Source organism: Hordeum vulgare, chromosome 4H (assembly GCF_904849725.1).
Source record: "Hordeum vulgare subsp. vulgare chromosome 4H, MorexV3_pseudomolecules_assembly, whole genome shotgun sequence".
NCBI lineage: Eukaryota > Viridiplantae > Streptophyta > Magnoliopsida > Poales > Poaceae > Hordeum > Hordeum vulgare.
Genome location: NC_058521.1, coordinates 547,616,800 through 547,688,888, shown reverse-complemented (window position 1 = coordinate 547,688,888; position 72,089 = coordinate 547,616,800). Strand labels below are relative to the sequence as shown.

General features: G+C 43.8%; 2 protein-coding genes and 2 pseudogenes across 2 annotated transcripts; 3 read left to right on the top strand and 1 right to left on the bottom strand.

Annotated features, from left to right (window-relative positions):
• The first annotated feature begins 13,565 nt into the window (after positions 1-13,565).
• Positions 13,566-14,900, top strand: LOC123446908 (60S ribosomal protein L5, mitochondrial-like). The gene has a single exon (XM_045123451.1). It carries the CDS (start codon positions 13,575-13,577, stop codon positions 14,145-14,147), a length of 573 nt encoding a protein of 190 aa, XP_044979386.1. The 5' UTR covers positions 13,566-13,574; the 3' UTR covers positions 14,148-14,900.
• Positions 14,901-15,392: 492 nt separating this feature from the next.
• On the top strand, positions 15,393-16,558 carry LOC123446907 (annotated as a pseudogene).
• Positions 16,559-51,671: 35,113 nt separating this feature from the next.
• LOC123449427 lies at positions 51,672-53,499 on the bottom strand (annotated as a pseudogene).
• A 1,772-nt stretch (positions 53,500-55,271) lies between these two features.
• On the top strand, positions 55,272-58,357 carry LOC123449426 (bidirectional sugar transporter SWEET6a-like). Its single transcript, XM_045126649.1, has 3 exons — positions 55,272-56,261; positions 57,646-57,765; positions 57,865-58,357. The coding sequence occupies exons 1-3, from the start codon at positions 56,067-56,069 to the stop codon at positions 57,964-57,966; spliced, it is 417 nt and encodes a 138-aa protein (XP_044982584.1). The 5' UTR covers positions 55,272-56,066; the 3' UTR covers positions 57,967-58,357.
• Positions 58,358-72,089: the final 13,732 nt, after the last annotated feature.

The following is a 72,089-nucleotide window of genomic DNA, read 5'->3' as shown; positions in this document are numbered from 1 at the left end:
AGGAGGGTACAACCGACATCAAGCTCACGACTCAGACGCGTCTAACGGAGAGGGGAAGCAGAGAAACAAGGGCCTCGCTCGCCTAGCATTGAGAGGAGGGTACAACCAACGCAATGAGTTCCTTATACACAAAGATACTCTACAATGACAATTATCCATGTTTGTCTGACTACAATGACAACACATCTAATCATCTAAATGATGGAGTTTAAAATAAAAGATTTGGGTATACTATGTTGTCATCCGGTTAATACGTTGTAATTAGATAAGTTATTTGGAATATGACGGAACGAAAGACCAAGGAAAGGAAGAAGAATGCACCAAAATGCAAGTGCTGCACCAAACGCTGGTGGTTGTTTCTTGTTGTAAGTGAATGCAACGAAAAGACCCGGAAATAACGAATAATGAGAAAATTCATTTATAGACATTTCGTGCTCATTTCCAAATTTCTGCTTAGTTATTCCCATCATCCGGTAACCACAGGATGATCCCAATCTCCTTTTAGTAATAGATCTTTTTGATATGTCTCAGTCTCAGCGGCAAGGAAGAGAAAATGCATCGAGTCGTTTATCAAGAAAGTGGACGAGCATGGCGGTCCCTATATCTCTGAGGGGTGTACCACTTTTTTTTTTCAAGTCAGCTTAAGAGGTTCAAAAGAGAAAGTCACTCTCCTTATTCTTGGCTAGTGGAATGGAAGCAAGACTCTTTCCTATCCACTTTGCCGAGGGGAGAGAACTAAAAGATAACTCAAGCTAGACATAAAGGTGCAAAAGTCCACAGTTTCTTAAGGATCCTGTAAGCAAGTAGGTTAAGATTGTCATTTAGCTTCAATTTCTTCAGTCTCACAAGCGGGTCCGCATGCAACAAAAGAAATTGTATTTGCCTACTACTCCGACCTTGCCCTGAAAGGATAAGGAAATTGGATAAGAGCGAGAGCTAGACTGACTGTTGGTCCAATGCTAGTGGAGGATTCAGACTGAGGACCCCCTGTGGCGGCTACTCATAAGAAGATGAAGGATTGAAAGAGGACTGATCACCCCTCTGATTTGTGATCTTTTAATAGAAAGAAAAAGCCGTCTCTCAGACTTCAAGGTCAATGAAAGCGGGATTCAAAATGATTGACAGGTACCAAAGCAAACATCCCTTTTCCCCTTGCCTGCCTCCCCATGACGAATCCTTTGTCTACCTGGATCTTCAAACAGCCTCAAAAAACAAAATTATCAAGCAGAGAAGTCATTTCTTTCTCTCTCTGATACTAATTCCCATCTCATGAAATTTCTATTCCATTTTGATTAATAAAATATAGGGCTGGCCTTTAAGATAGGATTCCATAATTGCAAATTCTTTTTTAGGACTCAAAAAGAAAGCAATAAGACTGAAAAGTGGATTTTAGACCTGGCTGACTGACATGTTTACGTCTCATATTGGCTAATGTATTTGGAAGCCCCAGGAGCGTCTGTCAAATCTTATTAAAAAACTTTCCGGGGTGGCATCCATGCTGAAAAAAGAGAGAAATTGATTATGGTTGTCCGTCCTCTATGGAGAGAGATGCACTTAAACCAACCGCATAGTGTGTAAGGATGTCTCTGCGATGGTGATCTTTTGCTTTTGAAATGAGAATGGCTCGGAAGGCTATCATTTTGATTTTCCTTAATAAGAGGGCTCATTTGTACTTGATTTCTGATATCGGCGGGGTACTAGTTGTTGATTAAAAAAAAAGATCAGCAGAGATAGTTGAAGGCATGGGGACCGAATATGCCTGAGTTTGGGAAATCACTATTCAAGCCCTATCGGATGGGACCACTTTGAAACTCCCATTTAAATAATGATGTAGATATATAGATATAGATATATGTATATTCATTCTCGGGTCCTCAATCTTAGTTCAGAATTCAGTCTCGTCTTCTTCTTCGACCTAGGTTTTGGATCAAAAACCTATGACTATTGGTGGACTTGCTTATGCAAGAATCGAATCAGCAATTTTTCTGCTACGAGCTGCGAGTTGGTCCAGTCCGCCTTAAAAAAGAAAAAATAAAAAGAGAAAACTCTATTCTGAACGAAATGCAAACAAAGAATTTGACTTTCTCAGTCTGATCTAGAAGCAAATTTCTATAGAATTCAAAATCAAATATATATTTCTATAGTTTCTAGAAATGCGCTGCCTCGAGTCTTGGCTAACAAAGCCCATCGCATAAGGGAGGACTAAATAAAAAGTTATTGCGCATTAAAATGGAATTCTAACCAAAAATCATTAAATGGATATAAATGCCCATGGATGCAATTCCAATGGTAGGGGAGTTCAAGGCCAGGCTCCTTATGCTTATTAAAACCATGGCATTGAGACGAAGAATCCATTTTCTATTCTAATATTCTGGTAGGTAAAACAAAATGCACTAGCGATTGATTGGCCACGAGGCTGATGGCTGACTATTCGTCTAACAGATCAATCTTGACTGACTACCATCATTATCATTACAAAGAAAACAATTTCCATTAATATATGACTCAGTCATAGTATAGTAATCTGATGGTGCACACTACTCATCCAATCTCCGCCCACAGGATTTGGAAAGTGCGATTGAGGATTCTGCGTTTGCTGGTGACGTCAAATCCCTTCCTTCATCTTTGTATGGGATCCGAGCTCTCAGAAGCAATCCATGCTTTCAGAATGAGGTGCCCCGTAGGCAAATTGGGATTCCCGTACTCGTCAGTTTCACTGAAGACTGACAGCCATCTTCGAGACCAACAAGACAAAAGAGAACGGAAATCATCGTCCATTGAGGATGTTTCATTCGAATTCCCCAATCGGCATTCACACACAGAACAGAGAGATTGTACGGAAGGCCATGTCAGGAAAAGTGTCTGACCTTCACCTGAGTGCCATCGTGAATTGAAGTTGAAGACAGCTTTTTGACTCTATGGGACATTTATGGAATTTCTTCCATCGGCAAGAGTACCTTTGTTTCTCAACTTTAATGATTTTTTAGTCTCTCGATACTAACTAATTAGTTAGGGGAGGTACTTACTTTTGTAGTTAAGGATCCAAAGAAACAGGTCTGGGGTATCACAAGATGAAAGCGGAATGCCTGAAGCATAGAGAAGTGAAGTACAGTATGAATAAGGAATGGTGGCACACTGGCGAATGCAAACTCTCAGCAAAGTCTGCTAGCAGAGATATTGGGTTGTCCGTTAAAAGAAAAGAGTTCATTTAATAACTCCCGTGGTGTTGGCCGTTCTCATTCTTACAGCAATCGAGTAGGCCGGGTCATCAATGAGTCCCCTTAACACGCTTAGAGAAGTACATATATAAGCATGATAATAATAGTCTACAATAATATAAGTGATTGGAGGTTCGATCCCTCACCCTTTCTCACACACTACCTATGGGAGGAATGAGCTTTAAGGAATAGAAACACAGGTGCTTTCCGAGAGCCAGCGCTAATGGTTCAACGGACAACAAGAAAACTTCCTTTTCTTTATCTTTCTTCTCATTGTTCACCCGAGACTCTCGAAATAGAACCCTCGACTTGATTAACAAGTTAGGAAGTAGGAAATGTGATTTTATCAACATCATCCCGCTCTCATTCCTATCCGGCACAAGGTTTGTTAACCTCCACCTTTAGCTCGTATGATTATCCACCTTTAGCTCGTGGGTTGGCTCTCCGATTTCTATCGCGACCTATCAATATTGGAAAGTCAAGGTAGTGAAAATGCACACCTGCTTTAGTAGCCAGAGTGAAAATGCACACCTGCTTTAGTAGCCAGATACAATACAGTTGAGTGCTCAGTTCTTCCACTGCTATACTTGCATCAGAACAGGAAGAATCCCTATTTCTTTTCCATGGTTCCTTCGAGTTGGTATCTTCCTGAATTCCATTATCTCGGCTGCTTGGAATTCCTATATCAATTACCTAACCCGATAGGGCCAACCTGCTCGGAATGAATGAATGAACCCGTTCTTCTTGTTTGGTATGCAAAACTGATGCCCCAAAGGTGAGCTCGGAATACGAACTAGGATTCCTGTCTTAAGCAAGTTATTATTGTAAGGAAGATGCGGATTGAATGCATTGATTCTTCGATGGAAATCCAAGACATGCCAAGAGAGATTGTAGATTGCATCCTGATTTCCTCCGCATAGATGCTCTTACAAGCTTGTTCACTTTCTTTGGGCTAAAAGATGCATGTCTTTCTCAGCTACACCATCTTTATGCATGTCTTTCTCAGCTACACCCTTCTTTGAAGTATTGATTCTTCTCCTCCTTGCTTCTTTGAAGTATTGATTCTTATCCTCCTTGGTCATGTCATCTAGAGGATGCAAAAGGGAGAGAGATGGCTCATGTGGCAAGTGAAACATCTCTGCGAGAAGACACTCTGAACATTTTTCCTCTTGTAATCCATTGCATGTTGGAGCAATTCTTAGGGATGTGCACTGTGGCATAGAACTCCTTGATTGCTGAAGCATAAAAATCTTGCTTGAATTCAGAGAAGGTCACAACTGTCAAAAAGAGGAATCACTGCTTTGAGTTCATCTTGCTTTCCTACATGCTCCCAGTTCACCCACTTCTCACTTCAAAATACCTTCTTGAAGTAGACTGAATGATATGTATCAAATTGAAGTTGCCTTTAGAATCTGGGATCGGAACAGGACAGGTATCACTTTTCACGATCAAACCAATGGGAAAATGCAATGGATAAAAACCATGGATAAGCCCTTTCTCTTTTCTTTCAAGTACCAACTCGCCAAGAGAGGTTTGAAGAAGAATTATCTCTATGCTCCACACCTCATGAAGCTTATCTTGAACCAATCTCAGCTTTCCCCATCTGCTAGACCAAGAGCCTCCTCAATGGCTCAAAGTGTAGAGCTGCCTGCTAAGAGAAGCAAATTTTTTTGGCCTCTAGTGCTCAAGTTCCTGCTTCTGCTAGTGATCTTCCACAATCCTCTGCTCATGATATAGAAGAAGAAATGTCAGAAGAAAGCAGCAGTTCTGATGAAGAAAATGCATCTACTGCCTCCTTGCTCAAGGGCTTCATCAAAAAGCTTTTCCCATGAAGAAGCTTAGATCACCATCCTCACTCAGATGAAAGAGCTCCCTGATCTGTCCAAGAGCAATGCTCCAAAGCTAGAAAGGTTAGAGCAAGTGCTTAAGAATTGTGCTCTGGAAGTTGTGGATGACCCTCAACCAGCTCTGAATGTGCCTCCTTCTTCAGCTGAAGCTCCTCAAGATTCTTCATGCTTTTTTGTGCTTGTGGGAGTCGAATAGCTAGATAGATAGTTCTAGTCATGATGCTTGAAGGGTAGGATAGAGGCAGAAAAAAAGGTAGTATGACTTGGTTCTTCTTTTGCTCTTTTTATGGACTGTCTTGTAAACCTCTTTTGGATGATGCATGTGTGTTTCATTTCTCATATCTAGTATGACTTCCGCTTATTGCTTATCTTATGTCATATACATGCTTCATCCTTGTGCAAGTGTATCTTTGACTCTATGCTTATTGAAATAGACTTTGCACCACATGATTGCGTGTGAGCTTATCTTTTTCTTGATTGCTTTCCAAAATCTATAGAAAAGAGGGATGCCGAAACTCAGTCATCTCAGAGTTATTTGACGAGCTTGTAGGGGGTGGGGCTAAATTCTTATCCAATGCCATCCTTTCCTTCACCGAAGCCCACTAGTTGACGGTTGGGAAAGCAAGGGTTAAGCCTTTGATACAGGTTGAGCTCATCTCCTTCTCTGTCCTATCAGAGAATCTAAACAGTGATTCTTTCACGCCTAAATAAAAAGATAAGAATCCGGATCCTCCGATAGATAAGAAGGGAATGCAGGTAGCCTAGTAGCAAGGAATGGAATATGCCAAGAAGAAGTAGCCAGAGAAGAAAACCAATGAAAGATTCAAATCAGAGAAAAGCTTGAGATATGCCAATCGTAAGAACAACTCAAGCTTAAGCGGAACTAGTGCTTCACTAGATGAGATGGCCAAATGGCTGGGCCTTGGTAAGATAAGTAGGTCGATACCAACTTGATTTTCCCAATCATAAATCCTACCATATGCACCTCTTTGGGCTTCTATTGAATCGAGAAATTGGATTGTACATCTTTCATCTTATTGATTTTGATATTGATTTTGATACATTCCAACGGATAATGCAAATTGAAGCTATTTGATGTCTGACTCAGGCAAAAAGAAAAGAAAGAAGAGAACGAAAGGAGAACAGAACTTTGTATTTGGTAACTCTCCTGTAGTTATGTTTAACCTTGAATGCAATTTATAGATTCGACAACAATAGTCCCTCGGACTCGAAAAGTAATAACGAAAATGGCTAATCCAATAGCAGATTCCGCAGCTGCCACTGTTGGAACTAATGAAGCAAATGATTGACCCATCATATCATCCAAAGAAACGGAAAATACCAAAAAGTTCAAATTGACAGCTAATAACATTGATTCAATTGGCATTGACATAATAAGAATATTTCGTCTATTAAGGAGGATTCCCCGAATACCTAAAATAGAGATGATCATAGAAAAAGTGAAATATTTTATAGGATCCGTTTCGGAAACATTGAATGTCAGAGAAATTCTAATTATGTGAGGCTTAGAAAGAAGTCCTTCGTAGAGTCGAGGGAGAGCCTATTTTTCTTTTTTCTCTAGTTACCCTTTTTCCTTCTCAAACAACGCGTTTGATTTCCTTCCTTATACCAAAGGAATTCCATCTTTCTCTTGCCGATCACATCACATCCAAGGCATTTCATTTCGTTGGAATACATCCTGTCTTTTCACCTTTTATGAGTGAAAAGTGCAGTGAAACTAGCCCTCGCCATCATCATCGATGATGAAAAAACGAGGTAATTCCCCATTACGTACTCTCTTTTCTGTCTTTACCCACTCAACCACGCGAAAGTAGTACCGAGAGCTGTGCCCATGTCGGACGAGGCCTTGCTCCACAAGCCATAACTTATCAGGGTCGTGGAGGTCCGAATCTTTGTGGAGGAGAGTCGACGCCACGAGATCCGTGGTGCTTTCGTCCGCAAAGTGGTAGCTCAAGACTGCGGTAGCATCGAGGTCTCTTAAAAGAGCGCCGATGAGTTGGTGGTAATTAAGGACTAGGGCTAGCCGTTCTTCCTCCCCCATTGTAAGCGGTCGTCCTTCGGGCAGATTTACAGGAGCCTGACCTCCCTGCGGGAGATATGGGGCCACCGCGCGGGACAGGTCGTCATCGCCCATCATATTCATACCACCTAACATCATCATATTCATACCACCTAACATAGTAACACTAGCTTTCCCATATGAGCAAGCGAAGACGAGTCCTTCTGCCGACTCGAAAGGATCGAACAAGTTCCAGAGAAGAAGAAATAATTTTAGCGTTATCAAGGAGAACCATAGCCAGAATATCATTTTTTTTATTTGGAATGGAAAAATAAAGCGCACCCAAATATTTATTTTGGTGAAAAACAAAGTCACTCTTCTATCCTTCATATCCGTAGAAATCAATCTCATATGTAAACCCCCCTTCACCCCCATCCCCTAAAGTGGTAAAGAAGGAGGCTCTTTTTTGTCTCATTAGGACAAACAAATAGGAAGGGATAGTTATTTCACTGCATTGATAGAAGTCAAACTTCTATCAGAAGATCTCTCTATTATTTAGAGAAAAGAGTTGGCGTGGGTTCTACCAACGAAACGAATCAGTTTTGGATTGAAAAACATAACATTGCACAATGATCCGATTCCAGCCTATCAAAAGCCAATTTCTTTATTTAGAACTTCAATCCTCACTAGAGCACTGAACATTTGTTTAATCTCCTAAAGTGGTGTTGCTACCTCGATCTGTCCATGCGTGGATTCGCTGGCTCTGTTTGAAGCTTCGAACCTGTATTGAGCTTTCTTCCTTCGTATCGTATTTCAGCGGATCGGGTAGTTCCGGTTGCAGTCCCAGGGCTTTCAATTACTACTACTTACGAGGTTTTTCGTTCTATTGAAAACCTGCTGGCCGCTCGAGGATCGAATCCGTACAGGACTAGACCAAGCCATGCACTTCCTTTCTATATGTTAATTTGAATTCCCGATTCAAATGAATAGTCGCTGCATAAACAACTCTAGCTCTAACTCAAGAAAAGAACTACAAAGAACAAAAGATTCTTTTCTCCTCTGCAAAGTAACAGCAAGTGAAATTAGCTCCCTGTCGGTGATATAACTCACCAATACTTTAAGATCGTCAATAGCACACTACCTCTCCAAGGCAGTGCACTATTTCCTCAACAAAAGAGAAGAAGTAAACGATTACCAGGTTGTAAGCACTTTGAGATATTGGCCTTCGGCTTAAGATAGTTACTTGACTTAAAAGCATTCTCGAGATCCTTATCATTTAAGGAACAAGAAGAGATTGTCTACCTCGGTAATGGAAAGATAAGAATGATTGTGAATAGCCCCCCAGTCGTGAGGGACTGATTCTCTATAATCATATCAACTTTCACCCTTACCTTAAAGAAGAAAAGAAAACATAACTCTCTCTCCTGTAAGGAACAAGAAAAACAAGATTAGTATTTATTCCCGAAGGGAAATCAAGAGTGCATTTCCTCCTGATTGTCTACCTTTTCAGAGGCAAAAGTAGTTGATCACTTATACGAGATTCTTAAATGATTGTTATCTCTAGGCACATCTTATGGGCGGCGTCTTTTCCTCCGGAGAAGCTGTCGAAGCGATAGCCATGTCTTATCCTTTCTCGAGCAAGGTATTATTAGTTTTTTCAGGAATTAGACCTGCTGCCTCTGCCTCTGGCTTAACCCTTCCCCTAGAAGTATGTGCCCTTACCAATAACTCCCTGACTCTCTCTAACCACTGTCCTCAGCCTGCAGTACTGAAGTTCCCGATTTATTTATCTTTCGATTCCTGGCTCAAGTCATCTTCTTTTCTTTTTGAAACAATTCTCTATAGCTGGTCTGCCCACTGGCCTATCCTACTTTGGTTAAGGTGATTGGAGATTGCTCAATCTGAAAAGGAAAACATTCGATCCTTGCAATAAAAAAGGACATGAATTGGAATGAAAAAGAAATGATTACTGAAACTTTCAGAGAGATGGAGGAAAAACAATCGGTTTAAGCAAGAGCTTTCAAGTTGAGAAAGAAGAAGGGCGAAGGCTTTGACATTCAATCAACGGAGTTGTTTTCTATAGCGCCTTCCCGAAAGCCTAAACCAGAAAAGAGGATGGTCCCGTATTAGCCAAAAGCATGCAATATCAGGAACTTCCATCCAGGCAAGCGTTACGAAAAAGGGTCCATTGGATACTGACAGCAATAGATGGTACCCGAAAGAAAGGCACAGAATGAGTCGACAAAAGGTTCTCGATTGCCGCCCCCTGTGGTGCATAAACGAGCTGGCAGGCTCGTCGTTGAGACAGTGATTATTTCATGGCAATCCCTTAAGTCAACCACTCTAGCATATCGATTTTGAATTCAAGTTTCTCGAACAATCTATTCAACATTTTAAGATCTCGCAAAAAGGAAATAAAACATGGGTATCGAACAAAGAAATCAGCTATGTTAGTTGCCTTTCGGCGCCCACTTGACTGCTCACAGGCTTTGACCTAGGATAAAAGAAAAGGGATACTGTGTATGAATCACTCACCTATTATTCCGAATTCTTAGTCTTGACGTATGGTCAAGTAGTTCGGGGTGGGATCAGATGTTGCTAGTTCACAAGTCTCGGGCTTACTACTGAATCCAGAGCAAGAGCAAGAATCGAACCAACCTTTCGAACTGAGTTAACGGAGTCGTTTCCGTAGTATTCAAGTAAAGAAGCTGGGGAGACAGGACTTTGGATTGCATGATTGGGGGGGGGGATCTGGCCAATGAAGATAAAGTATTTGATGATTGGATTCAAGATTCGTAAACCATCAAAGCAAGGCTCCTTCGCCCGCCTGGTGATACTTAGCTTCTGCTATGACATCTTTATCACTACCGAAAGCTCGTGCATACAAAGATTCAAGAAACGTTAGAGGTCAAGCCTTTTGCTATGGCCTTGGAGCGGTAAACGACAGAGTTGAAGGAGTTGTTAAAGAGGGCTCCTGTTCTTGCGCGTTCTTCCCCGGATCCTTCTCACAGGTGTGAATCCTTGCACTCAGCTTCTCGTTGGGTTCCACCGCCGGAAGGTACGGTCTACATCAATGTTGATGCAGCGCTGTTTATTTCTACTCGACGCATGGGAATCGGTGTCGTGATCAGGGACCACAGAGGAAACCGCTTGGCTACGTGCAGCGAGCATCTTACTGAGTGAGGTCACGGCACCAGAACTAGCTGAAGCCTTGGCAGTGCGCCGGGCAATGGCCCTTGCTCGGGATGAAGGTTTTTTTGGTCACATTATTCTGGCAACAGATTGTCTCTCGGTGGTATAACAACCCCGTACGGCGTAACAAACAGTAGCTTGATTTCACTGAATGCTTTTGTGCAACAGATAGATAGCTGAGCAAGCAATCCTCCCCTGAACTGTCTCACAAAATACGACTGAGCAGGGCCAGAGACCCCTAGTCTATAAGAGTAGGTGAGAAATGTGCATTAGGGTAAGAAAGAAGTAAAACATGGATGACATTTTTGGATTCTAAGAAAATACTGCTGGGAAAGCAGAAGTCTTAAGCCATATTACCTCAACCATTGCTCAATAGCTGGGTCTACGATCCGGTAACCTGAGACGACCGTTCTAAGATCTTAGCCTTTCAACTCAACCAAATTAGCCTTTTTATTGAACTACGTTCCCTTTCACTCCCTCAACGGCGCATTGAGGAAGACAACAATCCAACTCGATCATCAGAACAGTTAGGTTTTAAACACAAGGCGGATGACGACAAGTTAGCATACGGGAAAGATACGTGTGGAAGGCCCATATCATGTATTCTATACCAGTGATTTGAAGTATCATATCCCTTCCTTTCAAAACTGGCATCTTTTTCAACTCTTGAGAAAAGGTAAGATTCGATAGAACGCAGTAACCCAGAGGAAGTCAAGAGCTCACAGTAACCTAAAGCTGCCAATAGCAAAAGATAGAGGAGGAATAGTTTCTCATGCCGAGATAAAAAACTCAAGCGCCATCCGTTTCCTATTTGATTTCAGAACAGCGGAATATCATCACCCGTGGTTCACTTGAGCATGAATAGAGTTCGGTCTCCTTATGAATTCAAGTTGGTAAAGAAGTGGACTTCGGAGCTTTCGGTACAACCCCTCCAAGGCGGGCAACTGTCTCATTTGACACTAGCACTTAAATAAAGAAAGGTAGGAAGGGCTCCCTCCCTCTAATGAAATGGGCTTCTTTAAATTATGCAATACGTTCACCAGTCTCGGATCTTTAGAAAAAGGAACCAATCCTATTTCGGCACTCTTTAGAGGCTATCGCTCGTTTACCGCAGATCTCTATCCCACAGCTGGCTAATAAAATCGCCTTGGCAATGTGTCAAGTCCTTTCAGTCAGAGTTCAACTCTTCAGCGAAAGTGAAAAATCTACGGTCTTCCATCCGCGGAGGTAGCCATGGACTCCATAGTATATGTTGGTAGCTAGCGTACATGCTTGATGTGAGGGGGGGTTGTTACCTATTCTATTCCCTTGCTTGGATAAAAACACCCATCTTTCCGTACGAAAGACACGCAACTAGAGCAACTTGATATTACGTATGTAGACCTGGCCTCCCTCAATAATAGCTGGCTCACCCGATTGACGATTTTCAAAGATCTACGCCAAGCGCCTCGAAGCGGGGATCCACTTTTTACTACTTTAGAAAGTGAGAAGCCTTTGGCTTGATTTCTTCTGTGGCTTCTTTATGTTTACCCACGCCGCGGCTATTCAATAAAAGGATTGGTAGTTAGTTGCCTCACCCTATTGGTTGTTGGTTTTCTTTCTCCTCTGCGTTCGTGAAAAGCTAGTATGCTCGCGGAAATCGTCTAAAGGAAACTACTCGCTAACTCGCTAACAAGACGGACTTCTTCCTCTGGCTCTGCCAGGCTATGCTGCTCGCCTAAATCGGTATCAATAACTTCTATCGTACTTCGACCTCTCATTGGAATGATAAGTTGGCTACGACGAACTAATAAGTTTCTCTTCTTGTCACCTTCTTTAAGCCTTTCCTTCCGCTTCCATCGATAAATATATATAGATAAGCTTGGAGAAGCGATTAAGGTGTTTCCACTCTTAGGTTGTTCAATATGCGAAGACCGTGTCAATCACTACACCAGTGATACGAAAAGCAAGCATTCTTCTCCAGCTGACGTACCGACGCCTCACTACTACTTAATTAGTGAAAGATACGTTGGGATGTTTTCAATTCTCCATCAAGAGGCGGGCAACTATCTCTTTTAACACTAGACTTCGGATCGCCTTCCTACTGGTTTTCTTCTCGGTCTCCCCAACTAGGGGAAACCTCAAAGCAAACAACAGAGCAACACCTATCTTTTTTCTTTAAGCACTGAACATCCGGATCCCCTTCCGACTTGCTTTTCCGGGCACTGGTCTTTCTAACAACTGGAACTCGTCTCCCTTTTCCTGATTCGCATCTTCTTCGGCTTTTGCTACGGTCTGTTCCTTCCTTCAGTCAGTCCTTCCTTCAATATTTTTGCCTGCGGATCTCTCTCTTCAAAACATATATATCTTTCGGCGCCAGTCTTTCCTGCCTTACCTTAACCCCGCTTTCACGTGGCGAATCGGTATGAGGTTTCAGTGATCACTTTACGGTATTCTTTAAGCTTTCTTGGTCACCGGACAGAGTGAGAACTGGTCAGCTTGCTTTCTTTCCCTAGCACACACTTAGTAGATAGTAGGCACATGTCCGCTAAGAGCTCATCGAACTTGACTTGTAGAGTGAGACCTGTGCTCGATATGGTTCATTTCAGTGCTCTTTCTCTCGGTATCGTTCACCACATGCCTGTGATCGATCTCTCTCAAGCTAGGTTTGGTATCGGTATCGGTGAAGTCCGTCATTGAATTGAAGTGGTAGAGTGGTAAGTGGGCGTACGGTCTATGTATTTCCTATCAGTGGCATTAGTTCCTTTTCATTCTCTAGATAGATGGGCAGAACAAGCTTCTCTTTATATTCTATTCTAGAAAGGATCAATTATATTCTCATCTCCTATTTGTTTGAGCCATTCATTATAGTGGTGGTGCCGGGAAGGCAGCTTAGCACTCTAGTCCTTTTGAGTAAGGAATTGTAGCATGGGCAGGCAATCTCTTCGATTGATTCCCCTCCAGGAATTACTTGAATTAATTAGCCGGCCCACGGAGTGAAATATCGAACTTAACCTATAAATAACTAGTATCTCAAAAACCAAATAAAAGGCTTTCTTTTAAGCTTGTTAATGGAATTCCACAGGAGTCAAGCGCTAGCAAAGAAGAATTGGAAATCAGTTGCTTCCCTTCTGGACTCAAGTCAGCAGAAGAGTGAACTTCATATTAATAGGTAAATCCTACATCAAGTGTAAAGGAAGTACACTTTTTTTGATTCGGCGCTTAATAACTCGTACTTTACGTTGGTTTCGGTTCGATCAACTATCCTTTTTGAAGCGGATAGTTCACAGTGCTCATTCTCAAAAAAGCGGAAAAGCCATGATGTTTCCACTCCATTTTCATTATGAAGATGTATTACGTCAGGATCTGTTGCTCAAACTGAATCACGCCAATGTTATGGAAGTTCCTGGATTGTTTGAAATAAGATTAGTACCAAAAGCTGCCTCTGATTTCAGAATCCAATTTGGAAAATTGGCTATGGAGATTTTGTGCGGTCAGAGATTCATACAGACACAAAGGGGCCCCTATTTTCAAGCAGGAAAGTCGTTTCGATCCAATCCATTCTTGGGGTCCGAAAAAGACACTGGATATGTCAGTGACTTTGCACGACAAAGCGTTCTCCGAGGGAATGGAATGTACCATTTTTTGGTAAGAATCTTGACAGTAATGTCTATGTTAGATTCTCCGGTCGAAATACGGGAAAACTCCATCAAATTCTTTATGGAAACGGAGTTTTGCGAATTCTCCCCGGAACTGGAAGATCATTTCGAGATCTTCGAGCATATTCGAGGGTTCAATGTGACTATTGTCACTTCGGCCAATACAAAAGATGAGACTTTACTACTGTGGAGCGGCTTTGTGATAATGGAACCAACCAGCAAAAAGCATTAACGCTGCAAAAATCAATGCACCAATTGCAGTACAATAGAGTTGTAATTCACTAGTTATTCCAGATGCTCGCCAAAGCTTAAAAAAACCTTAGGTTATTTGGATTCCTCGGAAACCCCCACCTACATCACCATTCAATATTTCTTGCCCTACTATAGGCCAAACTACCTGAGCACTGGGTCCAATGTGAGTAGGATCACTTAGCCATGCTTCATAATTGGAAAAACGGGCACCATGAAAGTACATGACACTCAACCAAAGAAAGATAATGGAAAGTTGCCCGAAATGAGCACTAAAGACTTTTCTAGAAATCTCCTCCAAATCACCAGTATGACTATCGAAATCGTGAGCATCGGCATGTAGGTTCCAGATCCAAGTGGTAGTATCAGGGCCCTTAGCTAGTGTTCTTGAGAAATGGCCGGGTCTGGCCCATTCCTCAAAAGATGTTTTTACAGGATCCCTATCCACAACAATTTTTACTTCTGGTTCCGGCGAACGAATAATCATTAAGTCCTCCACAAGAGCATATCCAAGTGGATCATCAACTGAAAAGGCAATAAATGAGAAGTTGATTCCCGTACAATTGCATTTAGTTGGTTTAAAGCGAGTTCACTTGTCCAGCTTCTTCTATATCCAATGCACTCTCAATTGGACAGGAGGATCTGCCCACATATTGGTTAATGTAATGTTGCTGTGGAGTTTTGGTACCTACTACTATGTCCAATCAGTTCCAACTCTGAAAGTTCAGGTGAATTTGGTAACTAAGGATACCTTTAAAGGTCATAATTGTCATGGAAGGATATCCAGACGAGTGTCCAGGGTAGCCAAGCAAGATACCATGCGCAGTGCCTCATCGAGGGTTGTTCTAGCCATCTCCACAGGGGTCCGTCCGGTTCTTCCTCAAATGGGTTGCCTCAATCTTTATCAAAGTTTTGGTATCTAGCTTATCCAGCTACAGTATAGTATACTCCTTCCTTGCTCGATAGAGCTCTTTGAATCCGCTTCAACTAAATGCGTAGAATAGAGTAATTTCTTCAAAAGCCAGTTTCTTTCGAGAAGGCAGGAGGCCCATAGCGAGTTACAATAGTGCCAGTTCTTGTATGGAAGGCCGTAATTCCGGTAACCTCGACTGCTCTAAGAATGATCCGGGCTAGCCGGGCACATCACATCAAAGTTAGGTCATTTGTCAAAAACATGGCAAATAGCTCAGTTGGTTTGGTAAGGGAGCTTTTCTCTCACTTAAACCACTCCCATATTAGGTATCCTATATCGTCTTAAAGTTCCCCCGCATTACCCATAACTTACCACCTGTATCTCCGGAACTCAAATCGCAAAATGACAATGCTTTCGATAGTCTGTACTAAATTACTTTGTACGAATGCACATCTCGGCCGTCGGGTAGCTGATCACCATTTCAAAGTCTATATCTGTGGTTCAAGAAATGGAATTGCTATTCTCGATTCAGACAAGACACTGATTTGTTTACGAAACGCTCTTCATTTTATAGGATCTCCCATTCGTCAAAAAGGCCGTTCCTTCTTTTTAAAGACCAATCATTTATTTATTTATGAGATAACGGAAGAAATGGCGAGCTATTTAAGAAGCTATTTAAGAAATGTGAATTCTCATTGTTTCGATGATTCTCAATGGAAGATCGGGGCGTTTTTGACCAATTCTTTTGCAAATAAAAAAAATTCCGTTCAAGAAAGAAGAAGATCAATTTTGGGTTGAACCAACAACCTGATTGTGTGGTTATTCTGAATGCAGATAGAAAGTCTTCGGTCATACTGGAAGCTGATCGATCACAAATACCTATTCCATCCTTAGTTTATTCTACGATCCCATGGGAATCCTATAAAAGAATCACTTATCCCATCCCAGCGAATGATCCTATACAGTTCGTATATCTATTTTGTCATTCGATCATGAAAACTGTGATTCTTGAACAGAATGCGATTAGTAGAGAAACATAATCTCTCAGAGTCACTTTGAGTACGGGGAAGTCCGCAGGGATGAGATCCGCCTACTACTCAACCTCTTCTTCTTCCCCAATAGACGAAGAAGAAAATAGGGCCAAGGCGCTATTGGAGATGCGCAAAAAATATCCATCGGGAGATGGCGCTGACGCTGACGCTAACGCTCGCAAGGCGGTTTTGCACGCAATTTCCAAAAATCCTTTCTTTTTCGTTGAGCTCATAACCCGGTTTGGGCCGATTGACTCTGAGAGCGATCGAGGGGTCGCGGGCTCACACCTTGCTTTTGCGCATAGGATCGAAGAGATCCTAGAATTTAATGGAAAGAGCAGCGGCTCTCTGAAAGACCTCATGGATCTTAAATTGGATTTGGAAGACGCCTCTAAAAGAGAGGAGATTCTACTTCCATATTTTGCCTCAAAAAAAGAGGCAAAGTCCTAGCGTGATACAAAAAGAAATAATGGGCAAGGGCGGAGAATGATAGGTTCATAGATGTGGAGTAATCAGTTCTTCATTTGAAGAGTTAGTTGGCTGGCCTACCGGCCCGCAGATGTAGAGAGGTTGCCCCCGCCATCCTCTTGAACTACGAAATCAAAGCGATTCCTGTTGATGGAAGAAAGGCTAATTTCGTTTGATCCGATCCGCCTATGCCAGTTCGAGTCTGGCGAGTCGCTATCATCTGTTGCCATAACTTTTTCTATTAGCTCATCTTGTCCGTAGTGATATTTTGGAGAAGGAGCAATTACCGGAGTGAGAAAGGTAGAAAGAAGCAATCACGAAAGCTAGTGCTAGTTGTGGCTTTTTGTACTAATCTTGTTTGTTCGGTAGCTCGCATCAGCAGCTTTAAAAGGAATAGAAAACGAGGCTTTTTCCACCACACCAGGGGCGGGCATTACGCTCAAGCAGGGGAAGTCAATTTGACTGCTGCTCGAGAACCTGTTTGAACAAGAAGAAGTAGCATGGCTCCAGCGGGGCGGAGCCAATTGGCTACGACATGGTGACCGAAATACAAATTTTTTCTACCACTTTGCAATTGCAAGAAAAAAGAGGAATCTGATCAAGTACTTGATGAGCGATACTGGAGATCGAATAGAAGGTAATGACTTACTCGGTGCACATATTTAGGGCTATTTCTCTCATCTGTTTACCTCCGAGGTCCTAGCTCCAGACCCGGATGTGATTAACAAGGTGCGGGCGAGGGTCACGCAGCAGATGAATGAGAGTCTCCTGGCTCCATTCACAGCAGACGAAATAAAGAAATCATTGTTCAATATTGGGGATTTGAGGGCCCCGGGACCAGACGGGCTTCATGCTGTATTTTTCAAGCGTTTCTAGCCGATGCTTGAGAATGACTTAGTGACTGAAGTACTCCAGGCCGTGAACACAAAACATATCTGAGGGCTGGAATGACACAGTGATCGTGCTGATACCAAAAGTGGAGAATGCAGAAAAGGTAACGCAATAAAGACAAGCCTATGTAACGTTATTTATAGGGTGATTAACAAAATGCTTGCCAACCGGGAATATTACCAGAGATTAATGGTGCTTCCTGAAAGAAATAATGCTTAAGATGGGGTTTGCACCAAGATGGGTTTCTTTGATGATGGAATGTGTATCATCTGTAAAGTACCTTGTTCGGTTTAATGACCATGAAACTGATAGTTTTGTACCCTCAAAAGGGCTTCGCCAAGGAGACCCCCTTAGTCCGTACTTTTTCCTTTATGTGCATAGGGGCTCTCAAGCTTGTTACTTCATGCTGAGGAGAACAATAATCTTTCGGGAGTGAAGGTGTGCCGGGACGCCCGCTCGGTGTCACACCTCTTGTTTGCTGACGACTCCCTCATTTTGATGAAGGCTAATGCAAGTAATGCAGCCTGTCTGAAGAACTGTCTTGATTCTTACTACGCCTCATCTGGCCAGCTGGTAAGCGACGGTAAATCAAGCATCTATTTTAGTCCTAATACTACTGTTGATCATAGAGTGGAGGTTTGCACAGCTTTGAACATCATGACCGAAGCTCTAACAGATAAATACGTGGGACTACCGCCCCTGGTTGGCGCAGAGAAAAGTCACTGTTTTAAAGATTCCTCAAAAAAAACAATCCGGTTCACCATTTTAGGATCGGTAGACTCACGTCAGATCCGTCATCCCTACTTACACTAGCCACCATTGCTGTCTGCACAAGACGATACGGCGAATCAAGGACTGTGATTTGATTCAAACTTCTTTGTATGACATATCCCGTCCTTTCCATGCGCCTATATGCTTAAAATGCAAGAGGTGGATGGTATCGATCAGCGGTTCCGGGTAGTGCCCCCTCAGAACGAGGTAAGAGCGAATGATCTTTAGCTGGACGGAATCATCATTTTCCCTAATTTATTATACTCGAAAGCCGTTGCACAGGAAACCTGTGCATACGTTTTCTCGCTTTTTTTGTTCTTTTTCTGATTGGAAGGGCAACCAACAAGGGTAGAAATAGGTGATTCCACCGAGCTTTCCTTCGGGATGAAATGAGGAATCTCGATCTGGTTGCTACCTGCTGAGCCAGAAGGCAACGTATACACAAGTATAGACTATAGGTAACACTGTAGGGTACAGCCTTGGGTAGTCTTAGGGTTTTCCAAGATATGATATGATCGGGTTATTTATTAGAATTGGAAATAGCTAGACGAATAAGTAGGCTTTAAAAGGACGAATAAAGTAGGCCTTCTAACTCAAAGTACTCCAGCTTAAGGAAAGACATGCAACATTGGTGATCAACGTATGGAATTTCCGCTATTCCGTTCCCATTGCTAAGGGGCTTTGAACACCTCGGGTGCGCGGTTACTCTCGGATGGTTCACGGCAATTCCAGGTAGTTTCTACTAATAGCTCATTTTCCTGTATCGATAAAAGAAATGGCATCATGTCTTCTTCCGTAGCCTGAACTATCCAACTGGACTCCGGCTATGCGGATTGCTTTCTTCATGTCAGTTGGGTAATTCGACCGTCCACCTTCCATACAACTTGAGTTGGCTTTGATCGATTGCTTGGTGTCACGCTATTTACTACTACGGTTAGCGAAATTCGTTTATGACACCGATTCATTTCTAGTTGATCCATTTTGTAAGGTCGTTCAGAAGCAAAGGCCTACTACTCTACTAGTAAAGTAAGCTGGTCAAGTCAAAAGAAGGTTCCTGACTATCTAGTAAATGAGTGCACGAAGAAAGGGAATGGCATGTTCACAAACTGGTACTTTTCTCCCGGTAGGTATGTTTTACAATAGGCATGTGCCATGAAGCAAGAAAAGGAAACATGTAGATAATGTTCTAACGTGCCGCTATTTACGACGAGTTTCTAATGGATCTAGGAAAGAGAAAATGAAAATGCTGCTGTCACCCTACACTGGAGAATAGAAAGGCAAGATAGACTATTGAAGCCAACCTTTTCATCCCCAAAAGCCTTTGAAAGACCTTACCCATCTATATCTGAAGCAACCTAAAAAAGCAGGTGACGTTGTTGCCCGAGGAGTTGATGACCTTGTAGAAGCATTTGCCCTTGCTGCTCTTTCAACTCAAGAGGATCAAAACATCGCCGGTAAACAGCAGAGGGGGAACCTGTTCCAAAAGCAAGGTAAAGAGTCTTTACGATTGAAAAAGAGAATCCCAAGAAGGGGACACAAGAGCACGGTCTAATCTGGCTTGCACTAATGTGGAACTCAATCTCCTATTTTTCCAAGTGAAAGCCGGGCCGACGAACCCCGTGTCAACAAAGCCCCAAGCCTGTGATCAAATTATTTTTGATCTTGTCCCTTCCTTCAATTGCTTTGTTAAGGGAACAGTTCATTGGATCTTCTACGGCTCCCACCTCTGTTTCGGCACCGGCTCCTAAAAAAAAGTACTAGGAATGGCGAATGGTTCGATTGAGGCTAACGCAAGAGCTAGTACTCCCCTGAGCACCAGACCCCTTCCTTATCGGTATCCCTAATCGAATCCTATCTCTCTGGGGAAAGGTATCTTTTTTCAATTCGAACAACGGTATCCCTACCTGGCAAACTATCCTCGTTTTCGAAGTCCCTAGTTTTGTCCTCTGCTGTAGTATTCCGGTTAGTAGACGGCTTCCTTCATCGGAAATCTAGCCAGTGCTTTCCATTAGGTGTGCAACGAAGGATAGCCTTGTGCAGAGGCGGGGACATGATTCGAACCCGCTATCTTCAGATCATGAGCCTGATGAGTCGACCAATTCCTCTACCCCGCTTCTTCCCCTGATCTTTCTTTCCCTCTTCCCACGGGGGTTCCCCTTGCTTGCTTGGCCGGGATAGAACCAGCGTTTAGGCTGCGGCTAGGCGCGGAGGTTGGAGCTCCCGAAAAGAGAAAGGAGACTGAGATAGGGGTTGTCCTTGGTTTTTCCAAGGAAAGCTTGATTTAGCATGTAACGTGAACATGAGCGGACACCCACACAATCGAGATTTGAAGAAAAAGTACCATACCATTGTTGTTTTTAGGGCGAAAAAGAATGGGTCATCTTTGTCAATTGATAACTGAGTGAGAGAAGACAATCACGTTCTTAAAGCGGTCGGTTCGCCGGATTCACAACCTTCCCCTATTGGCCGGCTGCCCGTGAAACACATAGGCTCCTATCGCATTTATCGATCGAGAATAGTCTCATCTCACATCAACTCTTTCTCTATGATAATTTGAGAGTGAAAAACAAAACATTGATTTAGAGTTTGATCGGGATTTGGTACTGATTCATAAACAAGATGAAATGAATCGACATGTTAAGCATCTCATCAACGAAGGTACTTAACATACGCGTTTTCAAGTTGCATTTCGTGCTCTTTTTCGTCGCCAGCTAAATCAATCAATTTGACAAGATCGTGCATCAATCACCTCGTCCGCTAGGGAAATGCACTCCTGAATAGACTCGATTCCCCGCCCCGCATCAGTGAAATGTCTAAGACGCAACGGAATCGCAACGTTTCTTTCTATATGATAATATTACCCGAGGGGAGGAGATGCCTGAAAATTGGTTTCTTCTTTTCAAGAGATGGGATTGAAGGATTTGCTAATGCCCGACCCTTCTCGACTAGAAACTCTTCCGCTCCTCCGGACCTTTCGAACACCAAGAAGCAGAATGCAGTGTCTGCTATGATTGCCCCAGATGTAAGTTGGCCTCCCCCAGCCATAGCTATTTTAGCCGATTTTTTCTTTTGGATATGGCAAGTGGTTGTAACTGCTAAATACAAATCAATGAATGTACTTGAACTGCCGGTATCAATAAGGGCAATGCCTGTTTGTCCACCAACAGTGACCTTGACTGAAAATGTGCCAGCAGTGACCTGCCCTGAAACTGCATGAGCCGAAATATGCATGAGATACTCATTTGGAGGGGAGTCCTGATCCTGTGGGATTTCTTCTTCTTCTTGTACTGCAATCTCTTCTGTGGCATCATTTGGTGTGTCAGTTTCCTGCATGACATTGATAGTAGGGATTAACTTGCAGAAGTTTTTGATTGGTCTTTTTCATGTCATGGGATAACCCCCCCGAAAGAAGAGTGCAAAGACCAAGTTCCCATTTCCTCCGTTCATCCACGAGAATCGATATTCGTTCTTTCCACTTTGAATACGTCAATTCTCATCCGTTACTTGAGATTCGATACGTAAGATACGTCATTTCTCATCCGTAACTTCCATCTGATAAGGGCAATAAAGCCAAGGCAAGCTCATATTTGCGTATCTAAAGGCTTGGTGTGGAGTTTTGGGGAGAGGGCCTGGGTTTCGGGAGATGAAAAAAGCCTACTTTTACAGCTAAGTGATTAGGACTTGATCGAAAAATATTGCTCTCAAAACATGCATTTTTGAGGTAAACTAGAAAAACACTACTTTTGACCCATAGTGATCCGCACTTTTTTCATTGGAAATCGAGTTTCCTTAGGGAAAAAGGACTTGCTAACTTTTGCAGCTATATGAAACGGACTTGCCTACGGCACTTTTGCACCGAAGAAACTAAAAAATAGTCTTTCTCTGCCTAAAAGCAATGTAGGATTTCTATGAAACAAGTCCGGATAGGTAACTAGGCGGATAGGAAGGATTTCTACGAGCTTCAGTTCATGAATTGAAATATGCATGCATCCCATTCATAAGGAGTAGCTGGCTATCCGTGTGCAACACTCATTTCTTTCTAGGAAGATAAGATCCCGCTCTAAGGCATTGGAGCTGCTGGAATATGATACGAAAATACAGATTGATGTTTCTGCTTCTCCTCTCTCGGGAATAGTTTACCGACCGGGCCACCTGTAAATTCTTTAGTTAAAAAAGGCCTCGGGAGTAGTCATCCTAGTATCGAAAATCATCTATTTAGCTTTCCGAAGGTAGACAGCAGCATTGATTCTCCGATTATACGATGGCAACATGTGTGAAGTCTAGTACCAGATCATATCGGGGATAGCTAGCTCATCAACAGTTCATTTCTATGTATGGCGAGAAGTCCAACTGTCAAGCATGGCACGATTCCAGAATCATCGCTTGGCTGCTGCTTAGATGAGATGAAACCTGAGCTGACTTCTCTGTTTTAGTACCGGCCAGGCCTGCTTCTTAAGTGAACTCATCCATTCCCTTGTTAGTACAGAAGGAGGCGATATCGTGTAAATTCCCTAAAGAAAACCGTATTTTCCAATGATTTAGGGCCCATACCCCAATAATGATGACGAAGAGGTCTTCCTGCTTCAAAAACAGGGCTTCCTGACCCAATAAAAGAGTGCACATGGAAGTAGTTCCGCTCAATTCTCCAATACGACTTCGGGTGTGACCCCAACCCCACCAAATGGTGATCCTCGAGACCAAAGGGCATTGAACGAGAGAGAAGGAAATCGTCCACAGAGAATCGGAGTATCCGGCCTAGTGATAGTTAGAAAGAGTTGGCCAATACAGAATCTCATGCGCCTCTCATTGATGAACCCCTTTTTCCTTTATCCTCTACTGGTGGCTGATTGATTGAGCGCCGGTCTCACTCATTCTTTATGAGCGGAAGCCATGCACCTATCACCTATAACCGGAGAAGTACTATACGGCACGGCACCTTCGGCGAGGACTCAACTCAACAGAGAATGATTTGACAAACATTGATCCATGCTTGGCCTTAGCCTGAGCTCAACTCTGAAAAAGAAAAGAGGAGAATCTCTCTAGCTTGTGGAATCACTTCCCTGGATGCTTAGATAGCTCAAGAAAGTGCGCCACTTCTCCCTTAGAGCCCATCTATCTAAACGGGTATAAAAACAGAGAAATAGGCTCATTAAGTGAAGTGAGAACAGAACTCGATCTTTGCTAGGCGTGAGAAGGAAGCCCTCGGTATCCTGATATTTCTGAACTCCGTGAAGAACAATTCCATGAATATGGATAAGCAGAAGTCTTTGGGCTAGAGCGCACTAAAGAAGACAAAAGTGATGACTTGCCAGCGTTGGACGTTTCTCTCCTCTAGCTCTGTGCAAGCTGAACTCCTTGGCGAAAAGGGAGTATGCCAGTGGGTAGCTCTTCTATAACCTCCGTTTGAGGTGTTGATGTACGATTTCCTATGCCGATGCCGTTTCTATACTCAGAATAAAAGCCTCATAGCAAAGTCGAAGTAGATTATCCAACCGAATGCCATTGACTTTAGTCTTTAGTATCTGCCAGTTCCGGGTATGTTGAATCTCCAGAGGGATTTCCTCGAGGCGAAGGGCCAGCTTCTCCGATTGATCTTGAATTTGGATATGACTGCGCTAGAGCAAGGTAAACCTAAGGCCTAGGCCTGACGATGAAGGCCAAAAGTGTCAATTCTTTCCTAATGAGCCTGTGTCCGAGGACTTCAAATATGTGTCCCTCATACCTGCCGATCCTTCCGCAAAAGGAAGATGTTTTGCTCGAGCAATGCGTTATATCCAGATCGATGAGACAGATATGGGACTTCTACTAAGAGAAAAAAGGATGCGATTCTAAGGCCTATTTCTAATGGCGAGAATTGGCGATAGGGACCCTTGACGATAGATCGGCTTACCAATGGTTATAATGGTAGTAAACAAGAATGCATTCATTCTGGGTTACTCGAAAACGTATGCAAGCCCAGATCTTTCCGTAGGAAATATTATCAATTGGATGGCTGTTTACAATTACTTTCTTATCACCTCCTGCCTGCCATAACTGTTATAAGGTTTACTGACATGGTGAGTGGAGTCTCGAAGCAATAGATATTCATAAATCTTTCCTTCTCCTGCTCATCCCTTGCTTGTGGGAAGTGCCATATGAATTTGCATGGGAAAGAAAAGGCACCGATTTCACTCCCTTCGGTCGGGGTACGCCCGAGCCAGTGAAAAACGAAGTGCACTTTTGGAAATGAAGAAATTGCTCAGTCAACTACGGAATTGTGAGTGAAACAAGAGAGCGGCGCCTAAGGTGGATACCTAGGCAAGTCGCAGTCAGAGACAAGGCAAGCAAGAACCCCGGTATCTGCTGCTTCATCGTTCGTACTAACCAAAAGATCAAGATGATGAACTAGCCTCGGGGCACAACTTGAGAGGTACGCCAGTACCATAGCTCGTACAAGTAAGAGGTTTTTCAACATGGGCAGCAGATTAAGTGATTTATTATTGGAATACGGGTATTATACACCATTTCTTTGTTCCATATTCTATGCTTTGCTGGTGAGAAAGAGAAACTACTTTGGATCCCCGACAACCATGACATCTTCTCAACGAAATCCGCTTTTGATCAGGGGAATCCTTAATCTAACACTAGGTTTTCCCTCAATCTAACAACCGGGGACCTATCAAAGATATCACCTATCCCTATTCGAATCAGCATTCCTTTCCTTTAGTTTCAAACAACTATGCATTCTAATACAAACAAGAATTGTAGTTGCCTAAACTATGAAACCTTAAACAAGAGGGCGTATGGGTTAATAGCTCTATCTTTATTCCATCGAGGAGTCGAGCCCCGAAGCTAAGCCACTAACAGTAGGAGAGCGCTCGCCACAGCCAGTTGGAATTCTTTGTTCCCTTCTCGAGCTATCTCATCCAATATCAACAACCGACGCGGGTCGAACAGCCAAACAAGTTCTATTCCTTCCCTTTGACACGTCTTCATGCACTTTACTTGTTTTACAAAGCAGACCCCATTGCATGGTAGATAATTCACCATGGTCCCGAGATCCGGTAGCTCAGCATCATTCACGGCAGCCAAGATATCCCATCTTTGACAAGTAATTTATGACAAATGGAACCTTCCAACTAAAGACGGGGAAGTGGAATCAAATGATGACCAAGTCAATAGCTCCCGAACAATCCGATGAGCGATTCAAGATATGAGAGGCCATGCACATTTGAAAGAATTCCCACACACAATGGGAGCCGTTTCAACCATTTCTGCTCTACGTTGCAAACTAGGGGGCATAAGCTACCAAACCCCTGGCTAAGAATCTATATCATACCGAGCAATCATTCCGTATTCTTGAGAAGAAAGAACGCATGAATCCTCGCTTTGAGCTCACCTACGAGTGCACCTAACAAGGTTTTCCAGACCTAATAAACGTTCATTGCAAAGAAATGTTGACCTCAGATTTAGAGAGGATCAACCACAGTTTGAGAAAAGAAAAGTGCACACCGGCATTATGCCTCGTAAAGCTACCCCCATTCATAGCTTTATTCACTGTCTGCTCGAATAGCTTCATTTCAATGTTAGGATGACCCGCAAGGTCATCTAAAATAGCTTCCACCTATCTAGTTTCCATGTGGCACGCCAACCACAATCACTTCATCCCTTGGCTTCTTTATCATAGCTGCCTACCTCTTCAGATCAAGGATCAAAGACTATAGGAGCTCAAAGTTATTGTCGCACACTTCCATCTAGGAGATGCATGTTAAGCTATCCCTTGGATTATAGCCTAGGAGATCGATTGGCAGGCCTTGTTCTATGAAAAGAGTATCCTTATGGTTTAGGAACCCCAACATCTATTGAAAAGTATGATGCACCCCTCGGTTTACCAACATTTCCATTCAACCTCATTTAGATTCTATTAACTAACAAGCCGGGATCCAATTCCATTTCAACCGCTGAGGTCATTAACGAACTAGAAAAGAGCTAAGGAACTATTTCCAGATACCTAATCGGGTGCTGAACGAACTACTACTTCAATATGTCATTGCAATTTCAAATGGGTTTCGATGGCACTCAAGCAGCCTCACTACTTCGATCTCAGTAACCTAATGATCTCCCCAAACCAACTCATTCTCGGAAGGAGACATGGCCAAGGGTGAACAAGATATGATGGCTGAGAATCTCTATTCCTACAAAATAACATGATTCACATGCTCAATACCCAGGACGATGGTTCCTCCCGCCTGGCAGGTCTAAGAATACAACCCCTACGACACAGTTGAAACCAATTGTCTCTCACTTCAAAGATGGACCCTCTGTTCCTTTGAAATGCCTTTGATACATCAATTCTGCACTTTTGAAAGTGAAGATCTAGGTCCAAGAGGAATGAAATGAGCATACCAGGAGTTGTCTATTCACATGTCATATGAAGAATACTTATTTTCAGAGAGTGCCTCCAGGTTCTCTAGTAGCTATATCAAACCACAACTCTGTACTAGCCAAGAGGCTTCGGTACTAACCAACACACCAGGATTCAAAGATGCAAAAAGAAAAAGGAAGATAATACCACTACTGTAGATGCACGCCCTTCTCTTAGTTGAGAAGAACACAGGTAAGAAAGTCTAGAAAGTTCTGAGACTGGGGTAGGTGAATCCATTGACCTTGACGTAGGGCTTTCCCCTCCACCCGATGGTGATTGACTTACTGAAGACCGGCCCTAAGCCATTAATGAATTGAGCCTGGTGAACCATTGATATAGCACTCTGCGGGGCGAAGGCTATGCTTATCACGATAGTTTACAGAAGCTCTTTCCTGACCTGGAATAGACGAATCCTAACAAGATTCTAGACATACGCGGGATGAAACAACATCTACTCGAATTTCATTCACAAAGCCATCAAGGCGGCGCTCGAGAGAGGTTGTTGTCTACCTAATGCCATCCCTTCGATCAGATTGTAATGGCAGTAGCCCTGGTTTCACGGGTTTCGATACCCCAGCAATGTGCAAGAACATCCTCGAAAACGTCTGATGTGACTTCACCTGAAAGTGCATCTGGAACCGCTCCCAGTGCTGATTTAGATGCTGTAGGAACGAACAAAGATTGTGGTGCTGAAACAAACGGACAACAGGATCTGTCCTCGATTGGCGTTTGATAGCTCATTGCTACCTCGCCGGAGGGATGGGGAGATAGACTCTGACCCAGATCTCGCTATAGCCGCCAACGGATCAATTCATTAAGGGCACACCCAGGCAGGGAAGAATTCTCAATTAGTTCATTGAGTTTAGGAAAGGATGCCAGTTTGGAACAGTTGGTGGAGCATGGTGAAACACGCTCATTTGGAGTGGCTGAAACAGAAACGTACTCGAGAGCTACTCGTCTTCCTAAAAGCTCTAGCAATGCAAGACCTGTCCTAATGCAATAAATACCGGTGCTCTCGAACTCAATCAGCACGGGTACAGGGCCAGGTGCTTCTCCAGCTCTTGGTACCGTCTCTTGTGCCCCACCTGTATAGCTAGGGTTAAGTAACCCATTCAGGAGAAGATAAGAGAAACACCATCTGGTAAGGTTGGATCTATAAAACAACGTTGGTTGACAGAGCTATCTTGACATTATAGGTGGGGTCTTTGGATAGCAGGTATGCTGTGTCAGAGAGCATTGGTGAGATTATCCATCTTATAACTCCCGTTAGACCGACAGATGATAGATTCCCTTCCAAGCCATTGAAACCTCGCTTTTCTTATCTAAATACAGGCGTTAGAATGCGTTTTTTGATTGAATAGGTTCTATCTGCTTCCATTCATTATCCGTGTGCTTGTGAATTTATTAGAATCCATTTCAGTAGGACAACAGGGCTCTCGCCTAGCTGATTCTAAAGTGGAAGCAATTCAGGTATCAGCAGATACGGGTACTAATTCACATTTCTGTCGCTACCCCGTGGTATTGGAGCTTGTAGTGATAAGGATTTTTATAATGGATAGTTTGTTTTATCCTTGAAGTAAGAGCACTGAGAATAGCTTAGCTTTCCAGTCGAAAGAAAGCATAGAGAACCATCAACCAAATATTGGATGGAGAATGCACTCTTCGTTGCCCAAAGGAAAGGGTGCAGGTCCAGTAAATATCGCCTTTAAAGGGCTATGTCTATAGACAGTTCTAACAGAGAACGTAGTAAGCGGAAGGAATGAGTGCCTTGATCGCCCTCTTGCTTTTTGTCAATGGATCATGAACATTTTCTATTTGTTTTATTGATTCATGCGAAATGAAATATGAATATTCGAGTGCTTAGGTAGTAGTTGGCGCGTACTATAGATACGCGAAAGAGTACCTGTATCCTTGCAGGATTTGGTCCGAAGGTTTGAGTCAGTACGGTGAAGCATTGAAGGAATCGAATGGAAAAAGAGCTTAAAATAAGGGATTTTTTAAGCTCCGTAAGTACTAACTAGATGTGCAGGGCATCAGAGGCTTACTCAAATGGAACATACGAATCCAACCTTGCTTGACTCTCTTTTTCATACTTGCCCTCGGGATCAGTGGTAGATTCGTAACGTTATTACTCATGGGTAGCAGATGATGGATCCATTTCTGTTGAAGCAGTGGAGTGAAGAGGAGGGTTGGGTCCCGCCTCACAACGAGCCCGGGTAGATAGATAGGTAGATAGTAGATAGCAGTCCGGATAGTGATAAAATCTGAAATAATCTTCTTCTTGATTGAAAGAAAGCCTGTGCCGGAAATAGAGAGAGTTCTGCTCTTGGTTGACATAGATCGCTCTACTCTCGAATTGACATACATAGAGTTGAAAACATACTCCTCACAAATGATCATAGTTCACTACTAATGATCGAGTAACTACTAACGTTACGAGCAAAAAGACGAATCTACTTGGTTCATATCATATGTTCCGCTCCGTTGACAGGTTCATATATGTACCTGATGTTCATGGAAACAACAGGATGATAATCCGTTGATGGGAAACTCACTTCGCTATGCTAGGAAACTGACTAATGAAACTAACAAGTTCAAGTGCTCTAGTCAAGTAGTAAGCTCCAGTGGGAAGCGCTAGTCCAGATAGAAAGAATGGACAGGAGGATTGCCAGGTTGGTCCGCACAGGTGCATATCTGTAGGTTTCAGCACGGGATTCCAGATCGTTGGTACCCGATGTTCAGTTCATGGGAATGGGAATGTAGGAAACTCTCTCTTCCGTCCGGAACATATAGATAGATTGATTGCTGTAGCAGCAAGTCAACTAGATCCAGTGAGGAATGAGAACCTTTCCGGGGGCAAGGGGGGGCGAAGCTACTAGCTACTATTACTATTGGCTATGGATGTCCTAACACGAATGGAGTCTATACGAGCAGAGGAAAGCGAAGCGTATTGGTTGGTTCGGATTTCAGAGTGCACTGGTTCTATTCTAACTAGACTCGCATCATAAGTTTGTCTGCTTTCAAATCCCGCGAAAGTACTACTGGCAGCTCCTATATGAGGTTGATGCCATGAAGATTATCATATCTACATGAAAGGAAAATTCATGGAAAGGAAAATGAATGTGATGCACACTAGAAAAGATACCAAGCAAGAGGATGTGCGCAACGTCGCGCTCGAAAGTCTTGTCTATGAAATCAAACCCTAGTTCCGTGAGGAGGAAGACTCTCTTCGGTCGAGGGATGGATGGACTAGTGCCGTAAGGATGAGTGATGCTAGAGGGAAGTAGATCAATAGGTGCCGCTTGCTTACTACAGTGACAAGGAAATCAAACAAAGTAGTGGCCAGGCCAGTCTCAAGAATGGGTGAGTCAAGTAAACTTGCCAGTATGCCGGGAAGCCGGTAATGCGAGGGTATCTCCAGTCGAAAAGGATGCCGGATCCAACTAATACGGCTACACTTGAGGAAGAAGAGTGCTCCTACTCCTACTTCAGCTTCTAAGAATAGGCCCGGTGCTAACTCCACCTTCCGGACTGCCCTTCATCGGCACGAAAGTAAGATTGGACATGATAGACGGAAGCAGAATCGAGGCAGTATCAGTTTCCTGGTTTCGAGGAAGGAAATGTCCGCGGGGCTCTCTTATCTTCTTAAAGGATGAGTGTGTATACAACCAACATATAATACGTATTTTCGAGGTTCCTATGCTATGGTATCCAGGTTCCCGTCAGGGAAGGGGAGGTTCCTATGCTATGGTATCCAGGTTCCCGTCAGGGAAGGGATAGGGTGCCGTGTTTTCCACAGAACAGTCTGGTGGAATCCAGTGGTATATAGAAGCTTTGTGCCCTTCTCTTTCTCCTGCAGCAATATGAACTCAAAGGGATCCTTTCCTACCCGGGACAGCTTCATAGCTCCTACCTTTACTCTTGATTTGCGCAAGAGTGCTCGTCAGTGATCTCCATTCACAAAAGTGGAAAGGAATGTTCCATTGCCACGAACAATATGGGCTTTCTCATGGATTCCCCTTTTTCTTCTACACATTATACTAATATAATTAGATTGGGATTCGCAGGAATGGGTATTGAGAGGAGGATCACCATGGCCAAAACAGCTCTTGTCAGCGACAAACTCTATGATTTGCCAATTCCAATCGATTTGCATATCAGCAAGCAGGGATGAGCACATCTGGAAACCTTGACTTCCTCTGGATGCGGACCAATATATGCATAAACCTTCGTTGGCTGGGTTCTCGTTTCTCATCGAGAGTGTTGAGACTATCTTTCAAGGAAGCTTCCCAGCATGACCTTTCCCTGAATTGGCATATAGTGAGGTGAGTATCCGGGTATCATGACAACTCCAGTCAAGCACTGGGCAATACTGGCACTTAGATGGATTAGATGACTTTTGATGATCAGCCTTTACCCGCGGGCACTGGCCACTTACAGAACCTATACATTTCCAAATAGGAGATGAGAGAGCCCTTGATCCGGCGCATGACTCTCACGAATGAGAAGCTCAATAGCCATCTATCTAGAGAAGGAACTAATGCCACTGATAGGAAATCCATAGATCGTACGCCCACTTACCACTCTACCACTTAAATTCCATGACGGACTTCACCGATACCTAGAAAGAGAGAGATCGATCACAGGCATGTGGCGTATATTTCCGAGAGAAGGAGGGCTGAAATGAACCTTTACCCCTTCTATCACAGGTCTCACTCTAGAAGTCAAGTTCGATGAGCTCTTAACGGAGCTATGCCTACTTAAGTATAAGTGTGTGTGCTATGGAATAGTGCCGAGAATAGGTGTCTTTCACATGGAGTGCGCCGGGAATAGGTGTCTTCTTAGAGGTGCCGTGACTGTGGGGTGCCGGGCCTATCCTCTATTTACGAGAATTTAGGAGCAGGAAATAATATAGCTAGTGATTATCCAGATCTAGATGAGTAACCTTGGGAAGGTCTCCGCTTTCTCTTTATGTGGGCCTATTCTATCACGCACGACTAGAATGCGACGAGTAGACTTCAACCGGCAAGCAAGCAAATACTTATCTTCTTAGTATAAGGGAGGCAGGTCAGAGAGTTGGGAGCTAAAGGCGTATGGTCGAGAATGAATGGGTCGAGTTGAATGCCTTGCCATTTCCGTATTGATCTGCGTGTGTCACATGGATTTTCTCATTGAATTCATAGCCGGCGGATGCGAGACACACCTCTTTCCCAAGATGCCTCAGCAATATATCAGATATGGGCTTCCTTTTTCTTTGCTATTGCTATGGGAATTCATACTTTGATTAGCTTAGAACCGACTCTTCTATTCTGTATAATCTATCCTTGCTATATAGGATTTTATGCTCAGTCATTTCATTCATTCTATCGAGGGTGCGGAAGTCCTGCAAATAGCGGATCAACTCTCTTCGAAGGATAGATCCGATGAGTATGTGAATTTGTTCGTGGATCGTAGTCAAACAAGTCTTTATGCCAATGGGAAAACGGAATTGTCCATAAGAAAGGACCAGAAAATGCACATTGAGAATTCGAAGATTTCCTGAATTTCGAATCATTGTGTCCACTTTGGGAAAGAGAAATTCGCAAACAGGTACTGATCCATTTGGTTAGCTGGATAGGAGCCGCACACGATCATCCTGTGAAATATTCTAGAAATAACTGGACCACCATACAAGATTTTATGCAGAGTCCGCCAAAGTCAAAAGACAGTAGGAAACCCCGGAAATCAAAAGGTCTCACTAGAGATTCCCACAAACAAAAGAGAGATTAGGAAGACCGCTCCTTTGCGAACTTGGATGGCATTTTCAGCAATCTGTTTTGTGGATGATATCCTTCCATACCAGGAGGATCTGCTAGAGAATCAAGGGTCCATTCCAATAGACATAGTGCAAGAGAAGAGAATTGGGTGACTTGAATATGCAGCAATTTGCCCGGCTATGGATAGGCAGGCATTCCTTTCTATGGGCCACCCACCTGCTCCTAATCAAGAAATTGCTTTAGGGCAAGAGTCATGTGTGACCAGATTGGAAACCGAATTCCATTCCTGATGAGAAACTATCAGATATTCCTCCTATTCCGGAAGGTTTTCTAGCCACCTGCTTAGAGATTTGACGGACTACCAATCCAAATAGCAGTCAAGAAAGAATCCAAGTTGCAGTCAAGATAGATGGAATGGACTAGGGCGCAAGGAAAGAGATCCAGAACGAGACCGATCATTCATTCCCTCTTTCTCTGGCCAAGCTATTCAACTGTCGACTACTCTCACTCCCCTGCCCCTGCTAGACTCAACTCACACATATCGACTCCACTTGAGAACCTGGCACCGGCACACTCAGTTGAGATGAAGTCTGTTGACTGCCGTTGATTTTCTATGTGCTCAGGTGCTTCAAGGGCGCGACTACCCGAATAGAGATTGTCTAAGGGCAAAGGTTCCGCCTCAGGCTTCGATCACATGGAGGAGGGTGTTTGTGCTGCAAGGGAAACTCTTTTGGCGGGTCTGATCTGGCGCATTGGAGATGGTTTAAGCACAACAAGTTTGGGTGGACTACTGGATCCCAAGGTTCGAAGAGAGAGAAATTCCCTAATCGGCCTAACTCGATTGTGAGGGATCTACGGAAAGCTGATGGGAAGTCATGGGATGAGCAAGTAGTGCGGAATGTGTGTCTTCGTTGTGATGCCGACGATATCCTTAAGATAGATTCTTCTACCGCGGGGGAAGCTCCAAGGACTTAAGTAAGCCAACTTCATCCGGTATTGAGGAGTCCGTCCCCCAATTTCCCACGCCTCTTCGTTCTCCCCATTTAGCTAAGTTATGAGTTCGCAAAAAATAAATCCTCTTCTAGATCGGGTTGGAGTCGAGTTGCCAACTAAAGGCCCAGTCAAAATAACCTACTGGGTTGAAGCTACTGGTATAAGACCCGGCCTGGCATCTCTACTTGGACTATCCTTTACGTTACCCGCTTTAAAGTGCCAGTCTTCTCATCTCGATAACCAATCCAGGTAAGATTAGATCCATGCTTATACGAACTCAAGAAAGTAGCCCTTGCCCTGAACCAGAATCAAAGCAAACTCAATCCTCACAACTTAAAGGAGAAACTAGGAAATAGAGCTAGATAGGCTCTATACACGCTCGAAAAATCATAGTAAAATATAGAAGTGATGAATGTTGTGAATATTCCTTTCTTCTCCGTAAAATTAAGTCTATCAATCAGTCCTTTTCTGAACTGATTTCTATAGCCCTGCTTCCCTCCCGCAATCGGAGTGAAACTACCATAAAAGGTTTGTCTTGAAAAGAAATAGTGCCACTGGCAGCCACTATATGAGTGAGATAGACTTGATTCTTTCTCTGGCTGTAGAATTGACATAGAACTAGTTTTTCTTCCCAAGGCCCAATTCTTAATGATTGAGGAAATGCACGCTCACATAATGGGAAAATCACGTATAATCCTTACGAGAAATCTCCTACTTTCCTCTCTACAGGGAAGTGCGCCAGTTCGAGAAATATTGTTGATAGAATGAATGCTCTTACGCACTAATGAATGATGACTTATTTAAAGAATTTCTTGATATCTTGCAGAATGGTTTTCATGCTAATCAGAATGAATTTCTACTTATGCGCTAAGAGAGACTCTGGTGGAATCAAACCAGTCTCTTGGGAAAATCAAATGGATGGATCTCTTTGTCAGCTTCTTGTTTGAGAAAAAGAGTAGTGACTCGCTGGATTGAGATTTCTAGGAAAAAGAGTTGCGAACGAAATCCTACACTCCCTGTAGGTAGGGCTGGGCGAGAAAGGGTCCCCTCTGAAGCCTATAAGTTAGTAAGCAGGCCAAATATTCCACCGGGGTCTTTCTTAGCAAACTCATTGATGGCAGTACCTAACTAAAGAAGAATAGCGCTCTTTCTTTCTTTCAATTATGTTTCTTGAATGGTTCTGCACTTAGATCAGTCAGTACACACGAAACCCTTTAATCAAGTGAGTGCCACTTTAACTCAGCTCTTTCCTAGTGATCTTGATTGTCCCTAGAAGCATCTCTTATTTTCATATAGAAATTAAATGGTTTAGTGGAAAAGAGGGAGATCCGGACTCACTTCTACCAATCCAAGATTTTCGTATTGTAATTAAACGGAAATGATAGTAAGAAAAAATACTAAAAATGCAGAAGTTAGGCTTCTTCCGGTTCTAGAGTAGTGGCTTCAAGCTCCAGTCTTAGTTTGACTACAGAAAAAATAGAAAAAGGCTCCCCGTGGACTCTACGCGGGACTTTTTTTATCAAACTTACATAATTAGAATTTCTCTGACATTCCATGTTGTTAATTATGTCTCGTATGGAACTTGTTTGTTCCAAATTGTTTGGCAAGTTATTTTTGGGTTTAAATTTAAATCAAATTCATCCGGATATCTTTTTCTTCCTCATTCTTATTTCAGTTTTCGTATCACGGATGTTGGTTCGCGCTTTATGTCCGCGTTGCCCGGTCTGGGCTGCGCACGTTTTTTATGGCTTTTGTTGTAGCGCGGTGCTGGGGTCTAACATTACTCCTGCGGAATGCTCGCCGGGTAACGACCCCGCGCAAAATGAGTATCCGTCGGGGTCAGGGGCGGGGGCTACACCACTGGAGGATAGCTTCTGGGATGCGCTTCTCCAGGGGGGTGCCAATAGGCATGAGAAACAAGTCGCGGCCACAAGTCAAACCCCCGGGGGCTTGACGGAAGGCGGGGAGCAAGCAAGGGCTCAAGCCTCTACTAATCTGATGCTTTTAGGCGATGACGACCTGTCCCGAGCCGTAGCCCCGTATCTCCCGCAGGGAGGTCAGGCTCCTGTAAATCTGCCCGAAGGACGACCGCTTACAATGGGGGAAGAAGAACGGCTAGCCCTAGTCCTTAATTACCACCAGCACATCGGCGCTCTTTTAAGAGACCTCGATGCTACCTCGGTCTTGAGCTACCACTTCGCGGAGGAAAGCGCCGAGGATCTCGCTGCCTCGGCCCTCCAGCACAAGGAAGAGGAGCTCAATGACCCAGAGAAGCTTTGGGTCGTGTATGAAAGTCTTAAGCATCATGGAAACAGTTCCCGCTACTATTTTCGAGCGGTAAACTGGGTCAGGGCAGAGAGACAGGTGCGTAATGGGGACTTATCTGTAAGGTTCATCATCGAGGACGACGGGGAGGGATAATGAAACAAACTACTAGCAACCCGCAGAAATAACGCTCATATCTGGTACTAGTTCTAGTTAGATGATCAATTCTGGCACAATGAATTTACGAGTTATTTTACACAATGAATTTACAAGCAAATGAGTTTGCAAGGGTAGACCTATCTCCCGAAAAGAGTTCAGTAAACAAGGGAACGAAGCGGCTTTCTTTATCTTTCTCAATAAGAATGGCTACCACCTCCTGCTGGATCTACTTCTGGTATCCGTACCCCTGCGACTTGGGAAAGAGACCAGCGCACTTGACCACAGCGATCGATCCGATAAACTAAAGCATCCTGGCCTCTGGCCAACCATTGAGAATGGAACAAATGATATGATATATAATAAAGAATAGCAAGGCGCGCAGCGATGGATAAGAGATAAGAAGCAAAGAAGGATATCTATCAGGCAACTCACTATTGAACGGAGAGAAAAGTAGTCCGTGACGTACAAGTAAAGCTCTTGCCCATATAATGTCATCGTTTACTGCAGGGATTCCCTAAATTCTATTCGTAGGGAGCCCCAAGCAGGATATTTGGTAGGGCACCTCATTCTCTGTTTAAGCACATTCGTACAGGTAGGTCAGCAATGCAGGATAGGCGGGTAGGTAAGCTTTACATTCACTATGCTGTAACTCCCCTAGTTCCTTATTTTCACTATGTCCATATGTACCAATTCACTCTTTGTTGATCTCCTACACATGATGGCTTTTCCTACCTCACAAGACAGAATACCAAACTTACTGAAAGGAGAGGAAGGCAGGGGTATTCAAAGTGAAACTTGGCTTGCGTGTGCGCACACACAAAGGAGACTGAGTTGGATTGCAAAGCCTCTCAGACGGAAGGAACCTGTTTTAAAAACCCCTTTCTACAATCTTGAGAAATCTCACGCAAGCAACTACACGCCGCAAGTCTTCGGTATTGTTCGCAAGGAATTTGAAAAGATTGACTCCGCTTTTTTTCTTTTCGAGCATGCCAAGCCTCCAGTAGAGCGGAGTTCTGTGCATGAAGTAGGCGCAGTTTACAAACTAGTGAATGGTCAAATGAATAGGCTCGTTTCATCAGGGGTAACCAAGGAGTAAGAATGATTTGATAAAGTAAACATTACCTTTGAGTGTGGTTCCTTCAGAACAAGCTCTTCCCTTTTCAGATTGCTTCTTTGGGCCACTTGAGCATCGACTGGGCAAGGTTGGATTCCCTCTACTTCGGGTGGCTACTATTTCTCAACAATGTTTTTTCATTTGATCCAATAGCCCTCCGTTAGATAGGAACAGCTTTGCTAAATACTGATAACTCTCGAATAGAATATGAGAAGGGAAAGATCCTTTACATAAGGAACTATTGATCATAGGCGTACACTCTGAAAAGAATTGAATGAAACTCTCTTGTTTCGTCAACTTTGATATCATTAGCTGTCTCTGTAGCTGGCTCTCATGTCTGGTGTTCCAAGTAAAAACTTTTCAACTAGCTGGGTCACCGCTGTTTTAAACCCTGACTTGGAATCAGAGCCATAAACGAGTGATTCGGTCGGACGGACGATTGAGTTCTTAAAGCTTGGATCGGCACTTCTTGTGTTGAAACAAACACGCTGTTGCTAGCGCCCTCAACGCTCTCTTCGATCCTTCGCAAACATAGCTCCTTCTACGGGAGATAACTTTCGATCACTTTCATCTCAATTCGTTTCATTGGCTGGTCGAGTGGATGATTAGACACATGCGGAGTATTCAAGTTGTCCCTACTTCAAGTTGTCCCTACTAACTAACGGGTCTAATTATCGCTGGCTCACAGGCTCCTTCGAAACAAACATTCGCTGCGCCCCTCGCATTCAAGCTCTTGCTTTGTCCTGCGGCCTGCCCTCTAAGCAAAAGCAAGATCTAGACAAGAGTGAAAAGCAGTCAGAATATTAATAATCTAAAAAGGCCTTCCTTGGTTGTGTAGCTAATCCCCCTCCTTGACAAGAACATAATTTTTGCATCTTCAAACTGGTTATGGGTGATACCCTCATTCCCCATTAACTCACTAGAAAGCCCTTTGAATAAGCCTCAGGAACACCCATTCCTTTCGGATCAGGGGGTGGTTGTTTTAACTACTCGTTCGGGGAACATTAGACAAAGTTACTTATTTGAGAAAGTAAATGAACCTGAAATAGGACCTATGTGATAGTTTGCAGCATGATCATGTAGATGCTGGTTATGGTATCAAATCTGAGGACCAAGAATTTCAAAAGGATAGTATTAGACTCAATAAGAAGCTTTCAAAACATCACTTCTCATATTTGGTCTGTGGGCTACCACGCTTAAGATTTCTTATCTTACTCTTTCCACTAACGTTAGGACTTAGGCGAGCTGCTGAATACGAGACACTTCTTTCTCGGCCGTGCGTGGTCTTCCCTCGGGGATGGGAGAATATAGAAGGTGGGTGGGTGGATCTCTATTCTCCATCAGGATAGGGTTGATTTGATTGGCATTCACGCCTTTTAGAAAGAGCCACTCAATGCAATTCTCTTTTAGGCAAAGAGAGTATGCCCAACTGGAGTGGTTTCCGCCTATATTCCAACTAATGTCATCTCCAAGATGGACAAATCTTCTTATCTGCGGATCTATTCCATGCCGGAATTCGACCTGCTATTCATGTGGGTATTTCTGTTTCCAGTGTAGGATCCGCGGCTCAAATGTGCCGCAATGAAACAAGTAGCTGGCAAATCAAAATAGGAACTAGCTCAATTCGCAGAGTGACAAGCCTATTATTGGCCTCTGCTCTCGATAAAACTAGCCAGAATCCATTGTTTTTATGACGGGAATTGCTTAAACAATCCCAATCAAACCTTCTCCCAGTGGAAGAACAGATAGCTACTATAGCTACCGGAACAATAGGATATCTTGATTCGTTCGAAATTGGACAGGTCAAGCTATTTCTGGACTGGATGAGTTACGTAAACACCTAAAAGATACTCATTCCAAGAAATTCGATCTTCTAGCCAGCTTCTAGCCAGGTGGATAAGGATGGAATCTGGTATCCAAGAAGAGGATGTTGGACATTCTTCATCCCGGAGGGCCGGGGAGAGGAGAGATAGCATCACTCTGACTTTGCCGGAAGGAGGAAAATCCAGAGTTGGCTTTGGGAGAAGAGAAGGAAGCTCTCAGGTTTAGTGATTCATACCTGTCCTGTCTTTTGTTTCCAGGGTTTCGATTTCCGGTCCAGAGCTAGTCTACTTATTTATTTTATACGGAAACGGAATTTTGCATATTATACGGAATTTGTCATACCAGGTTTTCCTAGAGTTGAGGAATTCTATCCATTCCAGGAAAAGCACTGGTTTGAGAAACTACACTACAGGAAAGTACTAAGGAATAGGAAGCTGCTACTTATACTTATGATTCTTGTCCAAAGATGCCAGGCCGAGACAGAAACCCAACTAGTGAAATAGAACGGATCTCTCTAATAAACTGGGGTTCTTCTCTTCGGGTTGCTGGTATCCTTATATGGATCCGTCTTGTCTCCTCAGCTCGATAAGCTAGCAAAGTCAGTTCGTTGGATTGGTCTATCCGGTCAGTCAGTCAGGAAAGCACGTCAAGTCGGTTAATAGCTCTGGTCCGGTTTCTAACTCGGTGAATTGGTATGGTCTGGAGGCCCGGCAATAACAATAGCAGACAGGTCAGTTGTTCAAGTCCGTCTGGTTGATAGGTCAGCTCGGTATAGAATCTTGTCTGGTTTCTGAAGTCGGTAAAGTCCAATCAGTAGAGTGCCAGTTAAGTTCCTCAAGTAAGGATCTTTGATTCCTCCAATTCGGTAGGTAATCATAATAGTCTCGGCTCGGAATGCGAAGATGCTGCTAATCTGTTAAAGGGATCTAGATCGCATTTATTTGATATGCGTCCCTTCTTCAACCCCGGATGTGTACCTGACGCCAGGGAATAACGTAGTTCTAAAGTAGTGACTCGTGTCTTGGAGGTCGTCCATCCAAATGTTCCTCTTTGCCATTGCCCGCGTCTACTCCTATAACCGAATCGATGGCCTATAGCGCCATGCCATAATGAAATTCTTGATCATTTCTTTGTTCGTAACATGGCGTAGTGTATCACTGGGTGCCACAATCCCATTCAATTCTTGTCCATTCAATACCATGGATATATCGATTTCTATTTTCAGAAAGCTCCTATTTCGATTGATATCTCTAGCAAATATATGCGTAGCGTATGTCAAGATAAAGTAAATCAATCCGTATGACGGCAGGGAGCGGAGGCAGCTTCAACTCAAGTGAGGAGCAAGCTTACCTCGGGCGGGTAGATTGATCGGCTCCTTCATATCTCAGGATTTCGCTTAGGCCACCCAGGCCATGCCATAGAAAAAAGATCTGGTTTCCTTTCCCTCATCAACCTGCCGCTGCCATTCTTTTATTTGACGAAAGAATCTTTCCGTCCGTATTGAGCAACTCAAATTCCTAGAAAGCCGTTGGTGCACCCACCCAGTGAGTAACTACTAATGCAGTGAGTAACTACTAATGTTACGAACAAAGAAACTTTCCAAAAGTGGACCCAACAAGCAAAGCAACGGATTGAGCTGCACTGCCTTTCGGCGTTTTAGTTAGGCGCATCCTCTTGCGGGATGAAAATCTGCCATAGCACGCTCCGCGCCTTTCAAGGAACATTTGCTCGATGATGGTCCTATCCTACGCTCGCTTACTAACGATGGCCAAGCACGCAGTCATTCCCGTTCTATTTGATAGGGGAAGCAAGCTAGTCAAAGAAGAAGGAAGCATGGGTATAGGTAAGTCTAGACATATTGACACGGGCGTATACTGAAATAGGCATAAGGCCGCTAACGCTGAGGAGACAGCACCGCTTCTTTGTTCGTAACTAGGACATGTATTGATGCTAGAGGCAGACTCCTGGCACTTATCACTCCTTAGATGAAGCAAGACAAGAGTGAGTCCTCTAAGGGACAAGTATGACTAAAAAAATGATGGCAGATTTTTATGGAAACGATTATATTTGAGTATATTGTCTCATTGGGTTTGTCATTGTCGATAGCTATTCTTGTCGCTGTTAGGGCGATGATCCATCACATAAATGCTATTAATGTTGAAACACAAGTAACTGATATATCCAAAGATGTTCTTAAAGAACAAATCATTTCTCAATTGGAAATACTCTATAAAGTCTATAGAGATACTACTGAGGGTGTGCACTTACCGGCAGGAGTCAATCTCCAAGAAGTAAGCACACATCTATTTTTTGTAGACGAGAGAGTGAACCTTCTAAACAGTATCTATTGTGATCTTATTGCAAAGGGAACTGGAAGTGAATACTTTGGCCAAGTTATACAATTTCTTCTGGGATAGCTTGTTGTGGGGCTTTCCGAAGGGTCGTTCTGAGAGTGGTCTCTTTTCTTTAAGGTTGCATATATTGTAGGAGAAGGGAGGGATCCAGGCCAGGTCTAAAAGTGCCGAGTTGAGTTTGGGACAAGATCAGGAAATAGTGCATCTTATATAGTGGGTGCCAACTTGATTGCTGCTGGGATTGCTTGATAGGAAACTTTGATTGATACAAGCAGATGTGAATGAATTGAAATAGTCAATAGTGGTGATATGATCCCGGTATCTACACTCGGATCTACTTCTGCTACCGAGACTGCTGCTACTGTAAAAGCATCAGGAACGTGTCAATTCACTGAATAAAGTGCTCTTTCCATTGATTTATGGATGAAATCACGAAAAAGAGAAGGAACCACCGATTCTGCATCAAAAACAGGGGTTCTGGAGCCAGTTTCTCAAATCGTAAGTAGATCCAATCCAGGGCAGTTGATAAGTGAGGTTCTCCGGTCGAATGCAAATAAGCCAGAGTGTATCTCTTGTTTCGAGGAAGAAACAAACATCCTGGTCTCAATAGATCTTGATTCTATGCATGCGTCAGACACATCACGAGCCGGAACAAACGAGTGCTTTCAACTCACGAGCCGGAACAAACGAGTGCTTTCAACAATAAGCAATACCCGAGCTTCCTTCTACCAACCAGGATTCCGATACCAATTCCAATCTGGCACAGCACAAGGAAGTAGCGCACCAGAAGAACCAATACGAGAACCCTTCCTTCCAGCCAGAATCCATCTTTCTTGTCCTTTGCATTCGAGGAATGGGATCTGCCTTGTGGAAACAAAAGCTATTTGTTCGAGTCAAGCAAGCGGACAGTCAGCTAAGAATACTGGAAGAGAACTCTCTAGCCCTGCACTTAAACTAGACTAGAAATCCGAAAAAACACTAGTTTTGGCCCATAGCGAAATAGAGTTTTTCTTCTCCGCGGACTCCCCATGCTTGGCGCCATAGGCTTTAGGACTTTTGGCACTAGGGAATCATACTTTGATCAGATCCGTGGACAGGCTCCCGAGGTCAAATCGGATTATGGACTTTTCCAGCTAAGTGAAAACGCACTTCACTACTAGCAAAGAAGTCAGCTCAGGGCAGGGCCGGTGGTAATCTCAGATAGGAACTTGCCGGGATCCTTCCATACCTGCCATCCACCACTACTACTGATTGTTTCCCAGAACGAGCCATACCTTTTCCCAGAATGAGAATACGGCTGAGGACGAATAGCGGCGCCTATCTTTAGTTTCCACACGACACGATGGATCTATCACTCTCTTTAGCCAGGCCATTCTCTAGAGGAGAGTTCCGAGAATGAATTCCAATCTGGTACCAATCGTAGAAATCGTATTGTAGAGTTCTTTTCACGCCTAGCACAGCTACAAGCATTCCTCGAATGCAGAGACAAGACGGAGGATATCTGATCCCGCGGAACATCTGCTACCAACTACGGATTACCTTGTTTCCATGAAATCCATGTTTCTGGCACCTTGGCCCCCTCTACCTACGAAATTCTGATTCCTATGGTTGAAGAAAGTACAGCGTTGTCAATTCAACCTGAAAAAAGGGGAATAAGTTGACAAAGTCAGCTTGAATATTACGGTATGGATCAAAGGAAGCTATACCCGCCTTGATTTCTATCAAACTTATTAGATAGTAAAGAAGACAAGTCTGAAATGGAATGTTTGATCGGTATATGTAGGGCTCTCAAAAGAGAATCTATTTCAGCATAGTTGATTTTCAGAAGCCAACTAGAACTTCGCAGCTGCCGTATAGTTGATTGTTCCCACCAGTTTCGTTCTCATCTGGTCAGTTTCACGAATGCAAGGATTTACTACGACTCTCAGGTGTAAACCTTGGTCGTATACAGCAGTGAACTAGCTAAATATAGCTAGAGGAGTAATATAGCTAAATATAGCTATAGGGCATTCCACAGAGGTGAAATTCTCTCGGCAAAGCAGAACAAGAAGCAGCAGAAAGCAAAACAGTATAAGGGTCGTTCGGAGTTCCAGGCACAAAACAATTCTACAGAACTGGGTATACCAAACAGTTGATCAACAAGACATATTCACTTTGACCACAGCCACCCGCACTTGCCTACCCGACTGGCTATTTTAGCTATTTCTTCAACCTTCCTCTAACCTAAAATAGTCGTACCGCTCCCCCTTTAGAGATAGACTTATTTATTCTCTAAGCTAGCTAAACGCCCGAAACATAATAAGCTAAGCCTCCGTCGATTTAGCCAAAGCAGGCCTGGAGAAAATAATGGGAGTCAGTGTCCCTTAAACGCCTTGTTTCCTCTTCTTTACGGTGGCTTCTTCTTAAATGAAAGAAGATCTCTGCTGCGCTTATGCCTTAAAACCCTAAAACTGTGGTTATTATGACACCAGGTGAAATAGCTGCTTTTTCTTCTCTTCCTCCCCTCGACCTATTGAAGTTGCGCTCACCCGCAGCCCTAAGCCCTACAGTTCCTTCGCTTACCGCCTAATCTTAATCTATTGCCCTGCCTCCAAGAGAAGAAATGGCACCAACCGATACAATGGCAGCTAGTTCCAGGGAAGCTTCTATCAGGAACGGGCCCCATCCTAGTTTGGCAACATCATGCTCTCCTGTGCCGCACTCCTCATGCCAATGACCAAGCGCATGCACCGCAAAACGTCGGGATCTTCTCGTATTTCAGCGGATCCCCGGCAAGTCATTTACCGGTACTTTCTATTTCAACTATTGCTTAAACGCCTCACATCCCGGAGTTGCTTGTCGGATCAATCTCTCGTAGACTAGGCCCCTATGGTTATGGCTTTGAGCTGTGAATAAGTGTTATGGATTTCGCTTGACTGCAGCATTTCGCTTCCTCCGTTCATAAGATGTGAGCCTGGCCCTTCCATTCCTCCGCCTACCAAATCTATTATGTCTCTCTCTTTTCTGTTCGCAACAAAGATTTCTAATATCGTACCCATGGGAAAGAAGTATTTATCGGCCCAATAGATTAGGCATATCTTACCCGCCTCATGCCCAAGGGCTGTTGCTCACTTCCTTCATGTGCCGAAGTAGGCTTTGGCTAGTAGTATTTTGTTCTGTCTTACGATGGAATGAATCTTGTTTATCTATCTTTCATGAATAAAAGGCAGTCTTCAGCGTCTCTTCCTTTACATGTACAGTCTGGCACTGGCTAGTACCTTGGTTCGTGGATGGAGATGAGATACGACCACCACCTGAAGCTACTCGCCTGGAACTATTCATTCGTGAGCCACCTGTAGCTGGTTGTTAGAGTATTGGCAGTTTAGTCTTGTGTATGTTGAGCTCTGGTGCTAAATGGGATTCATGGACTCCTACCGTGATGGAGTACTTCTTTTGTGAGTTCATGGCTGTTGCTGTAGTTCAGTAAAATTACTACTCAAGTTACCCTCACGGATGACACGAGTTGCAACAATTGTCTAATTGTTGGAGTCAGGCTAGCAGCAATGAGCAAAGGCAATTTAAGCATTGCATGGTCTGTATTGATGTCAACTCAGCTATTCTGGAGTTTGTCTTTGAGCTCCCATTTCGTTATGCTGATTTGGGTAATCTTAATCCCCGCTTGAGGGCACCGAATGCATACAACTTCCCGAATGCACGAGCGTGGGGACCCGCTGGCTCTCCAGGGGGGAATAATGTTGCACCTGATGCTGCAAATAAGGCCTACACCTCCCACTGTAGTAAGAGAGATCTGGTTTCACATTATTTATCTTGTGTCTGCCACTTCAACAAAAAAAGCTTTATAGCTCAGTTGGTTTGCAAAGGATTGGATTGATAACTGGTTGCAACAATGCTAAAATCTCTCTCTTACGACGGCAGGTTGGCCGGTTTCAACGACGTTACTAAGTAGTCATGTTCACGTGGTCTCGCCCAATGGCTCTGCTATGTTATCGAAAGAGAATCTGTCATTGCATCAAAAGTAAAGAACATTATATAAGCTAATTTAAGATCGAGATTTCTAATCATGAATCAAGTATTTGAGTTAGACTATATACAACTTAATTCGATTGCTTTTTCAAGACTCTAAAATCGGTTAATTGGGTCAACTTAACTTACTCAATTTCGAGCTCTTTCGTGCAAGCTGTTTTCTCGCAGCAATCCATACCTTTCTTTTCTTCATTTTTTACGCGCATACGTGAGGACACACGCGTATTCTCTTTCTAGAAGGGGAAGCCAGTCTTTTTGGAATTCCCCCGGTGTGCATCACAGCTGCACACTCGTTTTATCTTCAAAAGTGTGTCCTGCTGCATTCGTTTTTTGATTGATCGGAATTTTCGATTCATAAGGCAATCCCTTTGGGCATCATAGGGAATGGATACTGAAAACATGATGAATGCATCCGAAACCAGATGAATGCATCGGTAAAGTGGAATAATTTCAATGGATTGTGCATCTGAATAGAAGGCGAAGCCGATCATTCCTTATATTTTGGATCTGTTTAGTTTCTTTTTGAGTGCATTCCTCAGATTTCTTGTGCATCTTTTCCTTATATTCCATGAGGCGAATCTCTCTATTCCAGTGGTTTAGCTGCTTCTTTATTCTTTTAACAAGTGGATTCCTCCTCTTCTTAGAGGGTCATATCACTCTTTTGTGTTTATGGTTTATCAAGCGCGTACGTGGGGACGCACGCGTATTCTGAATAGGGGGTCCGTCCAACCAGACATCGCCGAGACCTCCATCTTTTACTTAAGCTGAGTCCACAGAAGAGGTTCCATTGCAAAGCGAGATCCAAGGGTTCGGGTACTATGAGCATCACAGCCTCAGGATTCGCTCGGTGGATCACCTGTGAGATGTTATTTTGTTGGATTGGGCCACTACGGAGATGAACTTGTCTGAAAATCAAGCTCGACAATGCCTATTTCCCAAGAGCAAATGTGATTCTGCAGGATTTTTATATAGGCGAAAAGGAATGACATTCATTATGAGGGACCAGGTTATAGAGCTTTTTAGTAAGGGCATGAGAACCTGTGAATAGAGGAACACGATACGGATACACAATGGTGACTGCAGAAGCTCTTTCGACTGAAATCCACCCTCACCAGTCGTCTCCTCCCCTTCATATGTGCTCGTGCTCCCTAGAATAATGGCTTGCAAGCTCCAAACGGGAAGTCAATGAGGTAATAGGGAAAAGGAACCGCCTACTTGCCACGAATAATGCATCTCTTTTTGCCACTCTTGATAGATCTTATACAAGATGCCGACTCATCCCCTTGCTTAGACATGTCGAAGCCACTCCTCATACCGGTAGTTCAGCTCTTGTTATTCTTTCTAGATCCGTGCAAGCGAAGCGGTTTGATCAATGAAAAGAAAACATCGTGATATTGTGATGCTTGGGTCCCCTCCCCACTGTAGGCACTGTCCCCGCCCTTGTTGCGTCTCAGGATCCGCTATCAGCAGAACTTGTCAATCCGATGCTGAATGCACCCATATTCCAGAGGGTCAGTAGCTTGCTATTGTCCGCCACTGAAACCCATTATTATTCAAAGATGAATCAATTGATGGTGTGCCCGGAAGCGACAACAGATAGACGGAGGAAGGCGCTTGCGACATAGGTGGTAGTGAGTGGGAAGTGCTGCTATGTTCAGCCATGCTTTCCCCTCTTGACCCAGAGCCTCCATGTGTAACCTCCGATCAAAATGAAATCACAATAGTTCTTCAACATTTAGACAATGATATAGCTAGTGGCAAAGTAAAGGAAAATCGCATTGCTTAGGGCTCGAGATGGATAAGATAGGCAGTCGCACCGTTACTCATACAAGGCTATGGCTCCACTCATGTTTGTTGATCCAGTTGCCCATTTCACCCAGAAAACTTCCATATTCCACTTTATTTTTAGATAGAAAAGAATTCGAACCAATGAATTCATTCCAGAGAAGCATTCCTGTAAGTTTAGTGCTCCTCCCCAGCACCAGTATCCCATCGATTGGATACCCTGAGAGCACTCTGCACTGATTGAGAGTATGAGTATAGGTGTTTTGAAAGTCGAGAGGAAACTGTCAAGAACCTGACAGTAGCGCTTGCTAATCACAATTCTGGATCCGGGGCAAGGATGGGATTGTCTGAAACATAGGCAGAATTGGTTGTTTTTCTCCAACTTTAAGCAACTGCTACGCTAAAAATAATAAGATGGTTCTAGGGGCAGCCTCGCCTAATAACTCATAATATAAATGCGCTTATGTCTGCGTCAAGGCCATAGAAGCAGCAGTATCGAAGTCGTCTGGTCTCTGAATTAAAACAACAGCTCGAATTTGCCTACTAAGTAAGACCTTCACCTCAATAAATATAGTAGTTAAGGTAGTGAAGAATGTAGGACCCAAATCTGGCCTATAAGCTAACATGTGGTGCATTGCAGCTTCCTCCACAAACGCTGGATTACTTAATGCACAATGGCAAAACGGGATGAAGAATGTGCAAATCTGGGGGACATAATAGGGGCTTTGTTTCATCATAGGGGTGATCCAGAGAGCACCAGTCTAAGCCTACTGTTCTAAATAAATCTATCTTGCAACGTTCACTCAATTTTGGATCATGTCAACGAGCATTCGCCTCAGCTATGGTACCAAATCTGCTATCGTTTCTGAGAAGTTTCATTCCAGTCCCCGATCGAATCCAATTGAGTGACTCCTGAAGCCAACCAACTCTTTTTCGATATTGTGAATTCCTTAACTTTTTACTGGCTTGCTTGTTTGTAAGCTCCACGGGCGTGCCAATTCCTTAGTGGGATCCAACCACCATTTACTTTCATTCGATCCAGCGGAGAAGATGCGATTATGTATCATTTCGCCTAAGGCCAGACAGACTAAAAGGGGCTTTTGGATACGAAGAAGGTTTTCACGTCTTGCTTTGGGTGGTATGCTTCCTCACTGTTGCTATTCTGCCCTTTCCCGGTAGTCAACCACCAACGAACGTAGGCTAGGACCTGCATGTAATGTTACAGCCTTGCCAATACTCTACAGTCGTTACATCAACATGGGATTGCAAAAGGGAGGGAATTGAAAAAGGCGACTCCTCCTTAGTAGGAATAGTAGCTGAGGCTGCTTCAACTCATAACGAAGCTATTCCAGCACATAAGTCCGGGATGATCTGAGGTCGCTGGTCTCACATGGAAGAGATACGAACCTCCGCTGGATAAACACCTCTTCTGGTATCGGCTTCTTTTGTTCGTAACGAACAAGCAACGGATTGGGGATTGCCAATAGAAAAAGATACAACCAACCTTGTCTTTTGGAAACTTGGATCACCCCCATTGTAAAGAGAACACGGCACCCCTTTCCGTAGGGGCTCGCAAAGGTATTATACTGGATGTGTGCAGAGAGCTAATGAAACTCCATTCCTTTTTCTCTATACTCAACGATCTGCTATAGCTTGCTTTTCCATAGCCAACGTATTGACTTGATTCCCCAGGAAAGAGTTGATGGCATCTCAACGCAAGAAGGTAGAGAAGAATCCCTAGCGCAGATGTGCCGAGAGCGGGAAAGCCTGTCTTCCCCGAGAAGACAGTCTTCCTCTTATTTCTTATATGAATAACTGAAATCAATCCTCACTTGTATTAACTTCATGAGTGAAGAGATAGAGAAACCCTCAATACCGGCACTGCTCCTATCAAAATCAAATAATTGGATTTGTTTCCCCACTTCCTCCACGGGATTCGTACATCGGATGAGGATTCCTACAACGGTACAACGGATCAATCCATTCAAATCAATGAAACCATTAGGTACGCCCCGGGATCTACTCTATTTTGAGATTTGCTAATGCCGAGAGACTATCGAAAGCAAAGCGAAGGTTGTTATTCCATAGTTGTTGCCGGTAAAGGAACAGCTGAACGGGTATCTTTTGCAAAGCAAAGGCTTTGGTTGAATCGTATTGAGTTCCGGGTAGTAGAGTCCTCGGCTTCGATTCTTTCCAACAACGGTACGGTTGACTTTCGAACAACGGCCACGGTGTAGGTTCATACTCGATTGATCGGCTTCCTTCCTATTAGCTTGCCATGTTTCCCCAATCTGTTTGCTTTCACCAATTTAGGTGCCACAAATGTTTCCTTTTCCAGACAGTTTGCTTTAAGCAGGAAAGCTGGCCTGTGACTTGCCTTGCTTCCGACTCTAAACCGTTCTAAACAGATTCTTTCTGCATACTGATGTTGGCAGTTATGCCTAGGTGATAGATGTATGTTGCTGGATTGGAAAGCTATACGATCCCTTTTATTCAATTATGACAGCTGAGAGGAATTGGGGATGGCCCCGCTAGAGTTTCCAAAATGAATCGAATTGAACCCTATTGTTTTTTCACTAAAAATTCCATAGTATCAATACAATAACCTTTGAGAAATTGTGAGAACGGGAAGATGCAATCATCTAGATGGTGAAAATAGCCGAGAGTTGAGCAACCCCTAAAAGCACTCACAATGAATGGTACCAGCGGATACCAACCAGATAGAAACATGCTGAGAAATCTCTGTTATAGCTGAAACTAATATACCAATCCTATCTGTGACCCTTTCCACATTCTTTTCTTAGTCACCTAACCTATGACTGCTTTTTCTTTTAAGCTTTAATAACCTTAACATTCAAATCTGCATCTGCTATTTCAGTTCTGTCTAAAGATACTATACTATTCTTTGATCACTTGAAACATAGTAGAAAGCATCTAAAACAGATATTTTTGTGGATTCCCTCTCCTTGTGGCCTGGACTCCTTTTTACATGGACAAACAGGAAAGTGGAATCTGAGGAATTAGCTGGAACAGACTCACCTTAGCTTTGAACGACTATATCCCCTCTTCTATCTACATATGGATATATATGGTCTTTAATAAAGGAAGATGATTTTAGCCGAGGACTAACACAGCTTCCATTTTGCAGCACATCTCTCAGTGGGAATAGCATCATCCATGACTTCAGGCACAGCTAGCTACGGGTAAGCACAAAAGGTAATGACGAGAGGGCCGTCCTATGTACCCTGAAAGATAAACTATGTGATAGAAGCCCGCTTTCCCACTCTTCTATCCCACCTATCCACATAGGGTATCAGTGGCCTCGTGATCTCCATGAACAGAGATCACTACACAAAAACTGCTTATGTTTCCAAAGTGAAGGGATTAGGCTTAGAAAGAAGCCCCGCTTTAGTTGAAAAAACAGCTAAAGCAATTGTTGTCCCCGTCCCCACACCTATCTCTATGAAACTTCCTTCATAGTTAGGAGAGGTTTTTTGTCTCTTTTACCGCAGGAAGTTCTCCAAAAGTATGAAAGGCGGGAGGGCTTTGTACCAACCATTCTAGTGTGGTTGGATTCTGTTCAACAGCCCAAGGACTTTCCGCACATTTTTTGTTCTTTCCACTGCTTGAAGTGATTGCGACAACTACGAAGAAACGACGAATCCCAACTACGGATATATAAGAACCGAAACTGCTCAGAGCATTCCATCCGGCGTAAGCATCTGGATAATCTGGAATACGACGCGGCATACCCGAAAGCCCTAAGAAATGCATGGGAAAGAAGGTCAGATTAACCCCGAAAAAAGTGATCCAAAAATGGATTTGGCCTAAAGTTTCAGGATATGTCCGACCAAAGATTTTACCCACCCAATAGTAAAATCCAGCAAATAAAGCAAAAACGGCTCCCATAGAAAGTACATAATGGAAATGTGCAACCACATAATAAGTATCATGTAGAGCAATGTCTAGCCCAGAGTTTGCTAGAACTATTCCAGTGAGCCCTCCTATGGTGAACAAAAAGATGAACCCTACAGCAAATAACATGGGTGTTTTGTATTGTATCGAACCTCCCCACATGGTAGCGATCCAACTAAAGATTTTGATTCCTGTGGGCACAGCTATGATCATGGTAGCTGCGGTGAAGTAGGCACGCGTATCAACGTCTAAGCCCACAGTAAACATATGATGAGCCCAAACTAGAAATCCAAGAACACCTATACTTATCATGGCATAAACCATGCCTAGATACCCGAAGACCGGTTTTCTTGAAAAGGTCGATACGATATGACTAATAATACCAAATCCAGGCAGAATGAGAATATACACCTCTGGATGACCGAAGAACCAAAAGAGATGCTGGTATAATATTGGGTCTCCCCCTCCTGCAGGATCAAAAAAGGTTGTATTAAAGTTTCGATCGGTTAATAACATTGTAATTGCCCCCGCCAGTACCGGAAGTGATAATAAAAGTAGGAATGCTGTCACTAGAACGGACCACACAAAAAGTGGTAATCTATGCATAGTCATTCCAGGTCCACGCATGTTGAAGATAGTTGTTATAAAATTGGTAGAACCTAAAATTGATGAAATACCTGATAGATGAAGACTAAAAATTGCTAAATCAACTGCTCCTACAGAATGGCTGGTAATACCACTTAAGGGCGGATAGACTGTCCACCCAGTGCCGCTGCCCACTTCTACTAAGGCTGAGCTTAATAGGAGCAAGAGACTTGGTGGCAACAACCAGAATGATATATTATTTAATCGTGGAAATGCCATGTCAGGTGCACCTATCAGAATCGGAACAAACCAATTACCAAATCCACCTATCATCGCCGGCATAAACATAAAAAAGATCATTAAAAAAGCGTGAGCCGTTATTAAAACATTATAAAGTTGATGATTCCCACCAAGAATTTGATCGCCGGGTCGGGCTAATTCCATACGAATCAGTACGGAGAAGCATGTGCCCATCACTCCTGCAATGGCACCGAAGATGAAATAGAGAGTCCCAATATCCTTGTGGTTAGTAGAGAAGAGCCATCGAACCAGATTTGTCATTTGCTGTTTTTTAGAAATGAAAACTTTCCTTATCAAAGAGGGGCCGGGGGGCTGGAAGAGAAGAAAGAGAATAGTAAACGCTCGAAGAGAAAAGAATCAGAATTACTGAGCTACCCCGCTCTTTTTTTTCTAATTCCCTTCTAAGATCCTCCGACTTAAACAAGTCGAGAGCATGCTCGTGCTCCGCCTTTTTGAGACTTGCCTTGCTCTTGGGGATTTCTTCCCACCGGATCCTCTGTTCCACTTCTAGGCACCTCCTTGCGGAGCTTTCCGCCTCAAGGAAATCCCGGTTGTGGGAAACAACATTTTCAAAGAAAACTGATCCTCCCTCATTCTCCCGCAGATCTTGATAAGACGCTTGGAGAACAGTGAAAGAATCAGTTGCGTGAATATGGAAAAGATAGGAACGAAGCGCTTCATCGACCAAGTAGGGCTCGATCGGTAGATAAGGCCCTACTCTTTGATAAAGCGCCACAAATTCCTGAATGACATCTTGTCGCATAGAAGAGAGCTTTTCTTCCATTAGGAAGAGCTTAAGCCGCCCAGGTATGTCTTCCAGGGGGGTATTGTGAAAGAGCTCGTTCTGAATGAACGTAACCCATCCCGGATCCTGCTCGTAAAGACTCGGATAGAAGTTTAGCCCTGCTAAATGAGCTAGAGCCTGGGGGTCTTGAATCTCCGGCGGGAGAGTGATCAGAAAGGAGGAGCCGACGAAGCACAACAAAAAAGATTGAAAACGGCTATTACTATTAATATAAAATGCCAAAGGAATAAAAATATACAAATCGAAAGTAATATAAAATTATATATTAAGGGAAACTTAATACATAAGAAAAAATAGAAAGTAGTAAAGCGAGTAGTGGAGAAGAGCCATCGAACCAGATTTGTCATTTTCTTTTCGTTTTGAAAACTTTCCTTATCAGAGAGGGGCCAGGGGGCTGGAAGAGAAGAACTTGAATAGTAAACGCTGGAAGAGAAGAACCTTAATACTAAACCAAGTTTCGGGAACTTCTTGGTGACTTGATTGGTTCCCTTCCCCCAATTTGCAAAGGATGGTTCCCGTGAAGGTGATCTCGATCACCATTCTATGATATTTCAGGATGCTTTTGAGAAGCTTTTCCTTTTACCTAATGCCGGCTACCGACAACTTACTTCATGCTATTACTAACACTTATGACTGAGCCGCACTTGCTTTCCAAAAGAAATTGAAACTATCATGCCTGAGACTAGCCAATAGAAGAAAGAGCCAAAAGCAAGCCATAGCAGCATCCTTTTTCTTCGCTTTCTTCAACAATGCGAATCTACCTCACTCCTCATCATAACTCAAATACAAATTCGAGTTCCAAATTGATATTTCCTCACGTAAGCAATAAAATGTGAAACCAATATTCATCATGAAACTTCAGACACTGATGATTGTGAGGTTCTGGAAGAGAGACGACGTAGGCTGATTCAAAGTAAACAGAAAACCACCCCTTAAACTCATTTGCTCAACATTCTTTCCACAGCAACTAGAAAAGTGGAGAAAAATCCAATAAGGGGAGGTCCCGGTGAATACAAATCAATTGGAAACCGAACCCCGCATTCATGTCTCTAACAAGGCTGTCTAAGCTAAGCGGCCATGGACCCATGGACCCGGGGAATCTGAACCATTAGGTAGAGTTTTAGCTGAAAGAAAACCAGGTCAATCTTCTGATCGCGAGTCTTTACAAGCTTGAAACAACTTAAGCACAGGCGGGAGTCGCCCCTTTTAAAGTCAGTATTTATGCGGCGCTGAACTAACGAGCGGATACCTAACCTTCGAAGGAGAAGAAAAGACGGATGTATCTTTCATTCATATCGATCAGATGTGCTTTGCTCAGGACTCCCATTTTACCATTGCTTAAGCCATATTACATAAAGCATAGTGAGTGATACGCAATGCTGGTACCACCATGTTTTTTTCCTCACTCTGTGTAGCCACACTCGTTTGTCCATTTCTACTTATTATTTCTGTTAAACAGTATCCGTTGGTTGTAGAAGCACTGGCGTTCAGGGATTGCAAAATCCATAATATCAAGAAGCGGTAGGAACCTGGCTAACTTCGATGCGGATAACGCGCTGTAGAAGAAAGTGGATCAACCAAAGTAGACCTTGATCGAAAGGCACCACAAGGCGAACCAATAGAGTGTGGTGTAAGCGGTGAAGCAGAATAGGAATTGGAACTGCTTGAACTAGAAAGGGCTTCCGCTACCGCGCTACCTCGGGAGCTCCGGAAACGGTATACTCGCTTCACTCATCTGTAATGGTATCCTCGAAAGCTAGCTAAAGTGGGTTCTAGACAAAGTTCTCCTAAGTAGGGCGGAAGGAAAAACAAGAGCAGTATAGCTCTACATTACGCTTCGGGGGCCTCGTCTTACTCACTCACCTTCTACTAATCGGACCATGACAAAACAACCAGCCCAGCAATAGGCAAGGACTGGCTGAAATCCCTTTCTGGATCCAGTCTATCCGTATCTGCTGTCCCTTCCGCTTTCTGTGTTGATGGAGCTCGGTCAGATAGTTCCGGTATTGCGAAGGAGGGCAAAGCATTGGGATCGTCCAATCCCTTCTGATCGGTTGTCATATTGAATTGAAAATTCTCGTATAGTAAGAGTTCCTTCGGTTTCCTACCTAGCACATTCTCTGTTGTCTACGCCAATATTTGACCTGCGAGTAGAGTGTGGCTGGCTACATACGGGGGAACTCAACCTACCTTTCGAAGGGTAGACCTTTACAGATGAGTGAAACGAGGATTTAGGTATATAAGGAGACGACCCGCCAAGCGAGCCAGCCTGATACCGACTTTCATTGATAGGCCATGAAACATAGAGAATGGGAACTTGTTCGCACGTACCTCGACCGCAGGTCTGAGAATGACGAGTGTGCTTTCGCCCACAGCTTCTGTTGCTTAACCGGCTCGTGGTGTTTATGGTCCTGACCCGGTACAGCCGCTAAGCTCATTTTTCATTTCCAAGTGTTGTTACTAGCCTCGAGAGAGATGTTTCACAGGATTCACCTGCAACTGATAAACCAGGGGGATAATACCGAAACAGTCCTTTTTTTTCTGATCATAGAGGAGCCGTATGAAGCTAAGGTTTCATGTACGGTTTTGCAATAGCGGTGGGAGCTGTGATGTTATTATCGACTATGATTATCTAACAGTTCAAGTACAGTTGATATAGTTGAAGCACAGCCAAAATATGGTTTTTTATGGAATCTTTGGCGTCAGCCTATAGGCTTTCTAGTTTTTAGAATTTCTTCTTTGGCCGAATGTGAAAGATTACCCAGAGGGAGAATTAGTTGCAGGTTATCAAACCGAATATTCCGGTATCAAATATGGTTTCTTTTTTCTTGTTTCTTACTTATCCTTATTAGTTTCCTCTTTATTTGTAACAGTTCTTTACTTAGGCGGGTGGAATTTCTCTATTCCCTACATATCCACGATTCTCCCAGTGTAGGAATCACACTAGTTATCTTGACCTTGATTCGGTCAAGCAGTTTTTCCTTACTATACTCCAGTACGAACAGGAAAAGAATCTGTGTACTCAACGGTGCATTAGTAATTATCTAGGATTTCTTTTGCTCTTTAAAGCAAAACGGTGTCTTGACTCTCAAGAATAGTGCGTGTTAATATCCATGTAGATAAAGATAGAGATAGCAACGAACTGGATGCATAGTAAAACTCAAAACTTGTGACTTGTTCTCGTAGGCTAACTAACCAAATCATAGGATCTAACACGAGACCGGATAAACACCACGCCCCCGCCGCGTCTATCTATATAAGCTAATCCCTCGACCTCAACCGACTCCCAAATCTCAATTGCTTTGGCTCTCTCTCTCCCTCCCTTTCGCCGCATGCGCCGTCCAATCCAAACCAATCCCAAGTCCCCACCCGCCCGCGGCGAGCAAAGCAAGATGATTTCCCCGGACGCGGCCCGCAACGTCGTCGGCAATGTCATCTCCTTCGGCCTCTTCCTCTCCCTTGTGTAAGCCGCCGCCGCCATCCCCCTCGTCCGCTTGTCTAGTCTACTCTCTATGGAAGGTGGTTGGTAATTAGGGTTTGATTCTGATGAGGGGGCGCTTGCTTTTTTGCTTGTACATGTGCAGGCCGACGTTCTGGCGGATCATCAAGAACAAGGACGTGGAGGAGTTCAAGTCGGACCCGTACCTAGCGACGCTGCTCAACTGCATGCTCTGGGTGTTCTACGGCATCCTCTGCGTCATATTCGGCTCGGCAATGTACGCCTCCCCGCTCACCATCATGGTACGTACCCATCGATCCCGCTCTTGATCCACGTGCATAGATGTCTTTTTAGATCTATATTGGTAGATGTTAGTGATATTGTTGGGGAATAGGCGTGCGTTCCCCTTCGGTTGGTGGCGGCGGTGATGTTGTTGGTGTTGTGTGGATGAGGGTTTCATAGGTTAAGTTGTCGTGCATGGTCACTTACTGCTGGGTCAGTCAAGGATTTTTTGGACCCAGCTGTCAGTGACACGTTGCCTTTGCAGTTCAGAATGGATTGGTGATTCAGGGGTTCTACTGTTTAAGATTAAAAAAGCCGATATTAATTCTTCTGGAACTTCTATTTAAAAACAGATTAGCCATATTCATCTTCTCCAGTCTCCAGGTTCTTTTCTGATTACTGATTAATGATGGGTTGCCATCATCTTTCAAATCTGTTGCATGATCTAGACACAGTGATCTGTGAAGGATCTTGCAGCTTACTCAGGGCAAGTGACTCATTAGGTTATAGTTGAGGCATTCATTATGTACCACTATTAGCATACCTTAGTTGCTGTTTGTTCTGGAAGCATGGATGCGGAAGCCAATTTTGGAACCAAATCCATCTCTAAAAGATGCATCAATGGTCCTGTTTTAACCATCATGTCAAATCTCTTCTTTCCCCCTTTTTACCAGTAAAAACCAACGTGCTACCTTTTGGGCTAAACTGTCATGGTGTTCGTGTGGCACATCCCAAGAACATGTTGCTCTATGTTCCGTCAAAAGGCCTATTGTTCGTTTCTACCTAAAAAGATACCGTAGCCCCTACGTGTCCTCTGATTATCGATGCGGTATCCTTGGTTACTTGCAGTTGCATTCAATACAGGCAGTTCTGTTGTACAATTGATTAGCCAACCAAACTTGTTCTGTTGTTCTCGCCAAACTCGTTGGCTGTTGAGTGACGGGTCTGGAATGGGAGGAATATTTCATCTAATGAAATCTGCCATGTTCAGCTTCATCATAAACATATGTGTTCACCTAGGGGATGCAAGTTTCAGGTGTGCCAGATTTCGAATCATGTGTTCTTGGATGGAGATAGTACATGTGTCCCTGTACCAGTCTGTGCTTTTTGTGATATTCCCTTGCCAACTCTGTGAGATGATCACGTTGAAACGGAAAAGGGATCCTGTATGTCGGTTTCTTCTCATGGGTCATGTGGTCCAGGTGTAGAGTTCACCAATATTACCTGTGGAATTTATTTACATTTTACATAGAACATAGAATCAATCTTGTTAATTACCTATGTCTGTGTAATATATATATATATATATTTTTTGAACGCTCGAGCTGTTGCATCCTGTGCTTGGAATTAATGAATATATATTTTTGCGGGGAGGAATTAATGTGTATTGTGGGTTGCGTGCAGGGTAAAGTGATCAAGACCAAGAGCGTCGAGTACATGCCCTTCTTCCTGTCGCTGGTGAGCTTCCTCAACGGCGTCTGCTGGACGTCCTACGCTCTCATCAAATTCGACCTCTACGTCACGGTCAGTAATATCTCCATCTTCAGGTTCCAACCAAATCTCATATAACTTGAGAGTGTCTCTCTAACCGTGTCGGCTCTTGTCTTCGTTCGTGCACTGCAGATCCCCAATGGCCTCGGTGCGCTGTTCGGCCTCGTCCTGTACGCCTGCTACTACAAGTCGACCCCCAAGAAGGAGAAGAACGTCAAGCTAAAATGTGATTGAAGGCCCGCCCGCTTCCTGGCTCCTTGACTGCAATAACAAGTGCTAGCTACAGTAAGAACAAGGGAATCTAGAGACCGAGACTGAAAGAAAAGGCTAGGCTACTTCTATTCGTTATTCGTTTCCCATATGATTTTCCATATTTTACCATAAAAAATAGGATGTTTTTAGCCATTTATTGTTAGTACTGAAATCAGGCATAAAGGATTTTACGGGGGGTAAAGAAGTTATTTCAACAACGTTCCTGTCATCAAATCCTGATTCAACAAAGCCATGCCAGCTGTGTTGGTCGTTCCTCCGATTCAAAGTTCTCTTGGATTCCAAAAAGCATCGCTACCCGCATACTGAAGTTGCTTAAATCTATTGAATTCCACCTCTGCACCTCTTTCTTGGGGCATAGGTGAACTTATAATTGATAGTAGAGCGTATGCTAAATCCCCAACCCTCATGATGCACTTCGTTTGATTCATTCCGCTTATCGTACCACTTAGAGCTTTCAAACCCTTTTCTTAGCGCTGCGGTAATATGTTGTTATTTAGAAATAGGAATGGTATGTTTAATAGCTCGCATATGTGTGTTTCAGATTCTATAGTACTCGGTTCTTCTGTTCGACGAGTTCTGATTTTCCTAGGTCTAATAATATGTTTACTGGTTCGTTTTCACCGGAGGAGGCAGCTAGAAATCCTGTTTTGTCAGTAGGTTGGCGTACAAGGAGGATAAAGGAAAGCCCGTTTGTAGTTCAATTCGTTAGAACCAAATGGCACGTTGAGAAACGAGAACTTCCACATGCCGAGCATCATTACCGTACTGGTGACTTCACCACCTGTTCAACTATTAGCTTTCTTGCCTTATCACAATCGAATGAATTGAGACAACCAAAGCAACTGGAACTACTACATCTGAGAGAGATGAGGAACCTAACCTACGGTGAAAGCCGAAAGCCTTACGCATTGCTTTAAGAATGGGTCTAGCGGGCGTATGGAATCCGTGACCCCTATCTCTTCACTTTCTTAATTATGACAGTCAAGTTGAATCGATTTTACGGGGTTTCTTACCCGTTTTTCCAGTCTCAGTAAAGTGCCATCAATTGGATGAAAGAATCCCGCCCTCTAGTCGAGTGTGAAGGGAGGAGAAGAGGGAAGATGGTTATTCTTTTTCTTCTAGGCAAGGAATGGGTAAACGCAGCCCTGTAAGGAGTAGGTAGCTCTCAGCCCTTCCCGGTATGTATTCATTGGTTGCTGTAAGCCCTACTTTCGATCAATAAGTAATACGCGAAGTCGCTAGCTCCACGTGCCATGCACATCCTTCTCTTAACCTTTCAATCGAGAGTCATCAACGCTTGCCTTGCTTTGCTTGCCCAGTCTATTAGTATGGCATCCCTTCTCCTTAGTCCTCTTTGGCCCGTGTGCCGGCGCGCATCCAGCTTTAGCAGGAGATAGGAGTGTTTGTTCCGCTAAGGAAAGGAAGGTATTCGTCGTAGCCGCAGAAGGTATTCGTCGTAGGATTGAGCTGAGCCAGGTATGTCACATCACATAGCTTGCAAGCCCAGGTGATTTCTGCATTACCAATCGAGCCGAGGAACCAACTTAGTAAAGAATAACCTACTTTACTTGTTTCGTTATGCTATAGCCACCTAATAAAGGGAAGATTCCTATCAGAAGAAGAAGAAGTTGGCAATCTACTAATCAAGATCGACCAAAATGGATAGTTCCATTAACTATATGGCATTTCTAGCCCGAAAAGTATGAGGTACACATAGGTAGGGAGCATCATCGTACTCAATCCTGCTTAGGTAGAGCAAGACAAACGGATCTATCATTCCGCAAGAAGTGACTCGTTTCCTTTTCTGGGTAAGAAGAGGGGAGGTCCCGTCGACCAAGAAGAATACCTTCTCCAAGCAATCGAACTCTTCCTTTCTTTCTATAGCCACTGTACTCCATCGAGGATAAGACGGATACGCGATTTCTGCACTTCCTCCGCTTGCCCCTCAGTGGATAGCACTTTCTTTCGAGAAATTGGCAGGGACTGCGTACCATTAAAGGGAGTCAGTGGGCACCGTAAGTAGTAATCGAGAACTTGATGAACATACCAACCAGTATGTGAATCCGTAAAACAAGTGGAGGTTTTTCTTCCTTCCCCGATATCCCTCGCTCTACCCAACTATCTATAATGGGGCAGAGAAGGATAAGCAAAGTAGGCGCATGAATATTTATTAATTAAGAGTTTTCGAGACTTGATTCTCTTTTTAGTTTTGACTCTGGGTCCGGTACAGGTTGACGCGGAGGATAGGGATGGGAAAAGAAGCCCTAGCTTTGGGAAAGACCGGATCATAACATGAATTTCAGGGCATACTTAGTAGATGCAGATCTAGGTACTCTTTCTTCCCCAGATGGGGAATGGGCCAAGCCGATCCGTTGTTGGCTCTGAAAGTGCATTTGCTAGTTCGAAAGAAGCTGAATCCGGGTGCAAATGGGATTCCAAATGATTCTTATGTTTCGTAGCATGCTGCACAGACTCACTTGGTAAATAGCCTTCCCTAAAAGAGGCAAGGTGCTCACACATGAAATTCCCTTTTGAAGGATATCCTATTTTACTTTTATGCCATACTTGGGCAAAGCCATCGAGACTATATCCATCACCAGGAAGAAGAGAAGCGAAGCCATAATTTCTTTAGGATAAGCCTGAGATATCTAGTACAGTAACAGTGGTCGAATTGCTGCATAGCCCCCCCTAATACGAATTTGGCAAATCCTCGTTCTAAAGTTAGCGCACCATTGAGGTAAGTAAATATTAGTAGGCACACAGGCAGCCCGTTGCAAGGAAGGAAAGAGCAAGAGCTAGGGCTAAGTGCTCGAGTTACGGTTGTTGACTCGGAATTGTAAGCCGAAGAAGCATTCCTGTGACCTGGCCGTATGAATGGTTTCTTTCTCAATACCAGAGCTAAATAATTAGGGATCAAAATTCAAAGAAGGTTTGCCTTCACTTCAACCTTAACCATTGACGGAAGATTCATACCTATGAATATTCCCCTCCTCATTTGCTGAAAGCACTTCCTATAGCGAACCAGGCAAGAAACATATCGAGTAGGCTAGTACCAATTCCTCCACATCAACAGCCAAATAGGCATATGAATCTTCAGTAGGAAATTCCTTCATCTCAGATGAGGTAGGTAATCTACCAGAATTTATTTCCATTTCCAGGTAAGATGAGCGGAGACGAGTTTATCAGCACCGATACCCCCACGCATCGTGGCCGGTTCCCTCGGGGGTAGAAACTTAGCTTGGAGGAAGATCCCGTTGATCTTCGAGCTGGCCCTTGCCTATTGAAAGTATGGTGTCTCATAAATGCTTTGTTAATGCCTCTTATTCGTAGGATCGGTCCAAAGCGCGGCTGAGTTGACGTTGATAGACTTGTGCGTGCTCTGCCGCTCGTAACCTTTTTTTTCTCCCATCGATCGAATCGAGGAGGTCAAGTTTCGAGAGCCTCTCGCTTCTGATTATCAGTCATATCATCGTCGAGCAGAACGCGCAGGGAAGGAATCGTCGAGTTCACTGGGAAGAATGGCGTCCATGCCAACGACTAAGGAGAAGGGGACCAGTGGCTATACAGATTGACGTCCGATAAGCCCAGAGAGCCTCAAGAAGGCGATCTGGCCAGTCTCCTCCGACTCAAAAGTGTTTGTAGCTATGGTATGGGTCTGGTCTGAAGACCAATGGGTCAAAAAAGGGGATATCCTCTTCTTTGGCTACACCAACTAATGTAGTAGATTGCGTTCCCGGAGGACACTTTCTCCATTTCGTCGGTACTGGTAACAACGGATCTTGACCTCGTTTCTTTTTCTTGTTATTTGACTTCTTGGAATGGAATTCTTCTCATGATAGTCACACAAGCGAAGGAGAAGAGGATGGGTCCCGAGGGAACTCTTTTTCTTCTATTCTAAGTTTTGATTGCATGAGCAGCATAACAACATAACAGTTTTGTGTAAGGAAGTAAGGAAAGACTCCTTTCTTAAATTTAAGGACTTAATTAGCCTGTCGTATATAACAGATAATGAGTCTCAAAGAGAGTTTCCAATGGGTTACATCAAGTTCCATTCCCAGTATGCGAAATCAGTAAACACGAATATCTGTATATAAGAAACTTCTATTCCAATCCACAATCGGTCCAACAAGGCAACTGTCGTCAACTAGATCAATCAGGAATAAGCAATATGTCGTACCCTATCTGTCATATTTGCTTTTCGGTAAAGGGTACACACTACTTTATTTTTACTTATTCAATTCTCTGTCTTGCTAAACACAAATCCTTCTTTTCTTGTATAGACGAAATAAAAATGAGAACTAAGTAGGTTTCGACCCATTAAAGGAGTCAATGGCACGCACACCAAGCAGGAGGAAATCGGTACCCTGCGAGGCTGGCGAAGTCGGCACAAGAAGTAGGCGGAGTAGAGGCAGCAGATGCGGGCTCAGGTGCGGCTAAATCGCAATCAATATTCCCGTCTGGGGTTGGCGGAGTTGGTAGAAAGCACGGTTGGCGATAAGCTGGTACTAGTTTCATTCTTTCTATTCCAAAATCCAATACCCGGAACTGGTAAATCAAACAATGTAGGCACACGTTGGCACAGTTCTGTAAATAAGAGATGTCTCATCCGGTTGAGCTGTCGCAATCAGTCTTTCTCTTCCTTTCTTAGTAGCAGATCCAACATGACTGTATTAAACCTTAAGCAATCAGGGTTAAGCTAGCTCATTGCCTGAAAGTGGAGCTCGTATTATACACCTTGACCCCCACCTTTTTTGAATCCTTCCTCCATATATATTGTTATATAAGAAAAGTCCCATAACTGCCTCATTCAGATCGATTCCAGTCGCCGCTACGGTCACATCAATCCGTTATGGCTCGGACCCTCTTAGCAGCTGGATCCTTCGGGAAGCCATAGTAGGGATTACGTCAGTACATTCTTAGGCGAGCAGTGGGTTATATCACCCCTATTTTGTTTTGGACCTTATTTCTTTTTTAGGCATGGGACCAAACCAAGGTTGATCAAAGTTGAACATTCCTATGGAACTCCCCTTCAGACGACTTCTCTGCGCTTGCCCAGCACCTTTCGTTTTATGGACCAGGACCAATTTCACCTCAGACCATGGTCAAGTCATAACTGACTGGATAACGTTCTCTCAAGGACCTGCAAAACTCTCTAATGCGGATGATCAAACGTTGCTTCAGATGTGTATGAGAAGGAAGCGTCTCACAGGACTCTTAGATAGAAACCAGCATAGTCTATGAATTAGCATGAACAGTTTATTGAACTTGGTTGCACTCGTAAAGCGAGCGTGAAGAGAGCAGCGAAAGAAGCCCACGGAACGGAGCGGTTATTTTTCCTGACTAGCAAGTGGACAGGCTCAGATGGCGTAGCTGATGTGTCATGCTAGGTATCTTTTATTGGCCATTTTTTGATTTCTCTCAAGGGATTGAAGACTTTCCTCTATACTGACAGAAGCAGAGAGGCTGGTAAAAAAGAAGGAAGCAGGCCTGGGTACACATGGTAATAGAACGCACTGGAGATCATTCAATCGGACGTCTTCCACAAAGTAAAACTAGAGTAAGTGGCGTAAGATAAGATAAGATAGATGTTCACTTTCATCGACCAATGTACCTGAAATTCCTATACGTAAAGCCGAGAGCTAGAGAGAGTAAATGAGACGTTCAAAGGGTGAAGCTAACGCTTCCCTGGCCACTAGGGAGTCATCAAAGTCTGAGTCCATACACTTGCTAGCTAATACTGGATCGTCAAAGATCTGATTCTATTTCATAATACCTTCTGTCTCTCTCCTAAGGGATCCAATCAGAAGGAATTCCCTCGCTTCGCTCATGATAGTCGGTCGAGTTCCCTTTTCCTTTTTTGTTGAGTTTCGCCTCTCCTCCTTTCCTTGTCTCCATTCTGATTGATTCGCTTCTTCGCGCAAGCACTTGGTTCGCCCCTTACTATAACCATCCCACTCAATCTTTTACACCGATGTTTCGTACTCTCTTGACCAGGTCATCATAAGAAAATACTGCCAAATCTTTCCGAAATGAGAGAAGGAGGGAAGGCGCGCTACAACTAACTGCTGAAAAACGCAAGATTAGCGCTAAGAAGCAACCCTAGTTTAAGTACTAGCGTCCCACCCCAACGTTCTTGTACTTCAAAATACTCTCCCCCGCTTGCTGCTCGCCTCAGCCAGACGTGGCTTATGTAGTGGTCGGCATTCCTACGTGCTCCGACTGATCCCCACTGGAGATTATATGAGGGGTCTTGGAAACTGTCGTGACGCTTTGGTGACGAAGGTCACCGGGGTGACTATGGAAGGATTCCGTGGTAGTCTCTGACTCCCTCCAACTCAATCAATATCAAGAACATGTCGTGAGCATGGGGTTTGGTTAGGCTTGGTTGAGTTTGTAAGAAAAGATAGTAGGTTGAGGGGCTTCATTGATTAGTAAACCTACGGTGCTGGTAAGGTCGGGACCGTGGTCGTCCGTCTCCGCTTTGCCGGCCGATAAGATCACTGAGGTTGACCAGCCAGCTGGGTAGGTTTGGCTATTCCTTTCTATTGAAAAGGAGTTAGCTGTCTGCGCGAGTCACCTTCCTTAGGCTCCGAGTCACCTTCTTCTAAGCTCCGCTGGACGACACGGCATTCTCGTTCTATAGGCCGGCCGTACTTGTGATGGTTCCCCAGGATCCAATAAATCCACTTAGGTCTACGTTGCCGCGATATTGTTCTATGGAAGCGGGTGGGCTGCTTTTTAGAAGTTCGGCCCGGTTTTTCATTAAAAAAATCAAAAAGGGGGGAGGGATTGACCTTTCTAACGCATATTCTGTCGTACCGGCATGGCCCCACTGATTTGTTTTCGATCGGAGCATCAAGCAGCGCAACCCGGTTCTACTTGACTAAGCCCCGTGCTCGTCCAAGGAGGGAGTTTGCTTTACCCAACTCCCCTTTTTGATAACAAGGCAAAAAACTCCGACCCGACATTCATGAGTTTCGAATGAAGAATGAAGAGTGCCCTGCCCCTCTTTTTTTCCCCTAAATCTTGGATTTGGAAGTTGGTAAAGACCCACCCCTTGTTTAAGTCAGAATGAGTCCCCGAGACATTGGCTTCCGCCAACAGTGAACTATTAAGGATCGCATCCCGCGCATATTCTACATTATAGCCTGCAACTAATTCAGCTTCCGCTTCTGGGAGATTAGACGGAGCTCGATTAGTTTCTGCTAGACGAGGAATAAGGAACATAACCAATACGGGGAACAAGGGAATACCGGACCATATCTGCTTTTGCGCCATGACAATCTCACTCGAATTACAGGGACCTACACATATTAGTACAGTATACCGGGGTCCCCGGCCAGAACCACACGTGCAAGTTTCCCTGCATGTGGCTCGTCCGTGCTTTTATCCGAGGCGCTGCCTGCGACTCTGCATGGGAGAAGAGGGCTGAACTGCAAACTTTCGTGTTCAGAGCATTGCATTGTCTAAGGGAGAGGGTGAGTAAGCTGCGCCTACCAAGCTAAGCTTTCGTCGAAAAGGCGTCACTGCTTCCTTTTCGGCGCCCGCCCTTTATTTAGATGTTGGGGCAAGGCAAGCCCAAGGAAAGTCTAGGTTGGCGCTCCATCTCGGCCGGCATCCTGCTCTCGAGAGGGTGTGGTCCTTGAGCGAACTAGTCATGTGCTGTGTTGCCCCAACGCAGGGGCATTTGGTGAGGAGCTACGGTCCGGTGGTTGACAAGCCACTGATCGGAGGTGACTGGACTGGAGTGCTTTCATCAAATGATGCATGTGGGCTGAGCCATTCCCATCCCAAGTGGTGGCCCGATTCGGCCTGGCCTGGTCGGAAAGAGATTCTAAATCTCGAATATGCGCACCGAGAATAGATATCTATGTTAGCTAGCGGGGGCGGGCTTTCCCCTGGTAGTCCCGCTGCGTCCTCTGACAGTCCGTCTCGTCTCATCTTTCTTTGGCTATACTTGTAGCCAGCCATATTAGCTCCACATTCCACCCTTTTGGATTTCTGACGAAAAAGGCAGTCATCAGTCGCCCCCTTTCCTATTTAGCTTTGCTTGCTGCCTATTATGAGAATAGGTCCCGGTTCAAGCGGCCCGCCTTTCATCATCATCTATACCAGCTGCCACGCACGATCCCATAGGAACGATTTCATCGCCCTAAGAAGCAGAACGCGCCATCACCTACAGCCCTTTCCTCTGCCGGGGACTTTCACGAAATGAAAACGGGCGGCATCATCGTATGCTCGACATTAGTTGCCCTGGTGTATATCCCGGAGTACTCCTATGGACGATCTGTCACCCATACATGAAGGCCTTGGCCCCGTCCCGTGTGGAGAATGCCCCCCTTACGGCACGGCTTAGTCTGTTATTTTATTTTGTCAGAGTGGATTCGGACCGCCACTTCTCTGAAAGCATGGTTCTTGCCTCCCTCTCTCCTCCCTCCTTGGAGCTCGTCCATTCGTTGGGTGATCCCTTGCTCTCACGTTCGAGTGTTTGCTCGTCGTTTAGGCCGGTGAGTTACATTTTTGCTCATTGCAGTCGCCTCCGGGGTTCTTCGCACCTGGGTAGTACCAGGACCCTTGTGCCCCGGACTGCACTGCCCGCCCTATGACCCAAAACTCAAAATGAGCCTTGCGACGAGACGCGGACATTCCTCATGCTGCGGTTCCCTCCGGTCCGTTCCCGGGTTGGGTTAGGGGAAGATCCGAGCGATTGCCTTCGCGGATCCAAACGTGCTCACAAGGCGCACAATAAGAATAAGACCAATAGAGACTTCATAAGGGACCATTTGAGCTGCAGATCGTAATGCTCCTAGAAAGGCATATTTCGAATATAGAGGACGTTCCCAACAATCCACGAGAATATCATACCCAACTATGAACCGTACGAGCACATCCTCTGTCACCCCCACCGCGCTTACGGCTCTATACCCCAACCCAACTTGCTCTGGCCCTGGGTCCTCCCGCATCTCTTCCTCGGTAAGCGAACCGTGGAAGCTGGGGAGTATCCGCTTGGGACTGATAGAAAACAGCATATCTTTTCCCTCCGGACCCCTATAAAAATCTAGTGGAAGTCCGGTCGCGTCGGAGACATCTTTATCTGATTTTGAGGCTTCGTCGTCCGGCTCCTCCAAAATTATGTTAGGATCTGCTGGCTCATCCTCATCATCCGAAAAGAAAACAGAGACAAAACAGATTTGTTTCAATGACATATCTAATCAGACTGAAATTGATGTCGAAGACACGATCATTCACATCAATTGAAGCAGGCAGGAAGGGCGCGGAAGCTACCGTTTAACGAATGCAATGCAAGCAAGGTAGCTTGCTTACTCTCCATCTAGCGTGCGTTGGCGGCAAGGAAGGAGGCATTGGAAAGACTAGACCATACACATTAATTAGTACAAGAAAGAGGCATTCGGGAAGCGACTAGTCGCTTCTGGCGAAGCTTAACAAAGGCCGACTACTACATAGAGACAACTACTACCAGTCATGAGCGATAGTGAAGCCGTCAGAGGCAGAAGCTGTCGCTTGACGGACGAAGCCGAGCCGATACGATAGGCGGGCGAAGTGAGCGAGACCAAGACGGGCTAGACGTGGAGTGGCGAAGGGGGCCTACTATACGTATACGTGATTAGTAAGCGGTTCAAGACATCGAACGAAAAATCAAGTGAACTAATGAACAGTGTGATTGATCAGACAAGTACCAAGGAGCAAGAAAACGTATGCGCTTTAGCAAGGGATGAGCGCGAAATCCGTTGCTTGTTCTTTCGGTAGCCTTCTTTCATTTCCGAATTTGCTTGCGAGCAGTCCTTGCATTAGTATGAGTTCGTTGACCGCGTAAGGGCGATCCATCTTGATGACGAATTCCACGATAACGAGAAATAGAAATTAATCGTTCGATGTCTGCTCGTTCTCCCCTCTTCAATTCCCAATGAACAACATGATCTTGAGCTATCATTTGTTCAATTTGGTCGATCTGATACTTAGTTAACTCATTCATCTTGATGTTCCCACTGATACCTAATCGATAACGAAGCTGAATGGCTTTTTTCGGTCCAATTCCATCCATTTTTGTTGAGGCAATTCTGACTTGTTCATCGGGAAGTGATCTAGCTCCTGAGATATATGACATTCTTTATCCTTATCTTTTCCTGGTCTTCTCGGCTGGAATCTACAATCTACACCTCTCCAAACACACAATCTCGATTTCTCTTCAGCTATGTCGAAGAGATTTACTTATTTGCCGCGCTGTCAAACCTTCCAATTCCAATTTCCAATTCCAAAATCCCACCCCCAAAGACAAGCGGCGATGATCCCAAGGAAAACAGTATGACGGATCCCACAAGGCAGCACGGTGTCCATCGCACCGGCGACCAAAAGGCAAAGTAAAGAAAGAAAGCTGAACTCGAACCAACCGCGGTTGGTTGCCTACGTACTCCCTTCATACAAGAGAGATCAGAGTTTTAGACGTAGTTCTTAACAAACACTACGGCACTGCTTTTTGTCACATTCTCAGACCTGTTTTTCCATACTTTCCGCAGCGCAAGAAAAATAAAAACTAGAAATAGGAACAGACCGAGAGCGAGAGCGAGAGGAATGGCAAATTGGAACAATTCCAAAGGACTCTCCGCGGCGAAATTAGCTAGGTCGCCTACTCCACACTTGAAAGCTTTACTTTCAGCGCCATTTTTGACTAAATCCTCATACTGCTCTTCTAGAGCTGTGATATTCTTATCATTATCCCTACATATACGATCGGTTGCCGCCATAATATCAATATCTCGACCTCGCTGAGTGCTATTTATTAAATCGTAAAAAAAATTATGGATCGCTAGCCTTATTAAAATTGGATTAGCCGGGTTGTCCCCCAAATTGAAAGGAGAACTGATGGACTCGAAACCTCCTTCGCCTGAGATCTCCTCTGTCAACGGCGATGGTTGGTTCACGGAAAAGGATTCCAACGGCGATGGTTGGTTCACGGAGGACGAGGAACTACCACTCCCCAAAGAAATTAATCCCTCAGAAGAAGAAGGATTATGAGAGTGCAGACTAGAATTGCAAGAATAATAAGAAGATTCATGCTTGCCGCTACTCGCACTCCCTCCCGAAGGATCACTTATTTTGTTGATATCCAACGTATCAAGAAGATCCTTTATGCTCTTTGTCATTTTTTTTTCGTTTTGAAAACTTTCCTTATCAGAGAGGGGCCACTATGGCTGGATGTTGGCTGAACGTGAACATGAGCGGACACCCACACAATCTCGATTTGACACAGCAACACTTTCCACCTCTCTCGAACTGAGCTATTTCGAGCATTTCATAAAAAGAGCTCGAACAATTCATTCATGCATGAAGGCAACTCAAAGTAAGAATAGGTACGCTACGACTACTACCAATCGACAACAGAGGCGTATAACCTTCGCTTCGTCATGATATGATTTCTTTTATAAAAGAAATGTCATGCAAAAACAGATAAGATGAAAGGCACCTTTGATAAAGTACTAGACTATACTAGAGTATGAATCTAGTTTCAATGGCAGGGCCTCTATAGTAAGAGTTTAAAGAATATTGTTATGTCTTTAGGTATATCTGGTGGACCATTGCGAGAAGCAAGGGCGGAATCCTCACCCGGGGGCTGAGGTGACTAGGAATCAATCGGAAAGCGGCTATCAGCTATGACGAAACCAGTGGCTACCTTGAGTACCCCGAAAGATACGAGCAAACCAATTGGAATGTGCTAACCACCTGCATAATCGCGGTTATACCTAGAGAGTAAGTTGCCTACCCAGAGTCCATGCGAAGTCGAATACGGTCCAATCTACCTATGCCTCTACCTTTGGTGGATCGAGTTCCTTACCATTGGTTCGGTTTAGAGCAGTCGGAAGTATGGTGCCTCTTCGAGCCTTCTCATAACCAGCGAATCATCTTATATGCCTACCAAGCGAGGAACTACTAATGTTTCGAGCAAAATGTGCAAGGTTAGTGTCAGCATATAGAATCATCTGGGGGTCCCAATTGTTTAACCTGACAGCGCAGTTGGTTGCCGAGCTAGGCCTTTCCACCTGGTGGGAGAACGTAGTAGCTTACGGTCAGTTTGACTGAGTTAGACTTAGACGGACACGTAAGAAGACAAGTATTCACTGTAACTCGATAGTCCCTTAAAGTATTCACTTTTCCAGGAGCCGACTTACCAGTTAGTACTGGCACTTTTACAGGAACAGTACCAGACTCATATCGTAAGAAGACATTTTCAATTAGACACTACTAGTCGAGGACACGCGACAAGTTACGTTCTCATTTCGCAGAGGTTCTTATCGCGATCTTTCTATTCTATTCTTTATGGACCTGAGCTCACTTAATTGCTTTTTGAGGGGGCGCAGCTCATTATCTATGCATTTTCTCATTGGCAAAAAATCAATGTCATAGCACTATTTCCACTAATCACTGCACAGAAATGCAAAAACAGAAGAGAGGGGCAGCCCAGACATGAGAGGACCACCACGCACAGCAACGATTTGCTGATTGAAAGCTCCCTAACTATGTGTCTGTGCTGATCAGGAACCAAGTAAGTAAAGGGATGGTTAAAGAGGCAAAGTGATGCCCGCCCAAGCAAGTGGTTTGTTTTCGAGAGAGAAGTGTTTTTTTTGGAAAAGAAGAGCTCTTTCTAAGTTGACTTGCATTGCACAAATCATGCACATTTTTAAAGTGCTTTGTAAAAGATCTTCAATGGAACGAGTTTCTTTTGACCATTCCCCCCTCTGACTGGGATGTCGTGTGTTAAAGCACAGTCTGGCTCTATAAGTAAGGAAATATCTCTATCCGGTTATTTGTAGTGAAAATCTGTCTCGAGGGGACCAAGCAAACTCCAAATTAATATGAATACGAACCCGGTTCAACAAGTCGAAAGTCATAGGAACTTAGAGATTCGGTTTCTTATGTAACTCGCTTGCTAGAAACAAGTCTTGGATGCCACAACTCCACATCCAGTCAGTAAGTCTGTAAGTAAGGTAACTTAAGAAAAACGAGCCAGATAAGATTGTTAAGAATCAAAGCGAGTCCAGCAGATGATTCTGATTTTCTAGTAACTGGTCGTCTGTACTTAAATCGAATGAAACAAGCGAGCCCACTTCTTACTTCTTGCAGGTGTTTGGGAGGCGGCTAAGCTACAGAACTTGTAGTTCAAGTTTACGAGCCAGATTGGACGGAAGGAGTATAAGATTCAGATTTGGAGCTAACGAGCCTAGCAACAGCTTAGTTCTTTTGTAGGTAATCGATCGAATCCGCCTAGACCGGGGAAGATTTCTAAGAACGCAGGTCTAGCATTTTAAACAACATTTGCCAATGCATAAAGTATGGTAAGTAAGGTAGGCTTAGCTGACTGATGCTTACTAAATCGAAACTTTGACTTCTATATTCAACTCAGTCTTTCCCTTAAGATCTCTGCTGTTGGAGATAGCGTGGGCGGGATGTTACCCAACACCTCACTTTTATTCAGAACTTTGATGGTACGAAGTGCCCAGTAAGCCTGGCAGGAAGAAAGTAATATTAATTACAACCACTTGTATGCTGCTTAGTCGGACTCAAAGGATATAAGGGAATTGCCGCTCGCTCGGATTCATTTTCCAGGTCCTACATGTTCTAGGACTATAGATGATCCAACATGCCTATAGTTTTCATTATTGTTGTATGCTTTAGCCTCCTTTTATAAGCACTTACTTGGCCCATGCGAGTCAATTTCAAGATGTCAACTTTGACTATCTTTCTCTTCTTACTTTACTTATCCCTTACATTACTTTACCTAGTAACTTTGAAATAGGCATATCTTGTCTACCTTCCATATACCCTAGCATTTCTACTAGTTGTTTTCTTGCATATATCCGAAATACCATTTCGATCCTTACTTACTACCATGTCCTCCAGTTTGAACACGAAACCATAATAATGTTATGAGAGTTGGTTTGTCATTCATTCAACAATAGGTCTGAGAGTTGTAAGTAGTCATTTTGTCAGAATCCAACCATAAGAATAAAACCTGGATAAGAATAAGAGTGCGTGGATAAAATTTCATGTTCGGTTGGAGCCGTTGGTTG

Coding starts and splice junctions, on each gene's coding strand:
- LOC123449426 (XM_045126649.1), top strand. CDS start 56,067: ATGAGGGGGCGCTTGCTTTTTTGCTTGTACATGTGCAGGCCGACGTTC. Junction 56,262..57,645: donor CCTCCCCGCTCACCATCATG/GTACGTACCCAT, acceptor GGTTGCGTGCAG/GGTAAAGTGATCAAGACCAA. Junction 57,766..57,864: donor AATTCGACCTCTACGTCACG/GTCAGTAATATC, acceptor CGTGCACTGCAG/ATCCCCAATGGCCTCGGTGC.
- LOC123446908 (XM_045123451.1), top strand. CDS start 13,575: ATGATGTTTCCACTCCATTTTCATTATGAAGATGTATTACGTCAGGAT.